General features: G+C 28.4%; 4 protein-coding genes across 6 annotated transcripts in view; 2 read left to right on the top strand and 2 right to left on the bottom strand.

The window, feature by feature from the left end:
* The window catches only part of LOC111619758 (breast cancer type 2 susceptibility protein homolog), a 31,855-nt gene extending 16,558 nt beyond the window's left edge, over positions 1 to 15,297 (bottom strand). Inside the window, exons 1-5 of the mRNA XM_023361577.1 lie at positions 15,232 to 15,297; positions 8,108 to 12,973; positions 5,250 to 5,437; positions 3,385 to 3,513; positions 2,109 to 2,180 (exon numbers count right to left, since the gene is read on the bottom strand). Of these exons, the coding sequence (XP_023217345.1) occupies positions 2,109 to 2,180; positions 3,385 to 3,513; positions 5,250 to 5,437; positions 8,108 to 12,973; positions 15,232 to 15,297 (5,321 nt within the window). The remainder of the gene's footprint in view (positions 1 to 2,108; positions 2,181 to 3,384; positions 3,514 to 5,249; positions 5,438 to 8,107; positions 12,974 to 15,231) is intronic.
* Positions 15,298 to 22,737: 7,440 nt separating this feature from the next.
* LOC111619729 lies at positions 22,738 to 34,414 on the bottom strand. Its single transcript, XM_023361526.1, has 3 exons — positions 34,149 to 34,414; positions 24,961 to 25,510; positions 22,738 to 23,808 (listed from the first exon to the last, which is right to left on the bottom strand). The coding sequence occupies exons 1-3, from the start codon at positions 34,264 to 34,266 to the stop codon at positions 23,625 to 23,627; spliced, it is 852 nt and encodes a 283-aa protein (XP_023217294.1). The 5' UTR covers positions 34,267 to 34,414; the 3' UTR covers positions 22,738 to 23,624.
* Positions 34,415 to 34,796: 382 nt separating this feature from the next.
* On the top strand, positions 34,797 to 41,070 carry LOC111619757 (the record flags this gene model as incomplete). The annotated part of the gene is made up of 2 exons (XM_023361575.1): positions 34,797 to 35,196; positions 35,268 to 41,070. Coding segments are annotated over 2 exons (981 nt in total), but the record flags the coding sequence as incomplete, so codon positions are not given.
* A 15,221-nt stretch (positions 41,071 to 56,291) lies between these two features.
* Positions 56,292 to 62,013, top strand: part of LOC111619732 (CRAL-TRIO domain-containing protein C3H8.02-like) — a 22,375-nt gene continuing 16,653 nt past the window's right edge. Inside the window, exons 1-4 of one of the 3 annotated variants that reach the window (XM_023361532.1) lie at positions 56,292 to 56,394; positions 56,837 to 56,983; positions 58,151 to 58,218; positions 60,497 to 60,523. In XM_023361532.1, the coding sequence (XP_023217300.1) occupies positions 58,156 to 58,218; positions 60,497 to 60,523 (90 nt within the window). In that variant the 5' untranslated portion in view covers positions 56,292 to 56,394; positions 56,837 to 56,983; positions 58,151 to 58,155. Of the gene's footprint in view, positions 56,395 to 56,836; positions 56,984 to 57,081; positions 57,375 to 58,095; positions 58,219 to 60,496; positions 60,524 to 62,013 lie in introns of those variants that run through there. The other 2 variants (XM_023361530.1, XM_023361531.1) reach the window with 2 other exon arrangements.

Here is a 62,013-nt window from a genome sequence, read left to right as displayed (position 1 = left end):
TCATAAAACGATAAATAGTTTGTCAAATTTTTATTCATAAAAATGCAGTTTCAACTGCTTTTTATTTTATAAAATCCGTCTTCTTGCGCCACCAGAGGGCCTTTTAAACAATAGGTAGTCTGTTAGCGTTGGTCAGTAGTAGTCCAAATTCAATACGAACGTTTGTTTCTTGAAAATTTGATCACGATTTAAATACAGTATTTACTTTTAATATTACCGATATATCATCGAAAAGAAAACGTGTTGTATTATCATTAAAAAACAAATTAAAGTATCTGTTTCGATTATCCGGATTTTTCCTTATCCGGACTACCTTCATCCCCAATTAGTCCAGATAATCGAGGTTCTACTGTATTTAACTTGGCCAGATGGCCAAGTGGTCAAGATGGCAGCCTACTACTCTGGAGAATCTGGGTTTGAATCCAAATGGGATCAAATATCCACAGGAAATTTTTCGAGGGTAGTCCATCTAGATATGTTGGGCCCCATCCCTCACTGCCCAGTCACCCCATTGTGGGCCTGGCCAAACCCATAATGGGCATGCTAAAAAGAGGCTCTCTTAGTGCCCATAGGGTGGAAAGAGTTAAAAATATATTTATACTTAAACTCTCCTTTGGTCACCTACAGTATTGTAAAGTCACTTGGGGCATGTGTCTTTGCAGGATACATAATGCAAATTTTATATTTTTACAGATATATATGCTTGACAACAATTTTATCTTTGATTTCTAGACTTTCTTTACTATCTAACAGTATAAAATACTTGTGGGTTTAAAAAAATGAGATTGTTTTTAATATTTTCTGTAATTTGATCTGTAAATGCAAAAAACTGAACTTAACAAATTTCAACTCACTATAAATCACTTCAACTTTCACTTATTGACATCATATTTGTTAAATTTCACAGGATTGTATTATCTTTCAATTTTCAAGTAGTAAAGCTTAGTTTATTGTCTCCCACAAAAGTAAAGACTTTGCCAGTCCCACACTGTGAAGGACAACAAACTGCTAATCATTTTATTACTTTGTTTTCAAAAACTCCCTTCTCTGTCAGTAGTGGGTCAAATGAATAACAAATTGCTTTATTGCACTCAGGAGAATGTTTTCTTTTAGATTTAACAACTAGTATTGCCAGTAGTAAATTCTATAATTTTATTTTTAATAATTTTAAAAAATATTGATAAAATTACCAAATAAATGCTTGGGCCACAATTACTAAATGGTATTGCTACATAATGAACATAAATTTTAATTGTTGCAAAATTGAAAGTATTCAATTTCTTATCATCCTCTGATCACTAGAAAGCAGGGTGATAACATCAAAGTGAGAAAATCACATCAAAAATAGCTGCAATGACTTACTTGAAATAAATTTTAATTAGTCCAGTTATTGAAAGCAGGAGAAAAAAAATTAGAATGTGTAGCATCGTGATAAAGCTTAAATATTCTACATTGTTATTTTATTGAATCGTAATTGTTATGTGCAATAATCAAGAGTACAGTGCTCTCTCATTCTGCAAGAGAATTTACTGCAGGTGATAGTAAGGTATTGTTTTTCATAAAATTTCTCTGAAAAAGTCATAAAGTTGAAAACCTCTGTAGAAATCACTTCAAAATATATCAGTTCAGAAATATTACAAAGCCACAGTTCAACTATTATTTATTTTTGAGAAATTCAATAAAAACATCATGTGATTATATGATGTTTTTATATGTATATGCTGGATACATATGCCCCAGAATGCAGGTTAAAGCAAATCTGTTAACCTAATATAAAAATAAAAATAGTATTTTGGCATTGTTATTCCTTATATAAGATGTAAATTTAAGACGTCAAAAATTTTCAATATAAATGTTCGTATTTCTTGAATTCTAATGAAATTTATTAGCAAATGCACTCCTAGATAAAAAATAAATAACAATAATTTGTAATTTACAGTTCTTTCTCTAAATCTTAATCCTTAAAAACTGAAATCATGTAAGTTCATTCTCTAAAATTAATAAATATAACATAACAACAACAATAACAACAAAAATCATAATACAGCAAAAAATCTAAAACTATTATTAATTAATTTCTTATAACAAAATGTAACCTAAAAATTTACCTTTGATTTTGATCTATTTCTTTGTCATAACGATATTTGAGTTGTAATAACACATTTTCAGGAGTTAAACATCTAAAATAATAAATATATTTACAAAAATAACATATTAAATTTAACCTTTTAAAAAACTACCTAATCAATTTTAATTATATAAAATATTTTTCATTAACTCTATTTATTAATTTTATCAGATTGTAAAAATAAAATTTAGACATTTTGAAAAAAATATTTTATTGCCAATTGAATCAACAACAATTACAATTAGTGATTGAAATATATTGATTGCAAGATGTGATTTCTATTAATGGTGATTATCTACAAAACTAAATTGTAATTCAATCTTGTAGATAATTACCATCAATATAAATCACATCTCACAATCTTTGCACAAACTTTCTATTCCATGAGCATAGTATGACTGAGGTTTTTCTTTGAAGAAAGTCTCAAGCATGGATATTGTCACTTAACTGACAATATTGGCAATATTGTTCTGCAGGCCACAAAACAGATGTAGTCACTTGGCACCAAGTTTGGGCTATAAGGTAGATGAGGCAGAACCTCCCAGCCTAGATTAACTATCTTCTCTACAGTCATATTTGCTCTATGTGCTGGTGCATAGTTGTGGCAGTATCGGATTTTGTCAAGTTCTGATCTTGGTGTTCAAACAATCTACTTATTCACAAGAGTTCTTTCATGATAATGACGTTGTTTGGATGAAAGTAACCCCTATAATGATGATGCAAAATGCAGATCATTGCCTTCTTCTGCATTATCAACCCTTTGACATTTGCAACAGCTGGTTAAATGCTTTGCAGATGAGACTGAGTCTTCTTTATATTGTGGCCACTTTTAAAGTGAGAGAGATACAGCATGCAAACGTGTTCTTTCAAAACTTCTTTCTGTTTGAAGTTTCATATTTTCAGGCATTGCTGATGTACCTATTTCCAATGAAAATGTAATGAAACTCCACCTGCTTACTCTACACATTGAACATTCTAGAATATTTATTCAAGTTGTTTCTAGAAAAACTTTAAATGTCTAAATTTTACCTTTACAACTTGATAATATTGAAATTTTAAACTGAATACAATATATACTACTTATTTTTCATATCAATATAATATAAAATAAATTAATTTTTAATTTAAGATTTACATACTTTAATATTAAATTTTTAAATTAATATTAAAATGCGCAAATATTAAATAAGATCTGCATTATCTGTATAAAATTATAATTGCCAAAATTACAGATAAATATATACTGAATTATTTACTTTTTTAAAAATATGCACGGAAATGCCTTCTCCATTGCTGATAATTTCCATACAATCCATGTATAATGATTATGTATCCAATCATTATTCACAAGATTAGGATCCACTCCAGGACCGTCTAAAAATGCTCTAAGAATAAAAAATTAAATATATAAGCACTAATATATACTATTTTTGGAATAAATTTACTAGATTAAATTTTTTATAATCTTTACATTTTGCTTCAAAGTAAATAATTGAAACAAATACATAGATTTACAAAATTATAATCCAAAATAAATACAACCTCACCAAAAACTGGAACTGTAATATTTGCAAATCACATTTAAATTCAAAATTTCCAGCAAATAAAAGTCAAAAATACACATCAAATGTTTTTGGCCACTAAATTTATCGGCCTTCCTCAGGAAATATAAACTGGAAAAACCATTCTATAAATAGAACTTAGCTGCCTTTTAAATTTTTAAAAGAATGAAAACGGCTGTGACGTATCGTGTATGACATATATTATGAGTCTAGATAGCGTTTCCACTAAGTGGAAACTGCATCAACACGCATGTCATTCCTGTATCATCAGTGTGGAAACGCTATCTAGACTCATAACATACGTCATACATGATACGTCACAGCCATTTTTGTTCTTTTAAAAATTTAAAAGACAGCTAAGTTCTATTTATAGAACAGTTTTTCCAGTTTATATTTCCTGAGGAAGGCCGATAAATTTAGTGGCCGAAAACGTTCTATGTGTATTTTTGACTTTTATTTGCTGGAAATTTTGAATTTAGGTTTGATTTGTGAAAATTATAATCCTAAATTCATCAACATTTATATTAAATAAAAATAACCTAATTCAGCAATTAGGTTATTTTTTTGTATGTTTCTAATTTCAAATAGTTTACTTTGTTTCACTCCAATTATAATTTAATTTCTTAGTTTAGAAAAAATTTATTCTTATAAACATTTTTTCCCTCTCTTTTTGCCCTATGTATACAATGGGGCAACTGAATAGTGAGGGAAAGGACTCTTATATATCTAGCTAGGACAATCCCCTAAAAATTCCTGGGATTGCTCACCCTAATAAGATCACTGGTCTCCAGATTTATGCAGATATTAATTTTGAATAATTTTGTTTTATGTAACTAACTAAAATAGTTTAAAAACGCACATTATGTTAATTGTATATTCATGACCAAAGTCCAAAAAATATAGTCCAAAGGTAGAAGTACAGTAACATGTTATACCCTTAATTAATCACCCTAACAAAATTATTGTTATTATTATTATAAATTATAATAATAAATGTTTAAAAGGTTGCTTAGCTTTGGCAATAGTTATGGTAAACTGACTTATAGAAGTTTTTATTTTATATCTTCTAAATTCTTTCAGATATGAATATTTTTATCGAGAGTTAAGCTGATGTCATATTTCATACTATGACATTAACAAATCAATTAGTATAAGTGGCAATTTACTTTCTTCTCATTTAACATATATAAAATTCTGACTCCCCTTGAATATGCATACTAATAAAAATTATATTATATTACAATGCCAAAAAATCCAACTGTAGTCCTTTTAGTTTTCGAAAAATTTTATAGAAACACAAAAGAACAAACAACATAAACAAATCACTTAAAATAAATTTAGAACTAAACCAGAAAGAATAAAACAAGAAGTTCTAGAAATTGATAATAAGTAAGATGTTGAAAAAATAAGTAATTGCATACATTCAAAAGACAAACTTTAAAATTAAAATAACTATAAATAAATATTTAATTATTTGAGTCATTAATTAAATCAAACTTTCCAATAGAGAATATTAAAAATTAAAATTTTTAGAATTTATTTTTATGAAATTGACTTACTTGCAAATTTCTTCAATTCCTATTTCATTACTTTTATTTAAAACAATAGTCATACCATCGGCAATTTTAATATCAATACATTGATTGCACGTATCTAAATCAAAATAGTCCTCAGCCTTAAAAGTAAAATCTATTGCATTTAAAGCTGTTGATGAATACAGAGCTTCTGAAACATCATCTTCATAAATCTGAAATTAAAATTTTTATCATTTGTTTTACTATTATATATTTTTATTTCCTCTTAAGTTACCATTAATATGTTTATTTTTCTTAAAAAAATGAGCCATAAGCAAAATAATGTTCTAAACATAAAAAAGTATAAAAGATTCTTAAAATATGTATATTTAGTTTATCCAATTATGTTAAAAATTAAATATATATCAATTAATTATCACTGAACTTCTTAAATTAAAATGATGAAATTTTACAAATTTACTGCTTGAAACTAATTAGAAATAGCCGATGCTGTTATCTTGCATTAAACTTAAAAATTATAAATAATCAAATTGAATTAATTAATAAAATTAATTTAACACACGTAGAAGAAAAAATCAACTCAGAGCAGAATTTGAATCATGTATTCAATTATTGTTAATAATTATATTACTATCAATACATCTATATATTAATATAATAAAAATATTTTTTTCTATCTAGCATTTTGTTATTTGAAAGCTCCATTAATTAACACTAGTCACACTGTTGTATAAAAATGTTTGAAATTTGAACTTATATTATCCAAACTTGAAATGATTTTCACCATTATTGTGTTTCTGGACTTCACTGATAAATACATCATTATTTAACATAAATATGTGACATCTTTTAAACATAAAATAAAAGTACATAACAAAATGAGCAATTATTTTATTGTGACATTGTTGCAATGCTGGGCTGCAATTTTTCTTCACATTGTTCTGAATTTTTTAATAGTGTTTGCCCCTATACATCATAATTTTCCTGTTAACAACAGAGTCGTGTCAGTCATCTATCTAACTCCATTCAGGGAAAATTTTGAATTGAAATAATGTGATTTCTGGTTTGCACATTATTTAGTTATTTAGAAGATAGTTAATAAGGTCCTCCTGCTTCTAGTCTTCCATATTTTGTCTCATATTTTATCTAACTAACTTTGTTCTTGAGATTACGGAAGGACAGACAGATAGTAGGAATTTAAAGGTCTACAGTTTTTTCAAATTGTAGCTCTATAAATAATTTGTTTGAGTCTGTTCACAAAGCTGGGATTCATTGCTAAAGATCCCAGTCTATAGCAGTCTGTGATTCATTTTAGAATTTGAATGATCATGTCAGATCATTCAAATTCTAAAATGTCATAAGATAGGAAATAAAGGGCTTAATTATGAGTGTAGAGGTCTAGGTTCCATCAACATCTCCTGGTCAGAGTCGAGAGACACTGTCCTGAATGGACCTTTCTCATGACCCGAACTGCTCTCAGACCTCACCTGGAGGCAGAAGAAAGCAAAATAAGGAAACTAAAACCAATCAAAAGATGAGATTTGAGGGAGAAATACTATAAAAACCCCAAATCTCAAGGTTGAGAGGCAGTTCTCTCTAAACACAAAAGGTATGATTAATCTGTCACATCCTCCCAGGATTATTCTGACTCATTCGACACATCTCGACATCGAAGAACTTGCAACTAAACAGGCCACTCTCTTACATCACCTCTTCCCTGGGGCCATCATCAAACTTCCATGCTAATTTCATTTGACAGGACTGAACTTCTAACTATCCTTGGACTGTGACAGACACTAGAATAACTTCATCCAATGCAAACTTCTAGTTACCCATTCAACATACATGTAAACGTGTTATTCACTATAATAAATGGGATTTTGTAAGGACATGTCGTCTTTGCCTCCAACACCACCACCCACATATGAAGAGCTCCTAGACTCTCCCTGATGCAAGATTAACTGAATCTCCCCTAAAAGTTGGTAAGCTTACACATTGTACAGGTATGTTAACATACTAAAAATTCTGAACACAGTTTACTCATGTTACACTGCAACTTCTACTTACCATATAGGTTTTATTAGAGAAAATGCATTTTGAGTCTTAATGACCGCTCTTCAATCCTTATAATAGTTGGTTATTGGTTACAAGTTTACATCAAAAAAAATATTGAGTAATTGACTGGGTAGAATCTGTTTACAAGGGTTGCTATAGATGGTAGATGTAGAAAATACGAGGCAAGTGGTTCTTGCCTTGTATTTTCTACAGCTACCATCTATAAAAGTACCAAAAAAGTAAACTAAGTATTTAATGTTACATAACATAGAGACGGGCAGAGTTTGGATCATCCTTAAGTTTATGGTTGCACTTCTGCGTGTGCAACTGTGAACCATAATGGAACATTTAATTTAAAATATCCATTTTAATTCTAATACAAGGGTGAAAAAAAGATTAAAGCATAAAAGCTTTATACATATAAACGACTAGAAACAATGAAAAGATTATATAATTTATTAAAAATAAGAACTAGTCTTTCATGTAATCTACAATGTACTGATGAAACTTTGAATTCAAAGTAAAATGTACACAATAGTTAAGTTAATAATAATGAGAGAGCTCAATAGCAGGCCTATCAAAGATAGTAAACAATTATTATTAGGAAATAATTTCTTAAAATCATTTTTTCATATAATAGATTTTTAAATAATCAATGCTCTATTGAACTAATAAAATTTCAATTAAAAAATTTAAAACTATAAAAACTATAGTAAGCTCTAGAATTAATTTAAAATATATTAATAGTTTTTATTTTACTTTATAAAATTATTAAATAACTAATTTAATATATGATTTATTTTATTTAATAATAACTAAAATTTTACCTTTTTTGTACTTGAAGTGAAGGGGAGTAAATTGTTAACAAATTTCCTCAAGCTCTGTCGTGATATGCCACTAGTTTTCGTTATCCACAGCTTACCAGGAAGAATATTTATTTTTTTATTGTACTTATTTTTAATCCTCTCTTCTTGATTTTTCATAGCAAAATATCTTTTTTTTTCTATACTGCTTTTATCAGTTACAGGAAAAACTGTCTGAGGTAAATTAAAATTTACCTTATCATTTATGTTATCTGTATCTTTTATGTCATTGCTTCCAAAATCTGCTTTTCCAATTTTATTTCTTTTTTGATTTTGAGGTAAATATAATAAATTTAATTCATCTAAAGTCCTTTTTACTGGATTATCTTTTCTATCTTTATTATTATTTTCAGTTTTTGGTCGTTTAATAGTTTCAGTAAGTGAAACTTCGCTGTGATGAACATTATTTGACTTAGTTATATCATTCAAATTATCATTAGTTGTTTTTTTGTCTTCTTTCATTAAAACAGAATGATTTTTTATGACCTGTTCAGTGTCATAGACATCACAATAATCACTGTTCAATTTGTTTTTATCATGGAAATTGCTAAAATGTTTATCTTTTTCAAAGTTGCTTTCTAAATTATTACTTTCTGTATATGAATGTTGGAATAATAATTTTGCTTTGTTTAAAGCTGCTTCTGATATTAAAATCTTTTTTCCAGCTGCACTATTAAATCCAATCTGATTATTATGAAAGTCTTGATTTTTTGATGGAATAAACCCAAATTTAGTATTGCTTTGTTCATCTAACTTATTCAATTTAATTTCACTATCTTTAAGCAGAATTTTGGCAGCTTGTATTGAATTTTCCGAAATTACCACACTTTTTCCTGCTGCTGTGGAAAATCCTGGAAATTTCAACAATTCACATGTTTCATTTTCCTTCATTAATTGGAACTTTTCATTTACAGACAAATTACATTCTGCAGGATCATTGTTTAAAATTGTTTTTGCTTTCTTTAATGCATTTTCAGAAATTGTAACTTTTTTTCCACTAGCAGTATTAAATACAGGAAATTTGCTTATATCTGAGGGAAACTGTTGTTGAATTTGTAAATGTGATTCAGTTTGAATAAGATTCTCATTAGCAATTTTAATATTTTGAACAGTAATTTCAGAATTATTAATTTCTTCCTCTTTAAAAGAATATTGTTTTTTACATTCTTTAAATTCCTGAGATTTGTCATGAACAAAATTTTTCTCAACATATATTGATTTTAGTGGGTTATGAGAATTTGCACAATCACTTTTTTCTGGTAATATCACATTATTTTCATTTTCAAAATAATATTTGCAATTTTTATCATTCAATTCAGCATTATTTTCTAAATTAAATTCTAATTTATTTGTTGCATTTGTTTTGTATGTAGCATTATGCGTATTTTCATCAGAAACTCGATTAAAATGTAATTGCTCAATGCTTTCTGAATTAGTCATTATAAGATCTTTAATTTTTTGTATTTCGTTTAAATTATCATTTGAGATATCATTCAAAATTGTTTTTGCTTTTGACAATGATTCAGATGATATACAAATCTTTTTTCCAGAAGCAGTGGAAAAGCTAGGAAATTTTGAATTATGTATTTTGAATACAGATTTATTTTTATATATTTCTATCTCTTTATCATCTGGTTCATATTTTACATTTTCTTTTTCATATTCAGTGTGAAAATCTGTAGGAATATTTTTTGTTGAATCATCTGAAATATCGGCATGTAATGTTTCAGATATTTGGTCATTATAATTTTTATACATAAATGTCTCTTGAACATCACTAAGTTCTACAGGATTTTCATCTTTTAAATTTGATTTAGCTTCTACTATATTTTCATTCAAAATTAACTCATCTCCACCTTTAGTTAGATTATCAGTTTTTATTTCTAAATCACTAGTATTTAATTTGATATATTCTTTACTACATACATCTTTAGCTTTATCTTTTTGATCTTCCAATAGAATATTTTCATTGTTGGTTTGAATTCTTTGATTGTCAAAACATTCCTCATATTGTTTTAAATGAGACATCTTTGGATTAGCTTCTTCATTTATTTCATTAACATAAAGCTCATGATCTGTTGATGAAAACTTAGTTGATAAAAACTTTTCCGATTTAAAAACATTGTTATGTTTATTAGTTTCCAAAACAGCCTTATGTTTTTCATTGTTGTCAATACTAATAAATAACTTTTTATCATCCTGTGAATCATCATCAATATTATCCTGATGACTGCAAGCAGTAAAATAACTCATATCAAAAGTAGGAAGATAATCAGCTTCATCTGTATCTAAATTTTTGTCATTATTTTCATTAATAATTCCTTCAATATCTGATCCTTTCGTAAAAATTTTACTGCTGCTTTCATTAAATAATTTTTTTGCAGTTTGTAAAGCATCTTCAGATACAATACATTCTTTACCAGCTGCTGTAAAAAATGATAGTTTATCATCATTTAAAACTGTAGTTTGATGTGGAATTTTTTTTATTTTTTCTTTTAAATGATTTTCTAAACTTTTATCATTAGGTATTACATAGTCTTTGTTTTCATATTTACTGTTCTCATTCAAAGAATTTATTACAGTAGTCATAGTTGATTTTGATGTATTATCAGTTTTATTAAAATTTATGTTTTCATTAAAAGATTCTACAGCTAATTCTTTTATTGACTCTTTCTTATTTAAGTTCAGAAAATTCACTTGTTCCACATCTGAATAAAAATCGAGATCGATCAATGACAAATCAACAGAATTATTATTTATCTCTTCTTTTTGATCAAAAATTGATAATTCGCATTTATTTAATTCAGCATATATTTCTTTAGATTTGTTCAAAGCTTTTTCAGACAAATGTATATCTTTTCCTGAAGCAGTTGTAAATCCTTTAAAATTTTTTGCATCTTTAACCTCAAAACTAAATTGGTAATTTGAACTAGTTTCTTTTTTAACATCTTCTATGTTGCTAAATAAGCAATTTAAATTATTGTTAGTTTTAAATAATTCAGTTCTGCATTTAATCTGCTTTTCTGATGCATGATTACCTAAATTTTTTAAATTATTTCTTCTTGAAATTATCAATGGATCCGTATTAATTTTATCCTCTATTGTATCCAAATTACTTTTTTGTATTATTGATCTATCAATATTAAAATATTTTACTTTGTTATCCATATGTTTCATTGAATTATCTTCTAAGATATTTTCTCCACATTGAAATAAATTAACTTCATTAACATTTTGAAAATCATTGTTTATTTTTGTAGGATTTGGAGAAAACTGACTAAAGGTATGACTAAATCCTTTTTCCATTTCTTGTAAACAAGCATATGTGATTTCAGCTACTTCCATTACTTGAGTTAAAGGAAAATCAGGAGAATGATACACTTGACTTTCTATTTCTTTTTCAATATCAAAATTTTTACTGTATGTACTTTCTGTACTTAAATTCTTATCAGAATCTATATTTAATTTACACTCTGGATTATCTGTTGATGGAAGTTCTATTAATTCTTTTTGATCTGTTTTAGAATTAATATGTTTTGACTGACTATAATTTTCTGCTGTATTTAATTCAATTAAGTTAGTATTATTATTTACAGGATCCCTACAAAACTTTTGAGCATTTATTGAGTTTAACTTTGAAACATTTTCATTTGTATTTTGGAATGTATTAGCTAATAATTTTGCATAATTATTTTCATTATGATTAATATTGGGATTATGTTGATTTAAATTACAGTTCCAAGAATCATTTGTTACTTTATCCCACATTTCTTTTGCTTGCTGTAAAGAGTTTTTATTTATAATAATGGGTTTACCATTAGCTGAATAAAATGAGGCAGATTTTTGAGGCAAAATGTTCAAGTTTCTTCCAGTTATTAGTTCAAAATTAACATTATGACAATCAATATTTTCTTGAGGGAGATTTGCTGAATAGTCTTCTTTTATCATTTCCATGTCAGAAAAATTAAGTTTTGGCACAGAAATATCTTCATTTGATTGATTTATCTCCTTTATTTCAAGTTTTGTATAACTGTTATTTTGACTTATAAATGAAAACTTTTGAATATCATAATTTGAATCATTATTACAATAAGATATATTCATATTTTCAAATAGTTTATCATCTGTAGCCAAACTTGATGTTTCATTAAATAGTTGATTTTTAGATTCATCAGTTCTGACTTTATCAACATTAAAAACTGAATGTTGTTCCTCATTTGTAGATATTTTAATTATACTGTCTTGAGTTTTCTTATGAACATTTATATATGGCATAACTACACTCTCATTATTGTTACAAACTTCATTTTTTTTACAAGTATTAGGGAATGAAAACTGACTAGCAAAAAGAAAACTCAAAGTTTTACAAATAGTTTCATTATTACCAAATGAACATAGTTCACTCTTCATAGAATTTGTGCAAAAATCAGAATTTACATTACACGTTGCATTATTAGCTTTATTATCTTCTGTACAAATCTTCGAATTACCTGCTTTACACGTAGTCAATGGCATTTCCTTCATTCCTTCATTTTCTATTATAAATTTTTGAGAAGAAATAAGATTTTGCAATATATCAACAACATTTTCATTTAAAGTACTTTCGCTAGTTTTAATGATAAATCTCTCCTTTAAAAAAGGATTTGCCATAAGAGTCATATCAACATATTCTGACCGAAAATGCATTTTATTGCATTCTTTATTAGTATTCATGTTGATGATGGAATTATCTTCCAAACACGTATCTACATAAGAAGGAGGATCATCTACTTTACCATTTTTTTCTTCTATTTTCTGATTTTCTACAGAAAACAAGTTCTTTGGAACAACCTAAAAAATTGAATCAAGTATAAATATATGAATAATCAGATAATTAATACTCTCCAAACTGAAGAAATATATTATAAAGTAACATTTATATGATTATGATTATTACAATTATTTAAACCATTAACTGATTATGAAAGCTAATGTGTTATTGTAAAATCAGATAATCATTTAAGTTATTATTTATTAAAATTAAACTATCAAAACATTGTAATTTGGAATTGTGTAATTATGAATTATCAATTTAATACAAAATTAAATTATAGAAGCATTTTTAAAGAAATTGAATTGAAATTTTACTTTTAAAACAAGTAAAATGGCAAAGCCGTATTTGGGACAAGACTATGTCTTGGAGACTCACTACTAAGTGGAATCATTTTGATGCTCAAGTGGGTCTCGTTCTCATTCTCCAATCTTCTTTGGTATCGCTGCTTTTGAGCGCGATCGTTCAAACTTCACCAGGCACAACCACGAGGTCATCCATGATGCATTTTCAGTGAAATTAACCTATCCAGTATACCCTATCCAATGTCAAAATTTCTTTTCGTTGTGTAACGGCCAGGGTTGAATTTTTGTCGATGCATAACAAAAATTTCCTGTTTTTGAAAAAAATAATTGTGGCTATTGTATCATCCGAAATTATTATTTTATTTTGTACAAACAATATACAGTTTAACCTGATTATAACGTCATTGGATGTAACAACAACCCTAATATAACGTCTATAGTGGCGTGGCTAAAATCTGTATGTGGCATGTCCTACCTTGTCTGTGATGTCCACATTGACCTCGACCACGTGTTCCGCCGATAAAAATTAACTGAGAAATGATCCAGGCAAATAATTTACTTAATTTGGATTGGCTATGCGATATTTAGAATAGCATTGAGATATAATATAAATCCAAGATTGGCATGACTGTCAAATCGAAAGGTTAACTAAATAAAGTAAAAAGATGTCTCTCCTCATTAGAGTTTAGAAGCAAAGTGAGGTCAAAGGGCAAAGGTCATGCGATGGCACCCTCTGTCTTACATGTCAAATTTTTATTGGTCCCACGATTTTACTATACTAAATAATGTTACAAAAACCCACTTGTAACGACATAAAACCGTTTTAACGTCATATTTGAAGAACTCCCAAATTTACAAAATTAGATTACAAATTTTATTTAACATAGAAGAAACTACGTGTTCGGTCCTAAGGTCAGAGTTCACTTCTTAGAATGACTGTGGGTGGTATTCTCCCCCACCTGACTTTGGTGGGGTGAAATGGCTGTTTTGTCTATTTGTAGAAGAGGGTCGCCATTTTGGATTTTATTTTGACTCGGTTCTCGATCCCGACTACCTACGAGTCTGGATTTTTTTATGTGCAAATGATTTGGGCACATAATACTCTGTGCCAAATATCAACTCTCGACTGTACTCCTTCATACCTCTATGCTGGTAATAAAAAGCAGCAGTATGATTTTATAACCAAGACAGTCTTGTCAATAAATCAGTATGATCAAAATTTGTAACTTCATAATTCAAAACAGAGTTTACTTTTATGAATCTCATCAATCTAATTAAAATTTAGCATTCAATATGAATTCAATAAATATTTACTAATTTTTATTACTTTTTCATTTAAATTATTATTGCTGGTAAAACTGACTCTTCTTATATCTATAAAAATTCTCATATCAACTGTTAAATTTTTAGAAGTCATAGATTAGATCAAATATTTATTATACTCTTTCAGAAAATATAGACTCCATCATCAGAATCTCATTATTTGAAAATCATAATTTAGGTGTCAAATTGTTACTATAAAAGATTCTAGGTAAATAGATGAAAAGGTAATACATCATTTGGACACTAACATATACATAGTTGAAGAAAATTAAAAAGTTGCAAACACTTTCCTATACTTTCCAGTATAAAGAAACACCAAAAAAATTTTTTTGTATAAGATCAGCATTCAAAAGATGGATCTGTAAAGCAAAATTCTCCTCATCCTCACAAGAAATATCACAAAACAAGACAGGAATCTAGTTATTTGCTTGTTTTGATAGTGAAGCAAATAGCTAGATTCTTTGCTTCTCAACAATTTTCATGAAATCTCCAGGTTGCTGTCTTTCTTCCTAACCAATACAACCAGAGATAACCTAGAACATTCAAAAGGACTTCTTGAATAACACTTTGTTGACTCCTTTATTTAAGCAATGAGACTCAATAAGGTTTCTGTTTGATCAACAGATGTTCTCCAGTATTCAATGTCTCACTTTAATGGCAGTTTCTTCTAATAATGTTTTGGAAGTAAACTTGGCTTTATACTTCAAAAGTGGCATTAGTAAGTCCATAAACGTACTATTTTTACTTTCCAGAGAAAGATCAATTAGAGATTGGAATAACTGTCAATTATCAGTCTATTTTCCTTTTAACAATATTATATCTAAACCTTTGTCAATCAGCATAATAATCATAGTGTCCAATTCTTTCTCCTAGATGAAAATGTCTGAAAGAAGTAACTGAGACAAGATTTTGAACAACTATTGATGAATTTGAAATGCCTACTGTCAGATAATATGCAAGAAGATAAAATTGCGTCTTCTTCCAACATAAGATCAGAGAGTAACTGCTAATATTTGTTACTATTAATGATTATTATTGTTACTAATCGAATCAATCAGTAACAATTATAATTGTTAATAGTCAATAATAATAAACAAATAATATTTATAAACAAGTATGAATAATACTTGTTTATAAATATTATTTAATAAAATCTCAATATCAATTAAAATACAGCCAAATCCTGTTAACTAAATCTAAAGTGTTCTTGAAGTGATCCAAATATCAAGAAATTTTTTCATTATTTCTTTTGGGAAAGTTCTAACTTGTTTCTGTCCATCCAAGTTACCTCAAATGACAATAAAACATTTCAGAAAACCATGACTTTAATCATCAATTCATGACTTTAGTATGAAATTAAATGTTACAAATGCCAATTACTTTAATCACAAATACTTAATGATGTTATTAAAGGCTACTTTTTTAAGCAGTAATACAGTTTATTTAGTTAAAGCAATGCAACATGTGGGTGATCTGCCAAGGGGGATGTCCCCAGGAGGACTTTTATGAGAAACTAGCCCCTATTTAGATGTTACAAATGTGAATTAACCCAGAAAACTCCATGTGATCAACCCACAGACAAGGTGCAAGCCCATGACCAACTACTAGTGTTCAGTGGTCTTATCCACTTGATCACTAGTAGGTAATTTTAAGTAGTAATACAACAAATAAATTTGCATAGTACACCTTATTAGAAATTGCATATGAACTATATTTTGTTTGATATACAATAAACAACAAAAAAATAAACTAACAACATAATGAGCTATTAAGAAGTAGTTCATAAAATTGCACTGAAATTTTGTGATAAAAATCACTAAAACCTTAACATAGCATAGATAGACACCATTAAAACAAATAAAAACAGTCACTGGAAATAGAGTCAAATCTTACTTCCTATATTTATTGTTGGAACTTTTGAGTTTCACATATCCACTTTGAACAAATACTAGAATTATTCAATTCAAATATCATGATGAATACTAAAGAACATTATTCATTGTATTAGAAATTCAAACAAAAAACTACTGTATATGCATAAATCTTTGTAACTATAACTATAGAATATATGTACAGACTTAATAAATTTTGGGTGATGTGTATGGGAATTTAGAAGTTTCTCAACAAAACTTTTATCAGTAGCTTTTGGAAACCAGCACTTTTCATCGATTAAAGCAAGTATTCCCATTGGCTATATAAGAAATATATAGTATTAATTTCAATTTTCATAATAGAACAATCTTAATTNTATTTTGGAAATGTTGAGTCGAATTAGTCTAGAATCGATTAATTTTATGGAAGAAAACCTTTCAAACAGCCATAGTCCGTAAACTTCACACATGTCAGGTTGCGATTGGCTCATGTATTTAAGGATTCCTACAACGTGAAATTCGAATAATGTGGAACGTATCTAAGTGTTATAGGGGGGTCTACTGTATTTTGATTGTAATATATCAAAATGGTACAGTAGAGTCTCGAAAACTCGGCACTCGATAACCCAGCAGTCCGGATAACTCGGCCACACCCTGACAGGGCAAAAAAAAAATCCTTAGTTAATTAATTTTCATTATAGATAGCTTTATGCCTCATAAAGTATTTTTCTGAGGTCTGTCTTATCAGGTAAATTACTGTACACAGTGTATTCATTAATTTTCATTTTTATGTAGTAAAGGCTCTATGCCTTCATAAAGTATGCACTTTTCCTTTGTTTAAGGGTATTTGGGCAGTTTATTCTCTGTTGTATTCTCAAGCAAACAATACCTACAAGTACAGTACAGTATTTTCTGAGGAAACACTAATACTTATTTTTTTAACCCCATTCCCTATAACCCGGCATTTTCACAAACTCGACTACCCTTAGGTCCACATTAGGCCAAGTTTTCGAGACTCTACTGTATTTTGAAACTTTTATTAAGCTTTATCAATGGGCTTGAACCAATTACATGACTATATATGTTATGAGCAATTATTTATTGTGACATTGTGCCAGGCTGCAATTTTTAATCATATTTTAAATTTATTTAACTTAAAATATATGCTCTCCACCTCAAATTAGTAGTGTCTTACCCCTGTACGTCATACTTTTCCTGTTATCAGTAGGGTCATGCCAGTCGTCTATCTAATTCCATTCAGGGGAAAATTCTGAATTGAAATAATGTAACTTCCAGTTTGCATCCATATATACTTAATCAGGGCCTCCTTCCCCTACACTTTCCATATCTGGTCTTGACTTTCATCTATCTAACTTTGTTCTTGAGATTAAGGAATGACAGACAGATAGACGATTGTGGGAATTGTGTTTTAATTCATTTATTTATTTATTTGTGTTTTAATTATATTTTTTTTTGTATTTATTTTACTGTAAATTTTTGATAGTTATTGTATTTTTATATGAATAAGAGACATTCAGCACATATGTTTAAATTTGTAAAATTACACTTTAAATACATTAATTTTCCGGTTGAGTTAATACGTTCTACACTGATGGTGTCTTATATTTGGAATGTATTTTTCTTCTTTGAAGAAAGTTGTTAAAAACAACAAAAAAATGTTAACATATAATTGAAAATATGCTGCATTTAAAGGTATCAGTGTGAAATTAATAGTAATATAATATTAAAATAATTTAAACATTACAAAATCAAATGTTTAAACTATTTAAACATTCAACTTTTTAAAGAATCTGACATAAATTATATAAAATGAAAACTGCAAATAGATCATGATTAGTATGAGTTTAAAGAGTACAAAATTTGATTTAGTATAAATTATTAATTGACAAAAATCCATATATAAAAAATTGAAATTTAGTTACTATCAAAGAATTTGAAAAAATATTTTACTTTATAGAAAGGTTAAAACAACAAATTACAGATTCTACTCCTAATATAGGTCAATATATGCAAATCTGTCAAGATGTAAAAAAGCTTTCAGTTACTTACTACAAGTAAATGTACTAAAAAAATCTTTCAATGGCATTAAAATATTTTAGAAAATAATAAGCATATTTTGTTTTTATTTGTAAAATGTTTACATCTATATATGTAGAATCATCTTTAGAGACTCAATTGCTTTTCAATTGTGTGCATAAAAGCTTTTTTTTTTTTAATAATTTTTTTTATTTTTGCTCTCTATAATGTATTACTTTGCTTTTAATAAATCTTTGGTTAATTTACATACAGTCGACCCCCCTATAATGTGGGTTCCTATAACAGAGATTCCTATAATGTAGCAAAAAAATTGCAACAGTATTCGTATAAGGACGCTAAAAGGGACTCGTAAAACGTCATCACCGACTCGTGTCGCGACAGGATTGGTCGAATCTGGACTAATAGTGGACGAGCAGCTGAACTACTTTATGCAGTCCAGCGCCACACTACGGAGAGTTTAGGCGGGTAAATTGAGTTTACTATCGTCTGTACAGTATTGTATATAAATTATATATAAATTAGGTACTGTACATATAATTATATATTAATTATATATAAATTAGATACTGTATATATAATTATATATTAATTTATTTTAACTTTATTATAATGAAATTCTGCTGTCCAGTGACACGCTATGGAGAGTTTAGGCGAGTAAGTTGAGTTTACTATCATCTGTACAGTNGAAAAAATTGCTACCGGTATCCGTAAAAAATAGTAAAAGTTCCCTATAAACACCTCAAACGTCATCGGGAAGCCGAACTACTTTCCCGCCGTCCGTAGCGCCACGCTACGGAGAGATTTCTATCGTCTGGACAGTATTATATAAATTATATATAAATTAGGTACTGTACATATAATTATATATTAATTATATATAACTTAGATACTGTATATATAATTATATATTAATTTATTTTAACTTTATTATAATTATATATCAATATATACTTTCTGCTGTCCAGCGCCATGCCACAAGAGTTTAGGTGGGTAAGTTGATTTTACTATCGTCTGTACAGTATGTAAATTAGATACCGTAAATCTAATACAGTACTGTAATTTTATACATTTCTTGTGAAAGAAACATTTCTTATTCAACGGCCATAAAAATTATTTATATTAATGATGTCTCCAAAGTTCAGCGAATTTTTCACAGAAAAATAACTTATCAGAAATCACGGCCGCTGTTTGGTGTGCTGCTCCATGACGAAAACAAGCTTAAGCAATGGCGACATTGAACAGTGCACACTCGGTAAGTAATCCTACAATTTTTTCTTTATAGCATAGTTTATACGGATTATTCCCAAAAAATTATACGTGTTTTGGAAATGTTGAGTCGAATTAGTCTAGAATCGATTAATTTTATGGAAGAAAACCTTTCAAACAGCCATAGTCCGTAAACTTCACACATGTCAGGTTGCGATTGGCTCATGTATTTAAGGATTCCTACAACGTGAAATTCGAATAATGTGGAACGTATCTAAGTGTTATAGGGGGGTCTACTGTATTTTGATTGTAATATATCAAAATGGTACAGTAGAGTCTCGAAAACTCGGCACTCGATAACCCAGCAGTCCGGATAACTCGGCCACACCCTGACAGGGCAAAAAAAAAATCCTTAGTTAATTAATTTTCATTATAGATAGCTTTATGCCTCATAAAGTATTTTTCTGAGGTCTGTCTTATCAGGTAAATTACTGTACACAGTGTATTCATTAATTTTCATTTTTATGTAGTAAAGGCTCTATGCCTTCATAAAGTATGCACTTTTCCTTTGTTTAAGGGTATTTGGGCAGTTTATTCTCTGTTGTATTCTCAAGCAAACAATACCTACAAGTACAGTACAGTATTTTCTGAGGAAACACTAATACTTATTTTTTTAACCCCATTCCCTATAACCCGGCATTTTCACAAACTCGACTACCCTTAGGTCCACATTAGGCCAAGTTTTCGAGACTCTACTGTATTTTGAAACTTTTATTAAGCTTTATCAATGGGCTTGAACCAATTACATGACTATATATGTTATGAGCAATTATTTATTGTGACATTGTGCCAGGCTGCAATTTTTAATCATATTTTAAATTTATTTAACTTAAAATATATGCTCTCCACCTCAAATTAGTAGTGTCTTACCCCTGTACGTCATACTTTTCCTGTTATCAGTAGGGTCATGCCAGTCGTCTATCTAATTCCATTCAGGGGAAAATTCTGAATTGAAATAATGTAACTTCCAGTTTGCATCCATATATACTTAATCAGGGCCTCCTTCCCCTACACTTTCCATATCTGGTCTTGACTTTCATCTATCTAACTTTGTTCTTGAGATTAAGGAATGACAGACAGATAGACAATTGTGGGAATTTATAGGTCTACAATTTTTTCAAATTGCAGCCCAATAACTACCTGTTGGATGCCCTCCATTGCAATGGAAAAGTATATTGGAGAGGGATCTACAAAAAGTAGGTGTACTGCCTGGGTGGATGCAAGAGGCACAAGACAGGGAAAACTGAAAGGAGATTGTCACAGCAGTTAAGGGCCCAACAGGCTCAAATAAACATTGAATGAATATGTTATATGTTATGATCACTTTGAATAGTAAGAATTTGTATATAGTCTGAATAGTAAAACACTTTCACAGAATACCTTAAACCTACATTGTAAAAATCATAATTTGCCTATCATTATAACAACTAGCTTCTGATTAATATAAACAGTAAGATTGCTGAAATTTTTAGCTTTCAAAAATTTATTTTCAATAATGAATAAAACTAATAAAGACAGATTTACTATTGGGCTAGAAGTATTATGTAATTATTATTATTATGTTGGGTTTAGTGGGTAATACTCGGTTTAAACCGGTGGCTGTGTACTATGCCGGACCAGAGTCAAGGCATAGCAACCAAAACTAATTAAATAAGTATGTCAGTGTCAGTGTCTGTATTAAGGAATTTCCTAACGATATGACATGTATTCAATATAGTGGCCTTCTGTAGTGTGATGTATGTATTTCTATTCAATTGTAATGTTCCCAGGCTTTTGTGTAGTGTGTGTGGTATCACACCTGTACAGGAGAGAACAACAGGTACAATAAGCACCCTATCCATCCTCCACAGATGCCTGATTTCCTGGGCGAGTTCTGTGTACTTGCTAATTTTTTCAGTGCATGTGTTTTGTACATTGTGAGTGTTTGGAATGGCTATGTCTATAATGTATGTGATTTTATTGTGTTTGTCAATGAGTGTGATGTCTGGTCTGTTGTGGTAAATTGTTTTATCTGTGATTATGGCTCTGTCGTAATACATTTTGTGCGTGTTATTTTCCAATACTGTCTGTGGAATATACTTGTAGTATGGTTCGTGGATGTCTGCCAATTTGTGTTTCTTTGCAAGCTCTTGGTGTATTATATTTGCTACTTGATTGTGTCTATGTAAGTAATCTGTCTGTGCCAAGAGCTTGCAACCAGAAGTGATGTGTTGTATAGTTTCTGGCATGATGTGACATTTTCTGCATGTGTCATTTGTGAGTGTTGTATCTTTGAGTATGTGTTTTCTGTAGTTTTTAGTATTTATGACCTGATCCTGTATGGCAATCATGAATCCTTCCGTCTCCCCAAAGAGGCATCCCCGATCTAACCAGCTGTTTGACGCAGTTTTGTCAACAAAATCCTGGGCCAGGTCATAAGGATGCCTGCCATGGAGTGCCTTTTGAGCCCACGATTGCTTGATGGTGTCTATGCTTTTTATATGTTGTGTCATGTCTGTGTGTTGTGAGTGTAAGTTTAATGGTGTGCTATTTGAGTCTGCTAGAGTTACTGCTTTATGTAATTGTGATGTTTCTTGTTTCCTGTAGAAAAACTCTCGCAGTGACTGTATTTGTTTGTAGTGAAGGTTAACTATGTCAATCAGGCCACGTCCGCCATCTTTACGTGGAAGAGTTAATCTTTCTGTGGCGGATTTAGGATGATGTTGTTTATGCTTAGTAAGTGTTGTTCTTGTTTTCCTTTGGAGTTGCTTATTATTATTATTATTATTATTATTATTATAGTAATACAGGCTTGATTTGATGTATAATTGTATAAATTTAAATGATCTTGGATTCATCATAGAACATTCAATTTTCTATAGAAATTTTCAATTAACAATATTCTTTGGTTGGATTGTTGACATTGGTCTACTAAAGGTGAAATTTTATGATATAAATTCCTATGAATTTGACAGTTCTCTCCCATTAATTATTATATATTTTGACAATATCTTCTCAGATTTGACAAATCTCTAGATTGTTTATATTAAATATTGTGTTAGTCGACGAGAGAGGCAATTATTATCATGTTGTTTTGGTCATTGTGCAGGTGACCACAGACACATGCCATGTGCAGCTAAAGGAGGGGTGAGAAACGCCGCTTATTAGTTTCTTTTAAATGTCTGTTCTTGCCTTGTTGATTTTATCATCGATCTAATTTGTTGGTATAGACTGTGACATTTGACCCGAAGAAAGCGTTTTGATCGTTGATTGTAGACTATCCTTTTTTTTCTGTAGAATTATTAGGGTTAGGAGGAGAACAATACTGATTTAAACAATACAAAAAATGGAGGGAGAGCAGAATATCACATAAGGATGCCTTCAGTGCCCTCATCCTACAAACTCCTACCCATATTTAAATATGATAAACCATGGATGGTTATATCATATTTAAATATGTCTGGAAAAGAAGATTGAACTGGAGGCTTGGGTAGTGTAGCTAGAAGCAAATCTGCACAGTAAGAGTTGCAAGTTTGAGTCCCACTCCAGGCTGATTCTTTTCTTCCAGAATATTCTAAGTTATATAATAAATATTAATTTAATTATAATTATTAAATTTAATTAGAGATGGTGCCTAACACCTCCTCTAGTGACAAATTATTTAGTAATTAATTAAATATAATCATAGAAAAATAGCCTGATGTAATCCAGTGTTTGTTTTGCTTTTAAAAAATAGCTTTTCATCAAAATTATTATGTTCTCCAAGAATGAAGAAAAAAGATTTACCAGATTAAAAGAACTGCATGATAAAAGTTATGAAAAAATTTCAATTAATTAGTATTATATTGATTATATGTAATTAAAAGTTGTTAATATTGAAAAAATAAAAGTTCCAGATTTCTAATACCTTTTATTGTGACAGGAGTTTCCATTGCTGAATTCCATGACATATCTCTACAAGACTGAATTCCCAAACTTTCAGTAATCTTAATTGGTGTACTAGTTTTAAAACAACTTAATGGAGTATGAAAGACAGGAACAACAAATTTATCACTGAAATTTATATATTTTTATTATTATTCAACAGTAATTATAAATATGACAAATTAATTTTTATTGTTTACTTAATTATGTTAAAAAATTAATTAAAATCATTAAATGGGATGAGGCAGAGCTAGTTAAGACGACTCTCTCCAAAATTGGCACTGAATGCTGTAAAAAACTGAAATATATAAGAGCAGGTTGAAGGACAAATTTATGCAAGAGATACAGGCAGTTTATTATCAGCATGGAAGTTCATTGTAAAAAGAAGTTTCTTTATAGAAACTCCTAGATACCATATTTACTGCATATTTTTGTATTGAAAATTTACAATTCTAGTTCTACATTTATATTTATTTTGTTTTACTTTAGTTTTTATGTTAGAATTTTAATTTTTATGTTACTTTTGTGTTTTAGTTTTAATTTACTTTATGTTTGAATTATTGGAATGGTGTATTTATATTCAAGTGTTTGAAGTTTAATGTTCTAATATTCTATGTTTATTATATTCCATTTTGAAACAGTTTGCAACTGGTGTTTCAAAATCAGTCACCTGAGGACATCCTATGCATTAGGATGAAAATGCTAGTGTATAAGCAAATAAATGTGTCTCAGCAGCCAAAGATGTTTAGTGATAAAATAATCAAACACCTTAGTATTTCCAGCAACGAAGTATTTAATAAAATAAAAACATTTTCGACTATATTTAATAGTCTTCTTCAGTTAAGCCACTTTAAAACAAAAATGAACGTAAAATAGAACGCAAGCAATACAACGGTTTTTTAAGTAATTAATTTTAATTTTTAAACCATTGTATTGCTTGCGTTCTATTTTACGTTCGTTTTCGTTTTAAAGTGGCTTAACTGAAGAACGTTTTCGACTATATTTAATAGTCGAAATATAGTCGAAAACGTTTTTATTTTACTAAATACTTCGTTGCTGAAAATACTAAGGTGCTTGATTATTTTAAGTTTATATTCCAGTAAGTTATTTTATTTCAGTTTAGTGATAATTTGAATAATTATTCTTTCTGCCGACTGTGGGTTCAATTGTAATTCTTCTTAAACTTAAGACTGATTTATAAGCATTAAATTCATAAAGTAAAATTAAACATACTTGTAAATAGTTATTAACTATATCTATTTATTATTAATTTATACTTACTTTATTTGTTTTTGCTCTTGTGTAATAGGGCTCCATAAGAAGAATGGACTAGAAACATGTGGTGAAATATTTCCTTCTTGAAAATTATTATTTGATATCAATAAAGAATTGTTCTTTTGATCAGATTTTTTCAAAGATTTATCAATATACCTTAAAGTAATGGGACTATTGATTAAAGAATCATTTTTTAACTGTCCAGCAAAGCTGTTATCAACATCTTCCAAACTATGTTTGTTTACTGGATCTGACAAATAAGTATCATTCTTTTCAATATTTGCATTTTCAGGTTTAATTAAGGGAAGTTTGTCAGTAATTTCTGTTAAGTATTTATTTGAAGATAATTCAGTTATTGGAATAACAGTATTATTTTCAATATCACAATATTCCAATTTACAGTTAGTGGTAACTTTCCAATCATTAAAATTTTTCAAATTTGTATTGCTGTTGTTTGTCAAATTAACGTCTTTATTTTCTACATCTTTACAAGTTTGGAAATCATCTATTTCATTCTTTGAATCAACATACCAATTTTCATTTACTGGTCCCAAATCTGTAAAAAAAAAAAAATTTTTCCTTAATTTTTTTTCGCTCAAATGGTGCATTAGCATCATTAGCGCAAAAACTGACCTTAAGATACCCATATAAATAAAAAAGATGCATTCACAAAATTAAGTCAGTTAAAATTTAACATTTTTTATGCCAGAACAATATATTTCTTTTTATAAATAATTAAAAAAGTGTGTTTAAAATGGTTTATTTTGTACATATTTTATTACAACACGTGTTCTGCAGCCATCTTGTCTTTTCTCGTGTGTGTGAGATTGTGGGATCTCTCTTATGCTGGATCTAGTTTCAAGAACTCTCGAGTCGACTGCAATTGAACCTCGTTTCAGTCGAGATTGAAATGGTTGAGGGAAGTTGCACCAAGGCAAATGGGGTATAAGGCTCTAGTTTAGTAGTGTTACAGAGTATAATACGTATATTTTAATATATTTTTTAAAAGAAACAAAACCACTGAGAAATGTTATGTGTGTTTAACAAGGTTTGGAAAACTTTGAAAATGTTAACAATGGGTTCGGCCAAACCTGTGCGAACCGGCTGAATACCACCACTGTATATATATATATAGTTTTTCATAAGATACATGCCATAGGAGATTGAGTGGGGAAGCATCAGGGACAAGAGTACATTGTACCATTTATATAATGTATCAAAGGCCGCATGATTGCTGGATTACATTGGACTATATTAATGCTACTATTAATAATTAAATGCTAAATAATTTAATTCCCATTCTGGGCAATTCTTTTCTTCCAGAATCTTCTAAATTAATTAATAAATATTAATTTAATTATAACTATTAAATTTAATTAGAGATGGTGCCTAATGCCTACCTCTTGGCCAAATTACTTACCATTTAATTATTACTAGCAGAACCGATAGCAGTAATATAGTCTGATCTAACCCAGAAATTGTTTGGCTTTAATGTAACTGTCAGAATTACAGATGTTTACATTTATCATCTCTTGATAAATTTAATAATTAAAATAAGATAAAAGCCAAATTATTAAAATAAATTTAACAATTTGGCTTTAATCTAAAATAATCTTTAATCTTTTTATAGATGTTTATATTAGTATATGAGGAATCATTTTAAAAGTCCTACTACAAGTGTTTTTTTGATTTTGTAAAAAGGATTAAAATTAATTAATATTCTTTTCTTAATTCTACCATGGCTAATTATAAAGAGTAAATTTTAATAAGTAATTTTATATTTACATACTAAATTTTTAATGTTTGTATGTATTTTTTGTATTTTATACTTTGTGTTATGCTGTATTGTGTTGTAAGTATATGTAGTGTTATACATCTATGAAGTGATGCACTTAATAATGTTATTCTGTTCTGTGAGAATGCATCATTTCAGGTTTGCAATACTGTCAAACAGCACAAAATTCAAATGTGTGGTTGAATTAGTTTTCAGTATTATAGGTACAGCTGCATAGTTCTGTCTATAATTAACCAGTATGTTGTGAGGATTGACCTTGTTCTAATTAATACATAAAACATTACCAGTATGGGGTCTAGGGACCCATGTTACACTAGTCCCAGAATGTAAGTGATTACACTCAGAATTTCTGACAAGTAGTAGGTTACATCTACAACTTGAGTTTTGAGAGAGTCTAGGATGGCAATGATGCAGTCACATATGTGAAACTTGGGATAAGAAAATGGTGAAGGAAATGATGAGATTTAGTTGGAAGGAGTCACTCAACACAGTGAACTAAAGACATTTATTAGTATGACACTAAACTTTGTACAGTATGGTTACACATAGTATTTGTGTTTATGTTCATTATGATTGCAGAGAAAAAGTTTACAGATTATAATATGTTCAAATGCTGATGAATATTTCCTACGTTTTTTGACAAACAAATCCCACATTTCTGATGAATATTTTCTAAGATGGATATGCCTAGCAGGTTACCAGGACCCAGTTCTTTATGAAATAGAACTTTGGGAATTCAAAAAATGAAATGAGATGAGAAGAATAAACACAGATCTTGACAACTTGGAGAACAAGCAGCAACTCTCCCAAGGACTACAGACATATTATATGAAGATGAGATTATCCAAAGCAGTGACTAACAGGTCAGTTGAGGAAAATGTGCCATAACCTTCTCATGACCGACTCGGAAAATATCAGTTTAATTGACAGTTAATCAGGAAGTTGACATATTCTGACTTCTAATGAGATCATATCATTGAAAGTTGTGATGTTAGGCTTGGCTGTGTTTTTTCTGATCTTACACTGGATTTTCATTATTGTTGTGTTTAATTTTACTTAAACTTAAAATTACCTGATCAGTATGGTTCCACTCAAAATATTTCTCTAGAATGGAATATAAGTACAAAACACTTTAAAAGAACCATAAATAACTCTAGTTAACAGATGGAAGAACTTTCAACATATCTTCTTCAAAAATGTTAGTTTTCGAAGATCTGTTGAAAGGATAAAAAATGTTAGTCCTTCTGTCTGTGATTATTTACTTTAAGGTGTTTTGTGCTAAAAACTAAAATTATCATTTGAAACAAATCAGTAATGTGTCATATTCTTGCTATCATCTGCATATCGAGTATTACAGAACACAAGTTCAATCCTCACAACACACTAGCTAATTACAGAACCAAGCAGCTGGGCCTACACTAATTGAAAGATATTTGACAAAGTGACAAAATCAGTATGAATTTTGTGCATTTACCTTCTATTTGACAATATTGCAAACCTGAAATGATGCATCATATAACCAGTACACTGTACCTTTACCCGATGCTTTGCCTACAATTCCAACAGTTCTTTGTATAATCTCCTATGGCACATGACAAATGAAACACCCTGTATATAAAACATTTCACAACAATTATTGTTTAGATAATGTTTCACATTTCTGTTTGATTCTAAAATTTTATTCAATAGTAATTTTTATTTTAAGAAAATATTTCAAATTATTGAAATTAATAATATGAATAGAATGAAAATGTAACATTATTTTTAAGTGATTTACACCTATATTTATAAACAAGAATCAAGAATTCAAATAGTAGAACTTAATATACTAAATTTCCATAAACATCAAGTAAAATTAATATTTATAGATTAACTTTTGATTCTTGATCTGAGATCTTATCTTTTCCTATCCATTATAATAATATTTAATAATAATAATATTGTAATCTGATATTACTGATTACTTGTTTCAGAAATTAGAATGCATTACCAACTGAATAAGATTATAGAAAATGTCCAACGAAACTAAAACTCCAGTTTAAAAATGTCAAATACATTTTACACCTAAAATGAGAAAGTTATCATCAAAATTATGGCAAATTAAATGTTTTAGCATCCAACAGACTCTTATAATAGAAGAAATTGGTTATTACAGTAACCAACAGATTTCAAATACTGTATTACATAAACATTCTTTTTCTCACTTTTAATGCTGTTGGATTTCTAAAATTTTATTACTGTTTTAAAGTCTCTTTATTTTAATGATAAAAAAAAAATTACTGAATATTTATTCTTCACAAAAATAGAAAGAAAAGTAAAAATAATAATGTATACATTCTTTGAATAATTTAGATGAGGACAAATTTTAGATACAAACAATATTCTGGAGAAATATGATAGATAGATATACTAATAACAATAAAAGAATATGTTTTTAATATTGTTTATAGCTTCAATAATTATTAATTTTTTACATTTGAATATTTGTACATATAACAAACTTTATGTTAACACTGACAATGTTTACTTCTTTATAGGCAGATTTATATAGACTTCAATACTTTTCTGTATTGTATTAAGAACTGCTATAATTTTACTTCTAATTATGAAAGAATATTTATACAGAAATAAAATTTTAAAATGACAGAATGGAATACATCTGCCATCATTGTGCTTATATATATTAGTTTCATAAAATTTCTGTTGTATGTATATATATATTACATTAACTAGAAAGTTTTTATAGCCAAATGAACAGCAGAATTCTTCATCAGGCTACTTAAGAATAATTAATTATTTAAGTAGCCTGATAAAGAATCTGGATGTTTGTTTGGTATTTAAATTAATTATCAAGTTGGTTGTATAAGTTTTTATAGATTAATTTTAAACATTCTATGATGAATTTATATTTAGTATTAGTTTCATTTTGCTCCAAAATAAATTACTTAAACATCAAGCTAGTAAATGTCTAATAAATATTATTGGTCAACTTTATGGTAATTACAATGTTATAATTAAACAAAATAATAAATGTGGTAATCCAATTACTGTGTGTAGGGGATTGTTACAGGGTGATCCTCTATCCCCTTATTTGTTTAACTTTTATTTATTTGACTTGAACGATTGTTTTACGAATGAAAACGACGGTATCTACATTGACAACATTTGTATTCATTCATTATCTTATGCTGACGACATAGTCATTGTTGCTCCATCTGCAGTTGCTCTTCGACGTAAAATTTTACAAATTACTGAATACTTATATAAGTTGAGGGTTAAAATTAATCCTAATAAATCTGAGGTCATGATCTTTAGAAATGGGAATAGAATGTCTAAAAAAGTCATGTCTTTTTATATTCAAGATGAAAAATTAAATGTTGTCAATGAAAAGAAATTTTTAGGCCTCATTTGGACCTTTAATTTGTCATTCGAAAAACACTATAAATATATTACTCGTAAATCCAGGAATCTTTTGAATAATTTGATAATTTTATTTTCTAAAGCAAAAATAAGAAATAATAAGACTCACTTTAAACTGTTTAATTCTATAGTGTTAAACGCCTTGTTGTATGCTGCTCCTATTTGGTGACTCAACAAATTCAATAAGTTTGAAAAACTTCAAAATATATTTATACGTAAGCTTTATCAGTTGGAGTTCAATGTGCCAGGGAGTGTTCTTCGTTTGGAATTCAATAGATATAAAATAAAAACGATTTTGTTTAAAGCTTGCTTGAAATGGTTACAAAAGATAATTAACATAGATGACTTGTCTAGTAAGCTTGCACTACTATTATACAATAGATCTCAGAAGATAAATACAAATCGAAACTGGATTACTCAACTGTCGCAAATATTTAATGAATATGGATTTTCTATCGAACTAGTCATTGATTATCTCAGAAATAATAATCAATATATCAACCAATTAATGCATAGAGTTATAGAATGTTCTATAGTTCAAGATGATAATGATGTTCGTAATAGAAGTAATAAGTTTTACTATAACTCCCTCTTTAACTATCCGTTTATCAACAATTATATTTTTACAAACTTAACTTTTCAAGTCAAAAAATTTTTTATCCAGATGAGACTGAATCAACGTGGATTAATATTAGAAAGAAAATATTTAGAATATGACAAGTCAACTTGTCCAAACTGTAAAAGACTATTATCAAAAATTCATTTATTTTATGGCTGCGACTTTGATAAAGATCAAGACTCAGAAACCACTGAAGATCAAAATGTCAACCGAGGTCTAGTGAGTTACATGTATGATAAGTTTAACCAGGCTACTACTAACGAAATTTTTAATTTCTATAATGGTGTTAGAAAACTTTTGATGGTAAAATCTTAAGTACTATATGTTACCTCAAATTATGTAGTTTGTTTGATCCTTTGTTTTAAATGTTTGTTTTCTATCTTTTATTAATGTTATGTACCCCCCTTGTAACAGGCAATTGCCTATTACGTTAATAAACTGATTCTATTCTATTCTATTAGTTTCATTTGTGGTTTTTTAATATAATTTTTGGTTTTAAAATATATCTTTGTGGAAAAAAAGAAGAAAAAATTATAAGTTGATTAGCAAAACAACCACTTAAATTTTAAAGAAGCCAGAAAATATATTTTTTATTAAAAGATGAGTTAACTTGTTTAAAATGTTCATCATTCCATCATAAAACCATTGTAGTTTAACGAGCATTCAAATTGCATCTTTTTTAATACAATTATTACACAAAACAAAGAATTACAATATTATTCTTTGTTTTGTATAATATTTCTTAAATTTAATCATTTACCATTACACTGAGAATTAATTATTGCATTTATCCAAAAGATAAATTAAATGTAATTAATACAAGTATGTCCTCTTAAACTTGAAACAAATAATAAAACAGATGTTAAAACATATTGGATTCTAATACAAGATAAAGAGGGATTGATCAATTTTATTATTTTTTTCAGAAAAATCTTCTACTGCTTTACTTTTGTTTTTAAATCTGATTACAACATATAAAATTTATTTAAGTGTGATTAATCACAAATGAAGTTAAACATTAATAAGATATAATAATAATAATAATGTTGGATGGCTTATAAAAATAACATGTTCATCACACATTAAAACCTATTACCAAAATCAACTATACAACTACAGATCATTCACATCTTTTGATCAGATGGATGGTATCAGTTGGGTATCAGTTAGGACTCTGAACATTATAAATAATTCAAGAGCCATTTTTTGTTTTTTTAACACACAGTGACCAAGTCAAAGATTTGTCAACAATCCATTCTCTTCACTAAGTAAATAAACTGATTCCTGCTATTTTGAATTTTAAAGCCCATTAAAGATTTGTAAAACAACTTGTACTGTAAGATTAAAACTGTGAGTGTAGCTGATCAAATAATGAAGAATATGCCTTAATAAAAACATTTATAAGTTGTACAAAGGCTCCAAACATTTTCAAGTCTTTGTTTACTTATGGCAGGAATTTTAGTTATATAATTGTAGAATTTTTTACTATCTCATACTAATTTCAAAACTTATTATGTCATTTTTAATTTTTCTGTTGTAATTTATAAAATAAAATTTATAATCAACAAACAAGTTAAAGCTTAAAGTTGAGTGTGTATTTATACAGTGATACAGTGACTCCATTTAATATTCAGACAGATGTATAACAAATAACATATAAAAAAAATTAAGGTTGAATTTATTTTGTTTATTTATAACACAAAAAATGAGCATATGTTATAAACATATATATTGAAAATCTAAATTGTAAACAACAACTTATTTTAAAAAATGAAATTTGGATGGGATTGATTTCTACAACTTTTACATTTCAATTTAATATCTAAATACATAAAAAAAACTATTATTAGAAATAAAGAATTTAGTAATTTAATATTTAATTGAGCCTCCTTAGTTGGGTCTTTAATCTCTTCAGCACTGACCAAATCAGGGACGTGTTCAGTAACATAGAATGCCAAGTATGAAATCTAAGGGATATGAAAGCAGAGCTAAGTATTCTGAATATCTTTGAATGGTGTGCTAAGTTAGTAAGTTACACTGTGTTAAAATGGTTGATGAGATAATCATCATAATTATAATTAATTTTATGATCATTACAAAAAAATCAAGTATATTTAGTCCAGCACAAGCACCCATCTTGCAAATCATACGTTGAGACAAAAACAGACATCACTAGTAGAAGGTTAACACAAACAGAACAAACCAACTGAACTAATTAGAATTCTAGCAGTGGGAGGAGTCAAGTAGTTAGAAATGAGTTAGCACCACAGCATGACTCAGTAAGAATTTTGTAAATATTGAACATGGTTCTGTTTTGCAGTATATTCAGGGCTAATTTCATTCTGTTTTTACAATTTTAGCTCAGTTTGGTTCCCGTTGTTGTCTGTCCAAATATTAAATCAATGCATTTTTCTAGTCCCATCACCATTATCACATGTATCTTTTTTAAAAAATAATTTCAGCCAATTCTTATTTAATATTCAATAAAACATCAATACATGTTTTTATTGTAAATAATAATACAAAAATGTTTCTTATATCCCTTTAATTTATTTCTTAAACATCTGTCCAAATATTAGATGAAGTCATTGGCTGTGTTCAGTAGTCAACAGCTGTAACCAAGCAAAGGTGTTTCAACTGGTAGCTGTTACGTAATTACATCTGCTAAACAAGTAACATATACGTTGAAACAAAAAGCAGCCATCATTGGTTATTTCAGGTAGCAATAGTTTCTAAAGATGTTACTAAATGTGACGTCGAAATACCAAACATGTTCCAAAACAGAACTACTGTTGAGTCTGCTGAATGCAGCCATTGTATATAGGGCAAACATTTCAGATATTTGACAATTCAATTAATATTCAATAATGTAACTTAGATTAACGATTCAATTTTGTTCACTGTATTGCATTTGAGTCATTGGCTGCATTCAACAGTTGTAACCAAGCAAATCGGTAGCTGTTATGTAGCAACATGGATCTGCCAAATGAAGAGTGACATCGCGTCAGACCAAAAAGCCTCATCGGTCAGTTTCAGGTAGCAATAGGTAGCATAAATGAAAGACGCTACCAAATGTGACGTCAAAACACCAAACATGTTCCGAAAGAGCGCTATTGTAGAGGGCATTCAGAAGAAAAATACTCAATGGCTCCAAAACTGCCGAGTCTGCTGAACGCAGCCATTGTGTAATGTTTGTATCTGCAGTGTAAGATCTCAAGTTTATTATTTATATTTATCTTAATTCTCAGTTCAGGTCTTTATGGATTGTATATAATTATTTAATAAATAGATTCCCTTTTGTTTCGTAGGTTTCATTTCCCAGTTAATGTATTGTGATAAATACTTAATTTTAATTTTTACCTTTCTTATCAATCTCTTCGAATAAACTCTCAACACCTAAATCATCGTCTGAATAAATTTCCCAATTAGCGCCTTCTAAACAATTTGCAGAAGAAATTATTTTTGCGGCTGAGTTCATAACTGTAACTTGCCTTCAACCATTTTATAACATACCTTTACTTATTGTAAAGTATATAAAACATTATATTTACATATACATAAAGCGTTTTCATAAAAACATATCTTGTTTATTTCTTAATATTTTGTAATAAGCGCTACAAATACAAGCAACGCCACCTGCAAATTTTGAACTTTTTTTCGCTTATTTATTTAATGTTATTGTGTTAAAATATTTTTTTAATTTACTTTAATATTTATTCGTTTCCTAACACGTTATTTTTTATATTAATATAATTAAATTTATAAGAAATTTATTTGTAGAATTGATTGGAAGGGACAACTGCTGGCGTTCCGATCGTCCGGTAGGCTCGATTGTATAAGCACGTGTTTTTTTTTTTCATGTATTTTAAAGTTATTTTGATTTTCTTTTTTTAAGTTTTTTTTTATATTATACAATTGTTGATTCGGATTTAAATCGTCGGTTTTTACGAAAAGGGGCACGTAAATTTAGAATCTGTGGATTTCTTTGAATTTTTGGATAGACATTAATTATGCCTACAACTTTTTGTTCCTGGCTGCAAAAGCGGTTATAGAAGCAACAAGAGCGAAGAGAAGAGACATTTCTTTAAACCAGGCAAAAAATTCTTAGAGTCCTGGGAAATAAAAATTCCTAGGAAAGATAGGGAACTAAGGTATAATTCTAACATCTGCGATGTGCATTTCGAGGAAAGGTTCATAATAAAAACTTTTAAACATCATATAAATGGACAGCTTGTGGAAATAGAACGAGAGAAATGGACCCTAACTTCTGATGCTTATCCAACAATATTTCCCAACCTCCCTAAATATTTGACAAGAAAACTTCCAAAAGAAAGGAATTCACCATCAAAAAGGATAAATTATGTCAATGAAAAAGAAAATAAACTTCCAAAAGAAAGTAAATTTACTGGTAAGTTAATTTTATTTATTCATTTATTTATTTCTAATACCTGTTATCTCAGTGATTTAGTTATTTATTAGAAAATGTCGAGACTGCTTCCATTCCTACGGTTATCCTACAACAAGAAGAGACTAATGTCAACACTGATGAGATTTTGCCAGAATTGACCACTGAATCTTCTATCTCTACAAATAAGTACATAGTACTTCTATCTACTTCATCAGGAAATTCTACAGGAATGTTTAAATGCAAAGAGCAGGTGTATTCTCTTCGCAAACAGTTAAAGAATTGCAGAAAAATAAAGAAGAATCTCAGAGAAGAAAACAGGCAACTGAAGAGAAGAATGCTCAAACTCCAAAAAGAGCTAGAGAGTCATCAACTTAACAAAACAAATTTGCCTTACAGACAAAAATTACTTATTTCTAATGCAGTCCATTTGTCACATTGCAAAAATAAGTGTAGAATGAGGTATGACATTGAATGGATTTTAGAATGTGTGCTATTAAGAATAAGATCACCTGAAAATTATGAGTTTATGAGGAAAAATAATTATATGCCTCTTCCTGATTGTTCTACCTTAAGAAAGTATATAAGTGGCATTGATGCACGATTCGTATTTGATCCAGAATTGTTTGACAGACTAAAAGATAAAATAGCATAAATGGATCCATAAGAATGCAAAGGAATCTTAATGTGAGATGTATATGCTTCTGTAATGCAATTTCATTATGGACTTAGGCAACCCACAATCTGCTTTATTTTCAAAAAATATCTGCTTTAAAAAATAAAAATTCTGCTATAATATGCTTTGACAGAAATTTTTTGCTTTACTCTACCTAATTTTTTTATTTTTCTTAATTACACTTGCATTCAGCACAAATTTTCTTTGCATTTTTATTGGTTTACCTGATTCTCAATACTATTACTGTATATCTTTGACTCTGATAAATCATCTGAACATGAAGTGAATATGAATGTCCAAATTTTCCTTGGTAAATGATGGTCTCTTTGGCCTGATAAGATAGTTCAGGAAGAAACACTCCTCTCCACATCTGCCCTACTTGCTGGAATTGACAGAGCTTTTAATGCCAGCTTACTCAAAATCAGCATTTCCCTGCTTCCAGAAATTTATTATATATTGCACACTGCTCTGTTTTCATTGTTGATAAAAGCATTATAGTAATCTATCTCTTTTTTGGAGAATCTGCATAATTGGGAAGTCCATTGTTGATTATGATTTGGATCTAGGATTTCTAGCTCTTTCCAGAACTGCCATGCTTGATGTTTGCCATCTAGATAAAGTTGGAGCTTTAAATCCATACCAAATGGTACCAACGGTTTCCAAATGCCTTCAAGAATTTGCCAAATATCACTTCCTACAACCTTAGATTTGACTCCAGCTTCTTGATCAAGTTGCATAAGGCTTCAGCTTGACTTGCAATTGCCTTTAGCTGTTCTTCAAGTTTGGAACAATCAAGTAACTCTCCAAGTTCTTGCAATGCAGTTTCTTCCATAGTCTGATTTTCTCTAATCTATGTCACTACAGCATTCCACCTCTTATGGTAGTACGAAACTGTTTTTAGCCATGTCTGGGAGGAGTAGTAATAACTGGTACTGGCAGTGTGAAAGAGTGGTTCTTGGCAGATAGAGCTATCTACAACGAATGTCTTCTGTTTGCTGCCTTTACTAAAGCTGCCTTCATCCCTGAGATGAAATAATTAGGATGCTGTTCTTAGTGTGCATTTCTTCAGCAACTAAATGTGTAAAATGTGCCCATCATGTCATATGGAACAATCTCATGCACACTGGCATGAGTTTCAAAGCAGTAGCATTCATATACAGAGTGTTGTCTGTCAAAAGTCCAACAAAGTTGTTTAACTCAACATTCAAGAGTTTAAGAGATGCAAACACTTCTTTGACAATGATATCATTGTTACACTTCTCTACAATCTGTGATCACACTAGACAGAGTGGTTCCAAGGCACTCAACCAATGTATTTATAACTTTCCTGTTTTTCATATTGACCAACTCATCTAGTTTCCGCAGAATGTCAGCACCTTGACACATTCATGCAGTAGTGTCTAAATCTGTTTCCAGCATTGGGGAGAATCTTGTGCAAGATGCTTTCATAAGGCGTTTTCACTTGGAGATAGTTTTAAATTTGACTTCATTCACTTTTGAAACCCTTTGTGATGGAAAATGTGCAAGGGTAGTCCCACAGAACAGAATATGGAAACCATGTCTTCCATCTTGAAGGTTTACTACTTCCTGAAGCAGTAAACAGCAAAGTTCTTTTCAGTCGCTAGCACTCATGCCCTTACAATGTTTCAGTCTTGCAATATGTGTACTTACAATGAATTTCTTTTCATAGCTGATCATATTATTTGCAGTACTCAGCACAAATATCCATTCTATTACAAACCCTTCATTGGGAAATTTACATAATCAAAGAGCTGCTGTACTGGTGTCTTGGATATTGTCTTAATATACAATGAAACACAATTACCAATCAATTCTTTATTGCTTGTACCTTAGTTTGTTACAAAGGGGTTACATAAAGCTGAAGTTAGTACAATTTAAGATATTAACATAATAGCCTAGTATAAGATAATATAAAGTAAAATACACAATAATAATTGTTTTTTGAAAAATGTGATAGATATATTGATTATATCTTTCCAGGATTTAAATCTTATTAAATACTTTTTCCTGCTTGCTTCAAATTTTATACAATGAAAAAATACATGTTCCCAAATTAGAAACTTGAATTATTCAAATCTCTACTGCAATATATCAGACATAACAGTTATGAGATCCTGGGGAGATGGGAGCAATATTGCCAACTGTTCGGAATGAAAAGTTGTTACATTTAAAGAAAATGTTGCTATCTTTCTTGCTTCTTAATTGAGAAAATAAAAAAATAGCAAATTATCCAAAGTAAAAATTTAAAAATAAATATTTTATTTAACAAAAACAGTAAATTTCTATTTAACATTACATCTGTATTACATATACAAAGACACTACAATTTTTCTGAAAGGAAACTATTAAATCATCATAATGTATGAAAATGAAGTTTTTAATATGTAAAAATGATATTGACAGAGGCCATACGAATATAACAGTTTTAAATTTGAAAAGTATAAGTAAGAACAGAAATGTGGTAAACAAGACATATTGTATTTTCTTAGCATAAGGTTGCTGATTAACATCAACAATATTATCCATAAACTTCAGGGTATAATGTTCTACAACCGTTGTGTTAACAAGTGCTTTGTTGTTTATAACAAACAATTAACCAACCCTCAAATCATACTTCAATATGCCAACAACATCCAGAAAAATATGTGTTTCAAAATAGAAAATGAAAATAACAACAAACTTAATTTTTTAGACATCATTATACTAAGACTTGATAATTTCATTACCTTTAAAGAAAAATATAAAACCCTGTGACATCAATAAAGTAATCAATTACTACTACAGCAAACCCATGTATATGAAAAAGAACATATTCAATATGTATGTCAACAAAATCAAAACGTGTACAAATGATATTACTAACCAAAACAGAAATAGACCAAGTTTATTGCACCTATCAATTAAATAACTATCAAAACAGAATTATCAACAAATGGCTACACAACCAGTCATCAGGTCAACTCAAACCAAAGACACAAATAATTTACAAAAAATTAGATTTTACCCCTACTATTTTTGAAAACATCCAAAGAATACTAACACCATATAATATAATTTAGCATGCACACTAAACAATAAAATCAAAAATTTCTTAAAATCCAAAGAACAAACTAATAGTAATACTGACATTTTATTAAATAATAATATTGTTTACACCTTTGCTTGTACATGTCATCCAAAATACTATTATATAGGTGAAACTAGCAGAGCATTAAAAATCCATATAAAAGAGCATATAAGAGCAGTGAAGTATGATTACATCAACTCACCGGTCACCCCTCATTGCAACCAAGTAGGCTGTGAGATCTCACTCGACAGCGTCAAAATTCCTAAAAAAGAAAAAAAATATTATTATAAGAAAACTTTATGAACACATTGGAATTATTAAAACAAATGAAATACACAGAATGAACCTTAATACAGGTGCAGTCGTCAATGACATCTGGCAACCATTCCTAACTAAGTAGCAAGGCCCATTAAGATGTACTACCTCCCTCCATCGTATCCCACTGTGTAAGTCAACATACCAAACATTCAGTGAATGAAACAGGAAATACTCACATCTTTTTAAACTCTCCTATCTGGTCTATGTTTTTGTACATTTCATTGGAATTATTTTGCAACCTACAGGTATTAGATTAATTTTATAAAAATTCTGCCTCTTAATTATGTACTTAATTTTTTATTTAAGTTTACACCCTGTTTATTCTAGCACATGTTGTTATAATGTGTATAAGGGTTTCCCCCCTTTTTTTCACCTATGTCTTCTCACGAGTTGTGTTGTTCTAACAGTCACTATAATCTCGGGTAATTATGTTTTATTGTATAAACCTTTGTATGCATATCCTAAATATTTCAATATAATCGGTAAATCCGTAACTCTAATAATTTTGCTGATAAATGTTATAATAGGACTGAAGAGGTGCATTAAGCCTAAAATGCATATCCTTTCCTATCAATAAACCAACCTTTTTCCACTGAAAGTATTCCTGTGTGATTTGTTCTCAACGGCAACCCTATGCTAAGTAAATACATATAGTAAAGAGAACAGCAAGCAACCAAGATCTAAGGTATATTGTATTTTCAAGTGGATATACAAAAATGAGAAAATCTCTATTTTTGACTTATATAGGGTATGTTCATAAAGTCGAATGAGTTAAACGAGAATAACAACATCATTATTCTTGCTTCGTTAGACTTTTTGAACGATTCGTGTATAACTAAATGACTGTTTCTAAAATTGAAGATATGAATGTTACTAGTACAGCCTTATCCGAAATATTTTTTTAGATTGCTTTGGGTGGACAGTTATTTCTATCATTTCATCTTTTAATTCACAGTTTAAACACTCAAGTAGATTTAGAAACATCAATATCATTGGGCACCATTTTCTTAACGAAGTGAACTAACTTTCCTTCATGAACTTCATTAGAGTTTCGTTCAAAACGTCATCACCGCAGAGCATGCACACTGAGCAAGACTACTATTATTCGAACGATTCGTTACTAACGCATTTAACTTGTTCCACTTTATGAACATACCCTTGGACATAGATGCCGGTACACTGCTACAGCTCTCAAAAAACTTGCTATCTTGCTAACAACTTGCTATGATTGGCAATAAGGTGTGGGAGTTGGACTGGACTACAGGGAAAAAACGGAAACCTTGACAAAGTTTCTTAATCTTGCTTTATCCTGCTTTATTGCTTAATGACTTTTGCATAATAACTTGAAATGGTATGGTATGCATTCATTTCATGGTTTCAGTAAGCAACCCACAGTTGGATTCGGATATTGCTTTATCTTCTTTTGGGTTGCCTTAATTATGACAAATTTAAAGGACCATTTGTTAGACATGTTGATTTTGGTGACATTGAAGCTACATTTGCCCAGCAGAATGCTGAAGGTTATCATGCTCTGGTTTTTATGTTTTAGCCCTTTTTAGATGGATAGACTCAAACAATTGCCTCATTCTGTTGCAAAGGAGCTACTCCTGGTATAACTTTATCCATTCTTCTTACTAGAGCTGTTATTGCCTAAGGAAAATGCCATGTTGAAGTCACAAGTACTGTTTCATTCATTCTTTTTATCTCTGTCTTTACTTTTTTATATTTCTGTGTATATATTGTCTACGTGGGCCTTGTTTTATTAGTAGGACTTACTATACTGTTGTAGTTTCTGGTTGGCAAAAAGAGATTTTAGTCAAAAATCAAAATATCTTTATTTTCAGATTAAGATATTTTGTTTTGACTTTTGACTAAAATCTCTTTTTGCTAATCAGAAACTATACCAGTATAATAAGTCCTATTAATTAATAAACAAGGTCCAGATAGACAGTATGTACACAGAAATGTCACAGATACTGTGTGTCAACAACTAAGAAGGATGCACTACATTCCCTTGGAATCACTGGGAAACTTGGAAAGCCTGAAACATATACAGTTGTGAATGTAAACTTATCAGATGATGATAAATTTTCTATTGTCAGCAATTTTTTGGAATGATGCATCAGGTATTTCTCATCCCACATCATCCAGTTTCTTTTTCTCTACCATCTCATGTCAGTATATTCCTTAGTGAGTCCACCTAAATGGACAAATGTAGAATATAAAGAAACTGACATCCATATCAAATTAAAAGATTCTTCAATTCAAAAGAATTCTGCCAAAACCAATCTACAAAAGCAGTTGCAAAATCAACTGGAAGTGATTTCTGACAACCCTGAGTGTGCAGCTCATGAAGATAAATGGAGAGCAACTGACTCTCTGTGAACATGACTATTAATGTGAAGAGGAAGATTGTGTTATCTACTTTCTTGGGGGCTATGTTGCTTGATTTCTCATAGATAAAAAGTGTAAAAAGTGCACATTCTCATTGGTGACAGAAACTCTTTTGTCATTTGCACTTACTTTGATCACAGATATTAAGATGTGGTTATCTGCTATATCCAACAAACCAATTGTTTAATTTGCTTAAGTTGATAGAAGAGTGTATTGCATCCAGCCTTGAATCTTGTACTAGTAGTGATATTTATGCAAAAATCATTACAACTCTGTTGGCAGATTCCTGGCTAGCACATAAGCAAGTGGGATGTGAAAATGTCAAACACAGATTTGCTATTACAGCAAAAGTTGTATATTTTTTACATCATTTGCAGACTGCACTTTTTTGCAGGTGGAGAAATAACACATTTGTTTCCAACAATAACATTAAATTATCAAGAAAGTTGTGGCACTTATATTAAGTAGGACAACTTTCTTAAGTTAATTCATAACTATAATAAATTTTGTATAATTTTATGTAAATATTGCTAATAAACTGGATATTGAAGTATATTCTATATTTATTTTATTTGTTCTAACACAGAAATGATTTTGTAAATAAAACTGTTCCAAAACTTGCTTTCTTTTGATTTCTTATCTATTTCTATCAGTTAATTAAAGATATCTTTTTCTCTTTTAAGGATTAATTTCTCCATTTTGATTTATATGTCATCAATATAGTTAACAACAATGGAAACTGACGATTCATTTATGGTGTTTTATAAAATAAGCCAGTAAGGAGATAAACTTTTTCTAACCTTTTAAGAATGTATTGCCAAAATAATAATAGTTGTGTAGAATGTTTTTATTATTGTATACATTCAGTTTAAGTCATATTAAAATGAAAACTTTAAATTAAAAAAAAAGACTAGTTTTTAAAAAACTTACAAATCTCAGTTTATGAAAGCTTTGAGTTAATTATAAACTATTTTATTTTTATTGATTCATTCAATAATAATACAATTAATTTATATTTCTTTTGTAAGGATTTAAGATATTTTAATCGAATTTTCTGAGAAAATATATTTTGCAAACGATTCAATTTTTATTTAGAAAATCATCAATCAACTTATTACCAGAAAAATAAAACACAATAGTTCTCCGGAAAGGATAAAATCAGCGTGCAAGTTTAGATCACATTAAACATAACTTTTTGTCATTTATTCGGAAGCGTAGCTCTGCAATTTTGAAAAAAAAAAAAAAAAAAAGTTTTCCATTCTGAATTTAAATATATTCGGAAAGGTCTTAATTTATATTTAGAAGTCGAGTTACATCATTAGTTTTATATACGCTTTGTATATACTCGACCCACTTTTAGTCTGAATTTTAACTGCTCTGCTCCCCAACCAGTTTACCTAGTAACCATGGTTTGAAAAAGCAAGCGTTTACTATTCGAATTTTTTAAAAAATTAATAAAAATTTTTAAAAATCAGTCGGGTGAAAATCACATTTTATTAATTTACTTGCCTTTACGTTCTCGTTTTTTTTCAGGAACAACAGTTGAAAAATAAAGTTTTTGTTTTTTTCTGATTAAGAATTCGTACTTGTTGCAAATAACTATCACACCAGTGTAAATGTCCTATTAATAAGATAGGTCTTAGTTGACTATAATAGTATTAATTAAACACATTTTATTGTTTTATGATGATGTAATGAGCGTAGTATACGCAAGAATGAGAGTCCACTTTTACACTTCGATTTTAAATTTTATTCCATGTTAAGAGTTCATTTAATTTTTATTTTAGGCAAAATCTTACTAATACAGTATGTGTGCAATAACATAAAATTGTTTTGATAGATATTTTAACACCTAAATACGGGCCAGTTTCCTATGGAAAGTCCTCCGGGGAACATCCCCCTCGGAAGATTGTTCATATGTAGCGTTGTAAACAAAATCAAATCTTTACCCTTAAAATATTGTAGTTTGTACTGATTATTGATCTGATACTGTTATCAATGTTGCCTGTTCGTAGTCCGCAGATTTATTATTTAAAAAATTCTGGAAAGATTATAATTTTCAATTTCTGCTGATTAGCTTGCCACTTTGCCGCGTATTTTAAAAGCATTCTAATTGATAAAAGTTGGCTAATCTAAGTAGTAGCCCTGAATCACGCGTGCTTAAGTGGAACTAGTCTACCGGTTCATCCCAAAATTCCTGGGTTAATGAACAGGGAATTCTCCTGCTTTTATTTCTTAATCCTCTATATCTGAAGAATATCTCAGAAAATGAAGCTATGCCACTGCCCTGATATATCAAATCCTGTTCCTCATTAAATGACCACCCTACTGATATTGGTATTATTCGATTAAGACAACGCGACACATGAGCGATCTGTCGAGGGGAATGCTTCACGGGAGTTCTTTTATGGGAAACTGGCCCCACTTTAGGTGTCACCGACCTGAAGAAAACCCGGAAAACTCCACATGGCCAGCCCTTCGGCGAGTCGCAAACCCATGACTAACTACAGTGTTCAGTGTTTTATTCACTCGGCCACTGATAAGGGCCGAGTGAATAAAACACTGTAGATAGAAAAAATCCTTAAAATGAGCATAATTTTTTCTTTTTACTCTTTTTGCCCTGTGGGCATTAAGAGGGATTTTTAATCATACTCCTCGTGGACCTAGCCGAAACCACGATAATGCTGCTACTCTCACAGTAACTGCCAAATGGCTAAGGCGGTTAAGGAGTCAATCTATTACTCTAAGAATCAGGTATCAAATTCAGGTGAGCAATCCCAGGAATTTTTTCATAGGCTGTCTTGGATGTGTTGAGTCTCGTTCCTCACTACTCGTCCCGCCGTATTATAGGTCCGGCCGAATCCACGATGGGTATGATTAAAAAGGCCTTGCTACCCGTAGAGCGGAAAGAGCCAAAAATAAAAGGACCTCATAAAGCGTTGGTTGACGTATTAATTGCCGCAGCCATCCGGCCATTATAATGGCATAATGTAATAGTACTCTTGAAGTATACAGAACGAAGAGGACTGAATAAACAATGTAATGATTATGAAATCTTTTTAATATGATTCACACGTTGTTTAATTCTAAATTAACCAATATGGCTAATTGCCAACTAACTTTATATACTGTATTACTTGGCAATTATCCAACAATTTAAAAAAAAAGTTTGTTTATAAAAAAAAATATATAAGAAAACTTTTAAAAGGAAAACTTGGAAAGAAAATTTTTCCAATGATTATTTTATATTGAAGGATTTCTAAGTTTGATTTTCCAATAGAAGTTTATGTTAGGTTATGATCTTGTATACATGAATTATAATAAATATCGAATAAAATAAAATGATCAAGTAGCATCTTTCTCATTTTGAATATTTTATGTTTCTCCTTCTTCCAGAGGTTTTTCTATGAAGCGCTATAGTTTTTAAATTCGGGATTCAGAATAATGGCTACTGTATTTATCTTCCTTTTCTGGTGTGTTGTAGTCCTATTGAAACTAATCGAAACTAGTCCCGATACAAATTCGAGATTAATCTTACTCGTTAGACAAATATTTTTGAATTCGAAATGTAGTTAGACTATTATGTCACGAGTCTTACTTGTTCTAATGGGGTTGTGGTGATAGGTGGAATCACCATCGAGGAAACGTCGTGGTTGGCAACATGAAAAGCAGAAAAAAAATGATTCGTTCTTATGATTATTCTTGACGTGGTGAAATAAATATCATTATTTTAAACAAAAAATTTGTGTGGAACCTTTCTCTAAGGAAACATCAGATGGTCATTCAAATGTGTTGTCACCAATTTTTTAGATACCTCTCATGCTAATATCATTTTTTATCTGCCACCCCTATATTAAAAATCAAGCATTTTAAAAATGGCCCAATAAAAAAATTTACTAATTTATCAAAGAAATGTCTGATGACATTGTACTAGTCTAACTTTAGGAGTTACTACTTCTAAAGTTAATTTTATATACCGGTACACCTTTCAGCACTATCTTTATCTGTAGCCCACTAGTGGCCGACTGAATAAAACTACTGAACACCGATAGTTGGTTGTGGGTTCGTGCTTCTCCAACGGGCTGGCCATGTTGGTTTTCTTCCTTAGAAACAGCTAAATAGGGGCCAGTTTCCCATAAAAGACCTCCTAGGAGGCATTCCTTCTTCGGCAGATCGATCATGTGTCGCGTTGTCTTAAAGCATCATTAGTAAAGGTATAAAGAAACAAAATGTAATTAGTAAATATAAAACTTGCTAGTTGTATTTTATCTTTACAAATCAGTAGAGATAAAATAGAACTACAGTAGTAGGTTTAGTCTAATTCAACTAGCTTAAATTTGTCAAATCTACAATACCGGCATTAAACCTTGCACAGTCAATTTGAGATTTTGCAGTGCAAAAAGTTGAAAATAGTTTGTGACAAAAAGAAATTACATGCTGATTCAGAAAATAATCAAATGATTTTTCACAAATCCGGCATCATTGTTTGCAAAATACGAGTACGCATGTTTGTTGATTTATTTATTGTGTCATCGTAAGCGGGGATAGCTAAAAACTAAGGGGAAAAACTGTGTAACGAAGTAAACAAACAACTGTGCAACAAAAATAGCTTCAAAAGTTTACTTTTGTGAATTTTATGTAAATATACATACAGTATCATAATTTTATGAAACTGCATAAATTTTTAGTCAGGTCTATTATTAAGCCGGTTTCTTCACTCATTTGTCAGTTTTTTTCACTTACCTTTTCAGCTTAAATGATCGTCAAGGTGAACAGCTATGAAGTCGTCAATGCGAAACACCAGCACATTAAGATTCTATAGCCTTCGTTGAATATCAGGTTTCTTCCATTACGGTCAGACTGATTGAAAATGAAGTAGGCCAGCACGACAAAGAATAATTGAAAAGAGACCCGATACAATGACGCAATCAGAGGCGAGTGCACCCTAAAGAAAGTTCCCAAAAAAGCCAAATATCAAAAAGTGAAAAATACACTGAAGTTATCAATATAACCGCCAATAATAAAAGAGGATTAGAAACACCATTATAAAAAAGTAATTGATTTTACAATAAATTTTATAACAACACGCCGACGAAAATTCTTGCCTCCCTATTTATAGTTTCTGATTAACTCACTGACTACCCATTCGGTGTCATTCAAATAAGACACCCGCAGTGGGTAGGGGAGATATATAAAAACTTTATGACAAATTGTGACGAGATAAAGATGTCAATAGAATAATATCCTAAAGGTTCTAAAAAATTTTCCTATTTAATTAAAATAATTTTTTTTTGCCAAAAACGTTATGCAGAAGTATTCTGAACAATGATCACACAAATTCTTGCTTACGTAAACAGATTCACTGTACTAATTATGCTCTGCTAGAAACGCTGTAGTAGTACTTTCAATATGAAAGAATAATTGTCACAATTTAACCTTTACAGATACAAATTGGTTTGGTTTTATTCGATTAATGATCGTTTACCGACTGTTTTTATTTAGTGATGTTAAAATATACGACGTTTGGACTCGAACTCATCGGGTTTTAGATGGAGTATTGAATCCGAATAAAAGTGAAAAAATTCAATGAGTCCGAGTCCGAGTACTAGGAACCGAAAACTTTAGTTAATGCTTTTATCGCTTCGGACATCTGCCCAACCTTTATACAATATTTTGTTTTATAAAGATAATTTGAGATGAAATGGGACATTTGAGGACGGAGCAATAACTTTTCTGAATATATTACTACTATTACATTCATTATATTTTGGTTGAGAATTTCATTAAAAATTGCAAAATTATGAGACAAATTTCCAGTATTTACCATTGTTTGCACATACCGAATGATCGTAGGTATTTTATACAACTCGTTTACATATTAACTATACACTGTCTTAGACGTGTGGATGGTCGAGACGGTCAAAGGATCAGCATATCGCTCTGGAAACCCAAGATCAAATCCGGGTAATCGAAAAACCTGATGAATTTTTTATGGGCGATCTGAATATATCGATCTTATTCCTTTCCACCGGGCCGGCCGATTATGGACCTGGCCCAATTCATAATAGGAATTATTAAAAAAAAAAAAAGTCTTATTAGTACCCACAGAAAAGAGGGGGAAAAAGCTTTTTCTCTAATGGAAAAAATTAGAATTATAATAGATTATATAAAGTTATCTATAATTTATTCATTAGTTATTGCTTCATATATCCTGTGTAAGAGGTGTATTTAATTAGACCTGTAAGTATAGTACACTGTTTTTTTATTTATTTCAGGCAAGCTATTAGCAAATTAATTATTATAGCAAAGATTTTTTATTTTTAAATAATCAGATAAAATTAATTTTATTTGTTTAAAATATTTATATGTTGATATCTTCTTTCATTTAATAAGATAAGTAATCACTCATTAACTTAAACGTATGATATTTTTCCACGATAAATAATTTTACCGTACAACGAACATCAAATTTTGTTTCGTCGTAATTATTATTAAGAGATTTAATGTAATACTCATCCTAACATATGCACTACCTATACTTTTTACGTGCTGTCTAAATATATAAATTCTAATATTATATAATTTCAAGGGTTAATAATCATGTTCCTCCGAGAGAAATACTCCGGATGTTTTGCTGTAAGCGCGTCACGAATTCTTCAACTTGTTTATTTAGTTCAATGATTATACTTTGTATTTATACTTCAAAAGGACAATTGGACAGGAAAGACTTTCGTGAGAAACATTTTATCCAGGTCAGTCGTACGCTAATAAGTTTAATAGTCAAATTAGAATCACGAAACCGAAATATATTACATTTTTTTAAATTACTTTTACTATTATTAACGACAATTTCTGTTACTGCATAAATATTAAGATTTTCCCTATTTTCGGAGGATAAAACATTTTTAGATTTTATATTAAAATTTTAAGACGTTCAACTCAACTTAATGGTAAAAATTTATTATTATTTTATTAGTAAAATTGTCATTAATAGATGAATAGAATAAATTCTGAGCCATTCTTTAAAAATACAACAATGTAAAAATTTTCGACCGGTTGGTCAAAATTAAAAAAAATGTTTATAATTTATAAAATAATTTAACAATAATTTTAAAATTGATCTCATTCTCATATATTATTAAATAAAAACAAAATTTTAATTAATATATTTATAATTTTACCCTACAACAATAGCGCCACCGAACGACTAACCTGCAAACTATAATAAACGATCTGAATCACAACCAGAACCAAAAAGGTTGCGAAGTCGGTAACTTGGAACAAGGCCACAACGCGGAACTTGGACAATGTGATAGATAAAAGACGTATATGGATTATTAGGTTTGTGTATTATTCATCTATTTAATCCGTTTTAAACGTATAGCACTGTAGAAATTAAATTAAAACTCAAATGAAGTAAAATACGTTAACAAATATGTTTTATGAATAATCCAGATGGTGATTAATTAATGGAAAAAAATCCCGCGAAAGTTTCAGTGATTTATAATAAATTTTCTCCTATTCGATTTTTAAATATATTTACAATTGATTCACTCACCCCCTCAATGAATCATCTGGCATTTAAAGGAAGTTTAAATTAAAGCTTATTAAAAATATATTAAACATCATACACTTGTATACATGAAATGAATTCAATGGTGGCCTAGTTTATAAGTTTAAATGTTTCATATATGTGTGATCAACGCTCTTATGAAATCCTGTAATTACCCATGTATGTATGTTTCTCTTAATACATTTGTCGGCGTTTTGAACTTGACTACATTTTATAGTTGTTGTAATTTAATATCTGTTCTGTTGTTAAAAGAATTGTGTAACATTATATAGTCAATTAGTCTCATCCGTTTAAGTTTTCACAGGAAATCAGGATAAGGTTCATCTGTAATACTGTTTTCATTTATGAAATAAACACTATAAATTAATCCTATAAATATTTATATATATATATACAATACTTTACATAGTATTGTTATGACTTTGTCACTAATTTAGTAATTGAGTATTTAAATTTGTATTTTATTTATGTACGCTCTTATATATAATAGTTATGGATGGTAGTTGTTCAGTAATGCAGAAACTAGCCGATGTTTTTAAGCTTTAAAGAATTTAATTAGAATGTGATGTAAAAATACTGAATAATAGTTAATTAACCATTATATATTTGTATTTCTTGTTATTGCATAATTATTTAAAACAAGACATATTGTTGGCTAAATTTATATTCTCATTAGCACTGTGTAAAAAAAATTTAAATGTATAGGTTTTGAATCAAATAATGATGCTTGATTTCTTTATATAAAGTTGTAACTAAAATTACATATAAAAATTATAAATAATTGATTTGATATGAAATATTTCATGAACATTTTTTGATAATAAAAACTGTGCGTTCACATTTTCCCCTTTATTTGCAATAAAGTAATAAAAGAAAAGCATGAAATTTAGCATTTTTTTTATTGCAGAAATTTCAAATATTTAAGAATGTAGAAATAAATGCTTTTACATAAAACATGATGTTTAGACAAATAACTGTCATTTTTATTTATATTGCTTTTTAAATAAATCGTTTCTAGTTAAATGATGGAAGTATTTTATGAAAAGAGACTAAATAATCATTTTTAACTTAGTTATTTAAAATTAAAAATAATTTAATAAATTTTTTAAATTATCATATTTATTACATTATTTTTAATTAAAGTTTTAATTTTTAAATTATTTATCTTCTGTTATTGTTTAATTAATTATACAAGATGTGACAGAAATGTAATAATATAATTTTTTTGTAAATATTTTATTTTATTTTTATATATTAATGTTATCCCCTTCAAAGTAGTTACCTTGGGCAGCTATACATCAGTGGAGGCATTGTTGCCCGTTTTCATAGCAGTTCTGGAAGGGTTCAACTGGAATTGCCTGCAGCAACATGTTTATGCTCTTATGGATGTTATCGGCAGTATCAAAATGACGTCCTTTCAACTGGGTTTTCATCTTGGGAAACAAAAACAAGTCACATGGACTGAGATCAGACAAATAGGGGACCTAGGGAACCACAGAAATTTCTTTTTCTGTCAAAAACTGATTGATGGAAATGACCATGTGACAGGATGAATTGTCATAGTGGAGCATCCAAGTGTCTGCAATGTCCCATCTGACTCGAAACACCCTTTTTCTGAGTCTTTCAAAGAGCTCTCACTCATTCCATACTTTCTGCAGATCTCAATGTTGAATGCCTCCCTGAGTGAGGTTTGTCTTTTACTGGTACTAGGCTCTCCAAAAAATGCTTTGTTCCACCAAAAAACATGTTCATGATAAGAAATGTTCCTCATAGGCTCATTGCAACTTTTCATAGGTCAAACTCGGGGATTCATCAAGTTTAACACAAAATTTGATGGTACATTGTTGCTTCAAATTTTAGCTATTCCATTTTCCATAACGCAATACAAAAACAAAACTTCACTTATCATGCTCTCTAGGATCACGTAGTTATCACGAGGTTGAAACTGTTACTGAGCATATAGGAGGGACTGATGTATAGGCTACATGAAAGGGAAGTCTGCAGTGTTATCAGATCGCTCTCAGTGATGCCAATCTCATTACTTTTCTGCCACAACTTGTATAATTTATGGTAATTTTAAAAATTATATCAGTAAATTAAAAAATGAGTGAACATAAGTTGATAAAAATCAAAAGTATTTATATTTAATGCTTCTTGTGTGTTGTATATTTTTAATTGTCTTAATTTTAAATGCAATTATCTGAAATTACAAATTTCACAATTCATCATTAATCTTTTATATGAATATAAGCAAAATTAACTCTGACCTCACTGCTAAGGACAAAATATTAAGAATTTAGATGATATATGATATTTAAGAAAAGATTGAATTAAGTAATTGTATCTTCCAATTTATATTTTATTCTTAGTTTATTTTCAAGGACAATTTACACAAAATGGAACATCAAGAGAAGATTTTCAACAAAATTTATATTACTAAGTTTAATGGCAATGAACAATTATACAATATATACCAAATTTTACAAAAAATATTGATTATGCATTTAATTTATAGTTTGTTTTTCAGTATGTAGGTTGAACATTGATTTCTTGTAAAAAATCTTTCATACTTATAATACTTCAATAACAATTAACAGAAGATTACTAAAATGAATCATTGATGTTTGGTAATTCAACTAAACTAATCAGCCATTAGAAATTTCACAATCTTGTCTTAGAAACAATGCCAGTTCTTATATCTTTATTTTAAGATACATAGAAACACAATACATAAGGAAAACAAATATTTTTTTTTTTAAATGCATTTTATTATAATAATATGTGTAATGTAAACATTTTTAAAATTTTTTTTACTACAGTATTCAAAAATTATTTTTTATGTTTTCTGTTAATACAGAAAGAAAAACACAATTATGTATTTGAGTTATATAACTTACAATATCGATTCTGGTGTATTTACTTTATATTAAAGTATAGAATGCAAGCTTCATTATGTTGAAATTTCAAATGCTTCAGATATGATTTTATTATGTTTAGCAACTGTATAAAGAATATAATGAACATATAAAACATAAGACTTGAGCTGACACTCATCTTTCTAATAATGTAAGTTTTTAAATCACTTCAACAATGGATGATTAAATTTTTTTTAGCAATCTAAGAACAGATTAATGCATTAGAAACTTGATGCTATTTTTTTTTAATATAGAACTAATTAAAATTTTGATTTTGAAAAAAATATTCTGTAAAATTAAGGATTAGGTACTGATAGTTACTCTTTATATTTTTGTTTATAAAAAAATTTAAAATATAAAATTTTAATTCTAGTCATATCTGTCTGATTAAAATGCACAGTATTGAGTAATTGTCAAATAAGTGACTAATATTAGTTATCAGATCTAATGGAAAAAATTGATAAATTAACTTGGATACATAAGTATTTGATAAAATGAAACTTGGAGATATTTTAATTGTTTTATTTATATTTTAGTTTTTTCAACAGTTTTTGCTAAATTTGCTAAAAAAAAGCATAAATTGTATAAATTCTGTTATTTTATATTTAAAAAGTTATAGAAAATTAGTTTATGAAATTTAGAACTCAAAAAAATAGTTTTTTCCTCTCTATAACAGCATACAGAGATATATATGTATGTAAGGTTATAATGATTTTAATTTTTAAGATTTGATTATAGGTTAGTCAGATCCAAGAGTCATTACAGCTTTTTCATATGGAGTTAACAATTTGATTATTGATTGTTTATTTTTTTCAAAAACCTGATGTAGGAGGAAAAAATTTGTTAAAATATGACTTTATTCTAGGTCTTTTGGTTTGTTTGATGTAGAAATTTTTTGACAACATTGTACAAATATTGAAGGGAGAAATGCTAAATATTTCTCTTAAGAGCTTTATTGATTAGGAATATTATGTCCATACATTGACAATGATAAATATCCTGTATTAGTCAAGAAATCACTATCTGCTCATTATATGTTTACTTTGTTGATTAGAGTAGTAATCTACAATCAGGTTTATGAAAACTGACTTAAGAAATCAAGATAATCCTACACTGTTGGAAACTTAGCTTGCAAATTTAATCAAGTCTACCTAATTGTGCTGCAATGTAATTTAGACAAAGCTATTCAGGTTTGTTTAAAAGTATCCCTTGTTGATCAGATATCTGCAGTAAAGTTGATTGCTATATCATTTAAATATTTAAATAACTGAAAATTCTTCAGAAAAGCTCTAAGATCTTGTAATAAGAGAATCTATTGCTGTAATATATTTTAAATTTAATATATGTGTATTATTACTCTTGTTCCTACTTTTTCAAAACAAAATTTGAGATCACTTTTCATGTTGATTTACTAAATTCTTAAATGATTGTTTAAAAGACCAAAAGCTTACAAATTATATGATTATTGATTAATACAGTATATGAAATTATGATCTATTATTAATTTTCCTTAATTTATAATTTTATAGTAATTTTTTAATGTATTTTGCTTGCAGAAAAAAGAAAATTTAACAGGTTTTCCATTGCTAGATAGTTAATTAGTAAAATTATAATAGTCACAAACTCATTTACATCTAGCTATGAAAACAATCTGTTGCTCATTTTCATTTTTAAAATGCCTAGTTAATTAATATAGCATTTAAGACTTGCAAAAAAAGGATTGTTAGATATTTTTAAATGTCTAAAACTAAAGATTGTTTAACTTTATCAGTTTTACATCTACAGTTCTTGATAAACTTCTGAAAAATATGAAATAAAATAAAATTTTATTTCATATTTTTCAGAGCAGAAATAAAATTTTTTTATTTAAATAATAGAAGACTTAAGATGGGTTTGTATATTAAGAGCACTAAATAGTTTNATTTATGACAACAGATAAATTTTCATATTTAGATTTTTATTTAAATTTACTTTTATTTCATTTTATTTAAATTTTTCTGAGATGATATTACTTTTTAATGTTGATTTGTTTATATACAGTTCATTATGTTTCTATTTTGTTCATTTTCAATATTGGAGTTCTTTAGATTTAAGACTTTTTTTACAAATCTGAAAATACTTTTATGTAGAAACATATTTCTAGAATTTTTGTAGTTAATGCTAGATATCTGGATAAAATTTTATTTCATATTTTTCAGAGCAGAAATAAAATTTTTTTATTTAAATAATAGAAGACTTAAGATGGGTTTGTATATTAAGAGCACTAAATAGTTTAGCATGCAACACGTAGAGTATATTGATAGTGATATACATCTGTTCTTTTCTCTTTAACAAAAAAAAAAAAAAAAATGATTTTTCTGTTGGTAGTTCAAAATTCATTGCATTCTTCAAGATACCAAGGTACATTAATAAAATTGAATTGATTAGTATTAGAGCAAAATTATCTTATGAATTGTAATTTATCATTTATATATTTTAAGTTAATCAAATCTGAATAGATATTATTTTTACATATCTGTCTGAAACTTACCTAAAATATCAAAAATTTAATTTGGTTTGTTGTATAAAGTTATATTATCATCTACTTTCTCTTCTTTGTGAATTTACTGTACATACTCTCGTTTTTTAAGAATTTTATGACAGATATGCTTTCAAGGCTTTATTTTAAACTGTCGGTACTGAAAACATGTGCATTTCTTTTGTTTTGAAGTATTATTGCTTATGGGAAGAGAATAATAAAGAACAGAAAAGAGACATTTTCTCCTCTTTTCTGTTTGCATGAAGTATGAATTAGCCTTTAGACTACTAAACATTTGTTGGGAAGAGATCAATATCTTCACTAATAATTCTGCTAAACAAGTTTCTACAATCTAATGACAGTTCAAACAAGTATTTTAAGACAGTTGAACAAGAGAAATATTTAATTCCGTTTCTGAATGCTATAGATCTCTTATGAAATATTATATAAGCAATACATTAGGGCCAATAAACCAGATAATAGTAACAATAAACAATAAAAAACTACATTTCCAGTTTGTTCAACAAACCAAAACCAATCTTAAATTATAAGATAATTCTGTTTAAATTATTTCCTTTTTTTAGTTTGGGTTATGTAAAAGAAAGTTATCATCGTGAATCCAAATCAGACAACCCAGCTGAACATCAATAGATATAAGTAAGAGAATGATCTTTGTATCAGGATGTTTTATAAAGATGATAAAAATATAAGCAGTTCTTATATCTTTATTTTAAGATACATAGAAANTCATTAAAAATTGCAAAATTATGAGACAAATTTCCAGTATTTACCATTGTTTGCACATACCGAATGATCGTAGGTATTTTATACAACTCGTTTACATATTAACTATACACTGTCTTAGACGTGTGGATGGTCGAGACGGTCAAAGGATCAGCATATCGCTCTGGAAACCCAAGATCAAATCCGGGTAATCGAAAAACCTGATGAATTTTTTATGGGCGATCTGAATATATCGATCTTATTCCTTTCCACCGGGCCGGCCGATTATGGACCTGGCCCAATTCATAATAGGAATTATTAAAAAAAAAAAAAGTCTTATTAGTACCCACAGAAAAGAGGGGGAAAAAGCTTTTTCTCTAATGGAAAAAATTAGAATTATAATAGATTATATAAAGTTATCTATAATTTATTCATTAGTTATTGCTTCATATATCCTGTGTAAGAGGTGTATTTAATTAGACCTGTAAGTATAGTACACTGTTTTTTTATTTATTTCAGGCAAGCTATTAGCAAATTAATTATTATAGCAAAGATTTTTTATTTTTAAATAATCAGATAAAATTAATTTTATTTGTTTAAAATATTTATATGTTGATATCTTCTTTCATTTAATAAGATAAGTAATCACTCATTAACTTAAACGTATGATATTTTTCCACGATAAATAATTTTACCGTACAACGAACATCAAATTTTGTTTCGTCGTAATTATTATTAAGAGATTTAATGTAATACTCATCCTAACATATGCACTACCTATACTTTTTACGTGCTGTCTAAATATATAAATTCTAATATTATATAATTTCAAGGGTTAATAATCATGTTCCTCCGAGAGAAATACTCCGGATGTTTTGCTGTAAGCGCGTCACGAATTCTTCAACTTGTTTATTTAGTTCAATGATTATACTTTGTATTTATACTTCAAAAGGACAATTGGACAGGAAAGACTTTCGTGAGAAACATTTTATCCAGGTCAGTCGTACGCTAATAAGTTTAATAGTCAAATTAGAATCACGAAACCGAAATATATTACATTTTTTTAAATTACTTTTACTATTATTAACGACAATTTCTGTTACTGCATAAATATTAAGATTTTCCCTATTTTCGGAGGATAAAACATTTTTAGATTTTATATTAAAATTTTAAGACGTTCAACTCAACTTAATGGTAAAAATTTATTATTATTTTATTAGTAAAATTGTCATTAATAGATGAATAGAATAAATTCTGAGCCATTCTTTAAAAATACAACAATGTAAAAATTTTCGACCGGTTGGTCAAAATTAAAAAAAATGTTTATAATTTATAAAATAATTTAACAATAATTTTAAAATTGATCTCATTCTCATATATTATTAAATAAAAACAAAATTTTAATTAATATATTTATAATTTTACCCTACAACAATAGCGCCACCGAACGACTAACCTGCAAACTATAATAAACGATCTGAATCACAACCAGAACCAAAAAGGTTGCGAAGTCGGTAACTTGGAACAAGGCCACAACGCGGAACTTGGACAATGTGATAGATAAAAGACGTATATGGATTATTAGGTTTGTGTATTATTCATCTATTTAATCCGTTTTAAACGTATAGCACTGTAGAAATTAAATTAAAACTCAAATGAAGTAAAATACGTTAACAAATATGTTTTATGAATAATCCAGATGGTGATTAATTAATGGAAAAAAATCCCGCGAAAGTTTCAGTGATTTATAATAAATTTTCTCCTATTCGATTTTTAAATATATTTACAATTGATTCACTCACCCCCTCAATGAATCATCTGGCATTTAAAGGAAGTTTAAATTAAAGCTTATTAAAAATATATTAAACATCATACACTTGTATACATGAAATGAATTCAATGGTGGCCTAGTTTATAAGTTTAAATGTTTCATATATGTGTGATCAACGCTCTTATGAAATCCTGTAATTACCCATGTATGTATGTTTCTCTTAATACATTTGTCGGCGTTTTGAACTTGACTACATTTTATAGTTGTTGTAATTTAATATCTGTTCTGTTGTTAAAAGAATTGTGTAACATTATATAGTCAATTAGTCTCATCCGTTTAAGTTTTCACAGGAAATCAGGATAAGGTTCATCTGTAATACTGTTTTCATTTATGAAATAAACACTATAAATTAATCCTATAAATATTTATATATATATATATACAATACTTTACATAGTATTGTTATGACTTTGTCACTAATTTAGTAATTGAGTATTTAAATTTGTATTTTATTTATGTATTATTAGTGAAAGAAAAAAAAATAGATAAATTGAAGTTGAAAATGTTTTGGCTTCCTAAAATATCTCTGTAATTAGAACAAAAAATCAATACTTATGATAGATGAATAATTGGTAGAAAATAGAAGAATGTTGCTATGAATGCAAAATATTAGTTTTAAAACATTAAATATTTTTAGAGCATAATTAAGATTGTTGATGTAAAATATAAAATAATTACCACTGGAATAAAAATGAAGACATTACTGATATGCATATTTTTAACAAATTATATATGAAACTAGCTGCAAGGACCCGCTTCGCTGGGTTTTTATTTGTTCGTACATTTGTATGTAATATAGTTTTTTTTTATAAAANTATATCTCTAATAGTTTTATGCAAATAATTAAAATTTATTTTTATTTTTAGATGTAATTCTCTTCAAATGTATTTATATTAAAATTGTAAGTTTTTAAAATGGCAGAAAAGATGGCAAATGATCAAAATAAAGTATCTGAGGAAGATTTTAAAGAACTTAAGAATAGGCTTAAAGTAAGTTATTTTATCTTTTTATTTTTTTAAAATAACAACAATAATAATTAGCATTTAATTAGCTGCAGAATTGTAAATTTTGTTCAGTTATTAAATTTAAAATAATTTTGAAATTTCATAAAAAATACTTTTTAAATATATTGATTGAGTTTAGAATGTTACTTTTCATGAAATCTAGTAAACATATAATTTAGAGAAAAAGTAAAATCATTCTTCACATGATAATTCTTATATTTAATAAATATTTATAAACTTAACTCTAATTATTAACAAATTAAAATAATATAATTTATGACAACAGATAAATTTTCATATTTAGATTTTTATTTAAATTTACTTTTATTTCATTTTATTTAAATTTTTCTGAGATGATATTACTTTTTAATGTTGATTTGTTTATATACAGTTCATTATGTTTCTATTTTGTTCATTTTCAATATTGGAGTTCTTTAGATTTAAGACTTTTTTTACAAATCTGAAAATACTTTTATGTAGAAACATATTTCTAGAATTTTTGTAGTTAATGCTAGATATCTGGATGTTGAGATACCAGTTTTAGATAATAAAATATTTATTTTAATAAGCAATTTAAATTTTAATCTGTACTATAATTCATTATAAATTCTTTTCTTATTTTGTTTAAGATAACAGTTATAATTATCAGATATTACCTAGTATTAAAGCAATTTATTTAAGAAAGTTTTTCTATAATTATTATTATATTAGGCTACAATAAATTTCTGAGTTTATCTAATTTGAATTTATTAGTTTTACTTGCTTACATTCAATTGAGGCATTTTATTTTCAGTATAAGCCTAAGTTCTTTAGCTTTTAGAGTTAAGAAAAATATTATTTAATTTTATTTTTACATTCAAAAGATTGATTTGAGTCTAACGAAGAGTACTAAATTTTGAGAAGGTTTTGATTTAAGTTATTGAAGACATTAATGACTACTATATTTTAATTCTCATTTAGTTTAATAATTAAACGATTGGACTAAATTATTAATTGGTAATTTACAATTATTTGGAAAAAGCAATTCAGAGGTGAATTCAGCATCTGCAAGCTTGTTGGGTACATTATCATTGTCATTAGTATTCCAAATCACATTTCCTTGATTGTTGAAAATAAACTAAAATTTGCTAAAATATTAACTCTTAGTAAATCACAATATATGTCAAATATTGTATTTCTGAAAATGGTTTGTTTAATATTAAGAAATTTTATATAAGATGAAATTCATTTAAGATACATTTTTAATATTTTAACTATTAAGACAAATATTACAAAAGCAAGTATTGTAATTAAAGTCAATCAATTAAATTGTTTTTGGTTGAAAGATAAATTAAAACTCATTATTTCAATAAGTTTATTACATCAAATTTGTCAAGTTTTTGATATGGCTTTATTATAAGATTTGACTTAATATTGAAACTAGTTTAACAAAAATCAGAAATAATATTATGATTCAATCCTTAATCAGTTCCCAAAAGATATTTTGAAAGTTACACTAAAAAATTACTTTTTGAAGAACTGAGTAAAAACAGTTCGTTCATTAATGACCATTAGTGAACTGTTTTTCCTCACATTAGTTTTTCAAAACATAGTACTTTAGCATAACTTTCAAAATTGTAAATTGATACAGATTTTAAATTAACAAGCTTTTCTTTATATAAAAACAGTAACAATGCTACTTAATTATTTATTGTTGTGTTGATTAATTTGAATTGTTTCTTTTTGTTGAAGTAGATCAGATTTTTTCAAATAGTAATTTTACTATAATGTTTGAATACAATTATTGTAAATTTGAATTGTGCTATTTTACTATTATATTTATTTATATACAGAAATTTTTCCTTTTAAAGGTTTTTTTGTTATTATTATTATACTTAAAGAAATCAGAAATATAATTTTGATTCATTTACATTTGTCATATGTAGACATACATACATTTACATTTATCATATGCAGACATACACATATGTAGACACATACATTTATCATATGTATTTCCTAATGGGAGTGGATATAATATTGTTCTTTCAGATTTTTTTACAACTATGAAAAATATCTGTTTAATTATTAATATTCAAAATGCTATTTGTTTCTTTAAAATTTTTAGTAGTAATAACTAAAAGTGATTAACTTTAATTTTGTTTAATAAAAATTTAAACATTTCCATTTCAAAGAATGGAATAGATGAAATTTTTATATTTAATATTTATATTTTGTTTTCATTTCTTTTATAAACATTTTAAAATTCATTTCTTTTTCCTAGTTAATATTTGAAGCTGATCCAGAACAGGTAATATATTTGATTTTAAAATCATTTTATTATTTAGAACTGTGTAAATAAACAAGATTAGATGTTTAAAAATAGCATGTTGCTATCTAGAATAAATGTGCAAATGATACAGTGGAACCTGGTAACTCGAATTGGTTGAGAGAAAAAATTCAGACTTAGTTAAAAAGTTTTGAGTTATGGAGGTTTGGCTAAAAATCAAGATTTTGTGCATTGGTTTATCAGTGACCCATAATAGACTATTCATACAATATTTCTTTGGATCTTATTATGTAGAATCATTGTGTCAATGTAATCTGTGTTGTCCAGTAACTGAAATAATTAACCAAATGGTTAAGTAAGCTACTGAGAAATGCTTTTTTGAATGGATTAACCATTCAGGAAAGCATTTCTCAGTATAAGTGTTTAGTAAGGATTTTTTTTAATTGTGATATATCATGCCTAGAATCTGTTTTTATTTATCACAAAAAGCTACTCTTTATGATTGTTATGTTTTCAAATTTTGCTGCAAAGGTTAAAATTTTTACATATTTTGGACTATAATCATTTTTTAAAAATCAATTTATCAAAAATCCATTTATTTATTATACCAGTTAGTGGGAGAAATCCTTTAGCAATCAAATAAAACAAAAAAATGTTTACAAAAGAAAGCAGGTTTGAATGGAAGTTACAGTATCTAGGTTACTCACAGTCTGGAAGCCACTATCCCCATCTGTAGTCATATAATGTGATGTTTATTTTTATTCAAATGTGGTTTCTGAACTTTATAAAAAGTTTGATTACTTTATTTGATAGATAGACATTAATTATTTTATTTAATGGAAAATTAAAATTCTGGAAAGTTTATGAAAATACTGTATCAAAATCCCATTCGAGTTAAACAGTTTGACAAATATGAATTAACCAGTTTGATTTAAAATGTAAATCCCTACGCTGGATGATTGGGGAAAGAAAATGGCTGAGTAAATGCCAGTTTGAGTTAACTAGGTTCTACTATATCTTATTTAGTAAGATATGTTATATGTTTTACTTATAAAATTTTTATTTATTTATAACTATATAAATTAATTGTAATGATAAAGATATAGTTAATTTTGATATAATAAATTAATTAATATATATATTGGTAGATAGATTAGTAGATATATTGGTATATATCAGTGGTTCCCAACCTTTTTTCATTAGCGTACCCCGTGACATGTCATATCTCTAGATTGTACCCCTCATTTAAGAAATTTAGTGAGTACCCGTATTGTTAATTTTACATATTGTAACTTTAATTAAATTAAAGAAAAAAAAGTAAATGAAAAAATGTATAATAAAGTTGTGATTGTTGCAAGGAACATATTTTACCTAATAATTTTTTAATACTATTAGTTTGTGATACATAATATATTATTTTTTCTGCCATAATAACTAACTTTTTTCTGTACCCCTAAACAACCTATCGCGTACCCCTAGGGGTACGCGTACCACAGGTTGGGAATCGCTGC

This window comes from Centruroides sculpturatus, unplaced genomic scaffold (genome assembly GCF_000671375.1).
Source record: "Centruroides sculpturatus isolate CEXI.00-Female unplaced genomic scaffold, Cexi_2.0 scaffold88, whole genome shotgun sequence".
Taxonomy (NCBI): domain Eukaryota; kingdom Metazoa; phylum Arthropoda; class Arachnida; order Scorpiones; family Buthidae; genus Centruroides; species Centruroides sculpturatus.
The sequence above is the reverse complement of the archived record's forward strand: the minus strand, read 5'-3'. Positions and strand labels throughout refer to the sequence as shown.

Excerpts from the sequence above, each read along its gene's own strand:
- LOC111619729 (XM_023361526.1), bottom strand. The coding sequence starts at position 34,266 with ATGAACTCAGCCGCAAAAATAATTTCTTCTGCAAATTGTTTAGAAGGC. Across the intron at positions 25,511-34,148 it reads CGAAGAGATTGATAAGAAAG|ATTTGGGACCAGTAAATGAA; the intron begins GTAAAAATTAAA and ends TTTTTTTTACAG. Across the intron at positions 23,809-24,960 it reads CAAGAGCAAAAACAAATAAA|TGATAAATTTGTTGTTCCTG; the intron begins GTAAGTATAAAT and ends TATAAATTTCAG.